Consider the following 72,089-nt stretch of genomic DNA (forward strand, 5'->3'; position numbering starts at 1 on the left):
CTCTTCAGACCTACAGATGACTACCCATTCCTGCTACTACATGTGGGGACAAATGACACCGCAAGAAACGACCTGGAAACCATCTGCAGAGACTTTGAAGACTTAGGCAAGAAAGTGAAAGAACTGGGAGCGCAGGTGGTCTTCTCTTCCATCCTCCCAGTGGATGGCCATAGAACAAGGAGGTGGAATAAGATTCTGCAGGTGAACAACTGGCTACGTCGATGGTGCCGTCAGCAACGATTTGGATTTCTGGATCACGGAGTGAACTACTTATACGATGGACTACTTGCTAGAGATGGGGTGCACCTTACGAAGACTGGAAAGCAGGTATTTGGAAGTCGCCTTGCTACACTTGTAAGGAGAGCTTTAAACTAGAACAACATGGGAAGGGAAGCAAAAGACCAGAAAAAGCCATACACCTGACAAATGCTACTGAGAACTCTGCTATTAGAAGTGGAAAGGAAGAACAAAGACGAAAGAATCTAATTAATAAAAATATTGGCGAAAGAGAAACCAATCACAAACTAAAATGTTTCTATACTAATGCACAAAGCATGGGCAACAAACAAGGAGAATTGGAACTACTAACACAGGAAAAGAAATATGATGTCATTGGAATCACTGAAACTTGGTGGGACAATACACATGATTGGAATACAAGACTAGAAGGATACAACTTATTTGCAAGAAACAGACTTGATAAACGAGGAGGGGGTGTCGCATTGTATGTTAGAAATGCGTATATCTGCACAGAGATTGAAGCTTCAGAGACTGGGAGTTCTGTGGAAACTGTTTGGGTAAGAATACAAGGACAGAACAATGGAAAGGACACCATTGTAGGCATTTACTACAGGCCGCCTGTGCAAGCTGAAGATATGGATGAACTCTTTATGCATCAAATGGCCAAGTTCTCCAAAAAATATGACATAGTTGTCATGGGAGATTTCAACTATCCAGACATTTGTTGGGAATCTCTCTCAGGCAAAACAGGTCAAGGAAATTCTTATCCTCTCTTGCTGACAACTTTATCTTCCAAAAGGTAAGGGAGAAAACAAGGGGAACTGCTACCTTGGATCTAATCCTTATAAACAGGGAGGAAATGGTTGAGGAGGTAAAAGTGGCTGGGACCCTAGGAGGTAGCGACCATGCTATTTTAGAATTTTGGATAACTAGAGGCGGAAGACCTGTGAAGACTCAGACGTCAAGGTTAGATTTCAGAAAGGCAGATTTTAAGGGATTCAGAAAGAGAATTGGAGGGATCCAATGGCTGGATATCCTTAAAGACAAAAATGTCCAGGAAGGATGGGAAATCTTGAAAAATGAAATTCTCAAAGCACAGTTGTTAACAATTCCGAAAAGAGGGAAGAATAGGAAGCATTTAAGGAAACCAGGATGGATGAACACAGAACTTAAGCACATGCTAAAAAGGAAGCAAAAAATGTTTATAAAATGGAAAGAAGGAGGCATATCTAAAGAAGAATATAATGCTGTCTGCAGAACCTGCAAGGCACAAATCAGATTATCTAAAGCTGAAAATGAATTGAGGCTTGCAAGAGATGTCAAAAGCAATAATAAAGGATTTTGGGGATATGTCAAAAGTAAAAGAAAAGTCAAAGATGCTATAGGATTTTTACAGGATGAAAATGATGAAATGGTAAGACAGGATGTTGAGAAGGCTGAACTTTTAAATTCCTATTTTGCATCTGTTTTCTCTCAGAAAGGAAATGTAACATCAACTGTTATTCACTGTCCTATTAAGGGAATAGAAGAATCCAAGATATCTATAAACAGAAAGATAGTGAGGAAACACTTAGCTAACCTAAATGTATTCAAGTCTCCAGGTCCAGATGAATTACACCCCAGAGTACTGAAGGAGATAGCAGAAGAAATTTTTGAACCCCTCTCCATAATCTTTGATAATTCTTGGAGAACAGGAGAAGTGCCAGAAGACTGGAGAAGAGCAAATGTTGTGCCTGTCTTCAAAAACGGGAAGAAGGTGGACCCAGGCAACTATAGGCCGGTGAGTCTGACTTCTATACTAGGAAAGATCTTTGAACAAATTATTAAACAACATGTATGTCAATACCTGGATAAGAATGAAGTGATTAAACAGAGTCAGCATGGGTTTGTAACTAATAAGTCATGTCAGACTAATTTAATTTCCTTCTATGATGGTATTACTGATTGGGTGGATCAAGGAAATGCTGTAGATATAGTATATTTTGACTTCAGCAAAGCATTTGACAAAGTCTCTCATACAATCCTTATTGAAAAAATGACTAAGTATGGAATGGACAAGGCAACTGTTAGGTGGATTCATAACTGGCTTAGTGATCGGACCCAAAGAGTGGTCGTAAATGGCTGCACATCCAGTTGGAAGAATGTCTCAAGTGGGGTACCACAGGGCTCTGTCCTGGGCCCTGTATTGTTCAACATCTTTATCAACGATTTAGATGAAGGAATTGAGGGTAAACTGATTAAATTTGCTGATGACACAAAGCTAGGAGGGATAGCTAATACTAGAGAAGAGAGAGAGAGGATTCAAAAAGATTTAAATAAACTGGAGAAGTGGGCAGCAACTAACAGAATGGTTTTTAACAGGGAGAAATGCAAAGTACTACATCTGGGCAATAAAAATGAAAAAAGCATATATAGAATGGGAGGAATAGGGCTAAGTGACAGCACATGTGAAAAAGACTTGGGTATACTAATAGATCACAGACTGAATATGAGTCAACAGTGTGATGCAGCAGCAAAAAAGGCAAATGCAATTCTAGGATGTATTAACAGAAGCATACAGTCTAGATCACGTGAAGTAATTATTTCCCTCTACTCCTCTTTGGTCAGACCTCATCTGGAATATTGTGTCCAATTTTGGGCACCTCATTTTAAAAAAGACATCAACAAACTGGAGCAAGTTCAGAAAAGAGCGACCAGAATGGTGACCGGTCTGCAAACCCTGTCTTATGAGGAAAGGTTGCAGGATTTGGGAATGTTTAGTTTGCAAAAGAGAAGACTGAGAGGAGACTTAATAGCTGTCTACAAATATCTAAAGGGCTGTCACATTGTAGAAGGATCATCTTTATTCTCATTTGCACAAGGAAAGACTAGAAGCAATGGGATGAAGCTGAATGGGAGGAGACACAGATTAGATATTAGAAAAAACTTTTTGACAGTTAGAGTGATCAATGAGTGGAACAGGCTGCCACGAGAAGTGGTGAGTTCTCCTTCAATGGAAGTCTTCAAACAGAGGCTGGACAGACATCTAACTGGGATGATTTAGCGAATCCTGCTTTGAGCAGGGGGTTGGACCAGATGGCCCAGGAGGTCCCTTCCAACTCTACGATTCTATGATTCTATGATTCTAATCACAGAAAGGTCAATACGTAGCCGGGGTCATACACAGGGCGGGCAGCACGGTACAGGAGGGATAATCACAGAAAGTTCAATACGTAGCCGGGGTCATACACAGAGCGGGCAGCGAGGTACAGGAGGGATAATCACAGAAAGGTCAATACGTAGCCCGGGTCATACACAGAGCGGGCAGCGAGGTACAGGAGGGATAATCACAGAAAGGTCAATGCGTAGCCGGGGTCATACACAGAGCGGGCAGCGAGGTACAGGAGGGATAATCACAGAAAGGTCAATACGTAGCCGGGGGTCATACACAGAGCGGGCAGCGAGGTACAGGAGGGATAATCACAGAAAGGTCAATGCGTAGCCAGGGGTCATACACAGAGCGGGCAGCGAGGTACAGGAGGGATAATCACAGAAAGGTCAATACGTAGCCAGGGGTCATACACAGAGCGGGCATAGAGGTACAGGAGGGATAATCACAGAAAGGTCAATGCGTAGCCGGGGTCATACACAGAGCGGGCAGCGAGGTACAGGAGGGATAATCACAGAAAGGTCAATACGTAGCCAGGGGTCATACACAGAGCGGGCAGCGAGGTACAGGAGGGATAATCACAGAAAGGTCAATACGTAGCCAGGGGTCATACACAGAGCGGGCAGCGAGGTACAGGAGGGATAATCACAGAAAGGTCAATACGTAGCCGGGGTCATACACAGAGCGGGCAGCGAGGTACAGGAGGGATAATCACAGAAAGGTCAATACGTAGCCGGGGTCATACACAGCGGGCAGCGAGGTACAGGAGGGATAATCACAGAAAGGTCAATACGTAGCCGGGATCATACACAGGGCGGGCAGCACGGTACAGGAGGGATAATCACAGAAAGTTCAATACGTAGCCGGGGTCATACACAGAGCGGGCAGCGAGGTACAGGAGGGATAATCACAGAAAGGTCAATACGTAGCCGGGGTCATACACAGAGCGGGCAGCGAGGTACAGGAGGGATAATCACAGAAAGGTCAATACGTAGCCAGGGGTCATACACAGAGCGGGCATAGAGGTACAGGAGGGATAATCACAGAAAGGTCAATGCGTAGCCGGGGTCATACACAGAGCGGGCAGCGAGGTACAGGAGGGATAATCACAGAAAGGTCAATACGTAGCCAGGGGTCATACACAGAGCGGGCAGCGAGGTACAGGAGGGATAATCACAGAAAGGTCAATATGTAGCCAGGGGTCATACACAGAGCGGGCAGCGAGGTACAGGAGGGATAATCACAGAAAGGTCAATACGTAGCCAGGGGTCATACACAGAGCGGGCATAGAGGTACAGGAGGGATAATCACAGAAAGGTCAATACGTAGCCGGGGTCATACACAGGGCGTGCAGCGAGGTACAGGAGGGATAATCACAGAAAGGTCAATACGTAGCCGGGGTCATACACAGAGCGGGCAGCGAGGTACAGGAGGGATAATCACAGAAAGGTCAATACGTAGCCAGGGGTCATACACAGAGCGGGCAGCGAGGTACAGAGTCAGAATACAAGAGACGTTAACCGTGACAGGACCAAGTCAAACACCAAGCAAGCATACGAAGACAGGCATGAAGCACAGACAGAACAGGGTCAGACACACTCAGCCAGGAGTATAAAGGACAGGGGACGGCTCCTCCATGAGGCTATAAGAACCCTCCCCAGATCCGCAGAGAGGCTTCCCAGATTAACCTCTGCACCGCTTAACCTGGAGCCTCAGTAAACCATGACAGTATGGGGGCGTTATAAGGTAACTTATTGGACGCTGCCTCTGGCCCGGCCTAATAGACCTTCACACATTGCAGCCCAGACCCCATTATTAGGCATGTAAGTATCGGAGTAACTAGGCCGCCCCATACTATCGAGTACTTGGAGGCGGGGGGCATTCAGCCAAACTCTGTCACACCTTCTTAGATGCCATGTTTGCTTCTCACAGCAGCAAGTGGTTAAACTGTCAGGGTTTTTGTTGCAGCCTCACCTGTGCCGTCCCTGCGGTGTACATCTATGTTCTGGGGACCAAAAAGATTCATTTCTTTTTAATAAATGTTTAACATGTGAAAAAGTATAAAATGTGTCTTCTGCTTTTTTCTTAATTTTTTCTTCTTACAAGAATTGTTGGAGCCAATTTTCTTTAGAAACATTTTAATATCGGCTTTTTCTGGTGTTTTTCTTGTAATATAGGAAAGCCTAAGGCCAGAAATAATCCCCATAAATCACTGTACATGGAGACTTTGGGATCAGATCATTTCTGTCCGTTGTGTTTATGGAAACAAAAAATCTTTTCTAAAAGCCTCAAACTTCTGTGTGTGACTCAGAGCTGAGATCTAACGTGAGAGAAGATTCCAGTGCGGGGAAGACGGGAAACCTTCATATAGACGGCCGGTGGGGATGGAGGCAGTGACCGACTCTGGCCACATCTGTCTCTAGAGCCGCAGTAGAAGATGAAGATGTCGTCCTCATCATGAAGGAGTTATTTCTCATGTCGCGTGTAATGAATCTCTCCTGCAGTATTGCTAATGCCGATTCCAGTGTCGGTAATGAGAGGAGAATTAGCGTTATGGAAGATGAGTCTATGAGGAACGTGTTCAGCTGCCGACTCCGAGGAGGAAACTGCTTGTTGTCTGTGGCCTAAATATATAGGTTTTATTAGTAGATGTCAGGGAAGAAAACTAAACCCTGTAAGATAATAAATCTCCTCATATGTTTCCCTTATTATCTCCAGTAATTGTATTATTACACAGGATTCTTATGATGTTACATCGGATCATCTTCTTCTCATTCAGGTCTCTACAATATCGGATCCTCTCAGTGAAGATCTTCTACAGAAGAGAATTTTCCTGATTTACCCATCAAAGATGGATATGGACAGAGACAAGATGGCGGAGAGGATGTTACACCTCACCCTAGAGATCCTCTTCCGTCTCACTGGAGAGGTGAGAGATTCTGATGACGTCACATTACATCATTCTTATCTATGGGAATAACAGATGGACAGAACTGGAGAGGTGAGGACTCTGGAAATGTCTGTAGTGAGATTTATTAATGTGTCTCTCCATAACCAGGATTACACAGTGGTGAAGAAGACCTCTAGTGATTGCTGTCAGGACCCTGTGTCTGAGGGATGGGGAAGACCCCTGAGCCCAATCACGGGGCCTCCACCTCACCCCCTGATCCATGAGGACATCAATGACCAGAAGATCCTAGAACTCACCTACAAGATGATTGAGCTGCTGACTGGAGAGGTGACACTGCTGGGAATGCTGGGACATTATACAGTAACACTATGAAGGGATCGGGGGGATGACGGTATCATTGTATGTGTCAGGTTCCTATAAGGTGTCAGGATGTCGCTGTCTATTTCTCCATGGAGGAGTGGGAGTATTTAGAAGGACACAAAGATCTGTACAAGAACGTCATAATGGAGGTTCCCCAGCCCCTCACATCACCAGGTAATAGACAGGACTAAATACACACGGCCTATAATTATCTGTATGTAGAGAATGAATTCAGTCCCTGTATGTGTTTCCTCCAGATCTATCCAGTAAGAGGACAACACCAGAGAGATGTCCCCGTCCTCTTCTTCCACAGGACTGTAACCAAGAAGATCCCAGTGCTCCTCAGGGTCATCAGGTAGATGGAGAGAAGGTGTCAGGAGATCTCCCCTATGATGTGTAGACGGCTGTGAAGGTCTTGTGCTCAGTCTTGCTTTATCCACCAGTATTATATGTTTTATACTTGTGTAATGAGAGCGGTGGAGATGGCAGAATTAGAGCTGACACCAGTTACCGGAGGTAAACTTTTTACCTCCGATCACAAGTGAGTGGTCACGCTATCTTCTGACAGCGCAGGAACCCCGACTCTGTGACCGGCGGGGATGATTTTACCGCCGATCAGAAGCGCTACGTCGGTGTTTACCACACTGTCACATAGCGTGGGAAACCCCAGCTTTTGTGCTGTGCATGGTTGGCTATGTTCTGCGATTAAATCTGTGAATATTGCAAATTCAGCAAACGTGAGCCAAACCCAACATTGAAATATTTGCTCATCTCTCGCCATAGTACTGTGAGGTGCTGTGGGGGCGTCATACTGTGTGGGAGACCTCATACTGAGCTACATGGCCACACAGGAGAACAATTTCCTTGTGATGAGTCAGATAGAAAGTGAGAAATCCAGGCCTTTGGTCAATCTGATTGCCGTCCTCCTGAATTGATATGGTGTTGTGTGCCAGGAGGGAGACATCGGATAGTACGTTCTGAGGGAAAGCAAAGATATAATGGCAGTAAAGGTACTGTCACACTTAGCGATGCACCAGCGATCCCAACCAGCGATATGACGCGGTCAGGATCGCTGGTGCATCGCTAAGTGGTCGCTAGTGAGCTGCCACACAGGCAGATCTCACCAGCGACATCGCAGGGGACGGGGGTCGCTACTTACCTGTCAGACGCGGTGGTCCTGCGTCCTCCCGCCCGGCTCCACGCTCGTCGCTCGTCTCTCCACAGGAAGCTGACGACGAGAAACAATCCAGGACGTTCTCGCGCGATCAGCGATAACCAGCGGGGGAGCGGTCGGAGGTAAGTATCAGACAGCGATATCGCTAGCAATATCGCTATAACGTCACAAGTTATAGCGATATTGCTAGCGATATCGCTTAGTGTGACAGTACCTTAAGAATTCGGATTCCAGGCAGGGAGCATAGCGGAGACACAGAGCAGGAAGAGGTCATTAGCTCAGGTTTGCTGCACTATTGTGGCTTATAACAAAAGTTATGTACTGCCGCATGTCACCGGAAAGTTCCTGACTGCATAATGCAGAAGAAGCATTCATAAAGTGTTGTGCCTGCCGTCTGATGTATATACTTCTCATCAAGGTCTTGTTAAGTGAAGGAAAGTCTAGTTTTGAACTTTGGTCTCCCTCATTCGTCTCCATACCATCTGGTCTGGGCCTGCAACGACAGCAGCAATCTGCGGAGTCGGGAGATTGGACTCTGCCAAATATATATATAAGTTGAAGAGCCTGGTGTTGCCCCGCCATAGTAACTAACTATGGTTAGTTATAGCAAATTATAATGATTATCCTCCATCCCATAGTCCAGTGCCCATATACCCATCACACATCCTCCATCCCATAGTCCAGTTCCCATATACCCATCACACATCCTCCATCCCATAGTCCAGTTCCCATATACCCATCATACATATCCTCCATCCCATAGTCCAGTGCCCATATACCCATCACACATCCTCCATCCCATAGTCCAGTTCCCATATACCCATCATACATATCCTCCATCCCATAGTCCAGTGCCCATATACCCATCACACATCCTCCATCCCATAGTCCAGTGCCCATATACCCGTCATACATATCCTCCATCCCATAGTCCAGTGCCCATATACCCGTCATACATATCCTCCATCCCATAGTCCAGTGCCCATATACCCATCACACATCCTCCATCCCATAGTCCAGTTCCCATATACCCATCATACATATCCTCCATCCCATAGTCCAGTTCCCATATACCCATCACACATCCTCCATCCCATAGTCCAGTGCCCATATACCCATCATACATATCCTCCATCCCATAGTCCAGTGCCCATATACCCATCACACATCCTCCATCCCATAGTCCAGTTCCCATATACCCATCATACATATCCTCCATCCCATAGTCCAGTGCCCATATACCCATCACACATCCTCCATCCCATAGTCCAGTGCCCATATACCCATCACACATCCTCCATCCCATAGTCCAGTGCCCATATACCCATCACACATCCTCCATCCCATAGTCCCGTGTCCATATACCCATTACACATAGACTCCATCTCATAGTCCAGTGCCCCTATACCCATCACACATGCTCCATCTTTTAGTCCTGTGCCCATACACCGATCACACATCCTCCATCCCAGAGTCCAATGTCCATATACCCATCATACATATCATCCATCCTATAGTCCAGTGCCCAAATACCCATCACACATCCTCCATCCCATAGTCCCGTGCCCATATACCCATCATACACATCCTCCATCCCATAGTCCAATGCCCATATACCCATCATACATTTCCTCCTGCCCATAGCCCCATGCCCATATACCCATCATACATAGTCCAGTGCCCATATGCCCATCATACATATCCTCCATCCAATAGTTCAGTGCCCATATACCCATCACACATCCTCCATCCCATAGGCCCGTGCCCATATACCCATCACACATCCTCCTTCCCATAGTCCCAAGCTGGGTGGCGCTGAGCAGGGAGTTCCTGGAGATGTGCTGTTGTGTAACCTGGCAGTGTTGCTCTGTGTGTGGCCGCTGATGAAACGATTTTCTACGCCGCTAACAATAGAGTGTGGCAGGAATAGAGGAGGTGTTGATTCATTTCTGTTATGTGCTCTCTGCTCCTTTCTGGGGCCAGACAATGGCTGGGAGCTCATGTTCCCGGGGATGCTAGATTTCTCCCACCCGGTCAGTGTCTGCTGAGGTGTTGTGGAGTGGGAAAATTGTTGCTCATAGCAACCAATCACAGCTCAGCTTCTTTTAAACAGCTCTGGTGAAATGAAAGATGCTTAGTGATTGGTTGCTATATGGAGTGGGCGTGGCTTGATACACACACATACATACATACATACATACATACACTCAGCTTTATATATAGATAAAGGTTTTTTTCTTTACGTTGGAGGACCCAATTCCAGCTATTGCTGTGTGATCTGTGATTTCTATCTACTCCACTGTGTACAGGATAATAGAGTATAATAAAGTAGTTATGGACGTGACGTAACTAACATTGTGCAGTGACTCTGCTTTCCATATAGTGACAGATATTTCTTGTTGCTGAAACTGTGATATTTTTTTCCACTTTAAACCTTTTTTAAACCCCTCTGATCAGTGCGATCACACAACATACAAGCCTCTGATGGCTCCGGTGATGCCCTGTACTACTGTAGTGCCGTGTATCATCACTGCCTGTCAGTGTAATACTAACGGCCCCATACACATGAGATCAGAGTTGGCTGAACGGTCATTTGGCAGACAGCGATCTCTCCCGACTCCCCCATACACACAAATATTCCAGCTTTCCTGTGGTCTGTATGAGAGAGTCGCCTCCAGACTCCTCTAGAGGAGGATTATCTACAGGAAGAACAAACGGATTATCCTCTGAAATTCAGGATGCCGGATCCTTCTCTGCCCTGACATCATCTGTCGGGAGGCCCCCAAATACATTATATGGTCGGCCAAACCCCCCGAAATCAGTGCTTTCATGGAACTTTATAAAGTCTAATGTGTATGGGGGCGTTATAAGGTAACTTATTGGACGCTGCCTCTGGCCCGGCCTAATAGACCTTCATACATTGCAGCCCAGACCCCATTATTAGGCATGTAAGTATCGGAGTAACTAGGCCGCCCCATACTATCGAGTACTTGGGGGCGGGGGGCATTCAGCCAAACTCTGTCACAGCAGCAAGTGGTTAAACTGCCAGGGTTTTTGTTGCAGCCTCATCTGTGCCGTCCCTGCGGTGTACATCTATGTTCTGGGTCCCAAAAAGATTCATTTCTTTTTAATAAATGTTCAGGGTTTTTGTTGAAGCCTCAGGCTATGTGCACACTCTGCGGTTTTTGCTGCGGTTTTTGCTGCGGTTTTGGCTGCGGATCTGCAGCAGTTCTGCAGACAGTGTACAGTAGCATGTTATCCTATGGGATTTACATTCTGCTGTGCAGATGCTACGGATTTTTAACTGCGGAAAAGCTGCGGTTTTGAATCCGCAGAAAGAATTGACATGTCAATGGTTTCTGCGGACTCTGCTGCGGTTTGCCACCTATTCCATTGTCCAGGTGGCAAAACCGCAGGTAAGAATCCGCAGACCAATCCGCAGTGTGTGCACATGTGTCTTCTGCTTTTTGCTTATTTTTTTCTTCTTACAAGAATTGTTGGAGCCAATTTTTCTTTAGAAACATTTTAACCCCTTTCCCCCAAGGGTGGTTTGCACGTTCATGACCGGGCCAATTTTTACAATTCTGACCACTGTCCCTTTATGAGGTAATAACTCTGGAACGCTTCCATGGATCCCGGTGATTCTGACATTTTCTCGTGACATATTGTACTTCATATTTGTGGTAAAATTTTATTCATATAATTTGTGTTTATTTGTGAAAAAAGCGGAAATTTGGCGAAAATTTTGAAAATTTCGCAATTTTCTAACTTTGAATTTGTATGCTCTTAAATCACAGAGATACGGCACACAAAAAACTTGATAAATAACATTTCCCACATGTTTACTTTACATCAGCACAATTTGGGAATCAAAATTTTTTTTAGTTAGGAAGTTATAAGGGTTAAATTTGACCAGCGATTTCTCATTTTCTACAACACCATTTTATTTTTACGGACCACATCACATCTGAAGCCACTTTGAGGGGTCTATATGATAGAAAATACCCAAAAGTGACACCATTCTAAAAACTGCACCCCTCAAGGTGCTCAAAACCACATTCAAGAAGTTTATTAACCCTTCAGGTGTTTCACAGGAATTTATTAAATATTTTTTAAAAAAAAAGAACATTTAACTTTTTTTCACAAAAAAATTACTTCAGGTCCATTTTTTTTTATTTTACCAAGGGTAACAGGAGAAATTAGACTGCAAAAGTTATTGTGCAATTTGTCCTGAGTACGCTGATACCTGATATGTGGGGGGTACCACTGTTTCGGCGCATGGCAGAACTCAGAAGGGAAGGAGCGCTGTTTGACTTTTTCAATGCAAAATTGGCTGGAATTCAGATCGGACGCAGTGTCACGTTTGGAGAGCCCCTGATGTACCTAAACAGTGGAAACCCCCCTATTCTAACTTCATCCCTAACCCCAACACACCCCTAACCATAACCCTAGCCCTAATGGGAAAATGGAAATATTTTTTTTTTATTTTATTATTTTTCCCTAAGGGGGTGATAACGGGGGGTTTGATTTACTATTTATGGCGGTTTTTATGTTTGGCGGCTGTCATACACTAAAAGACCCTTTTTATTGTAAAAATAGTTTTTGCATCACCACATATTGAGAGCTATAATTTTTCCATATTTTGACCCACCGAGTCATGTGAGGTCTTATGTTTTGCGGGACGAGTTGACGTTTTTATTGGTACCATTTTCGGGCATGTGACATTTTTTGATCGCTTTTTATTCCGATTTTTGGGACACAGAATGAACAAAAACCAGCGTTTCCTGAATTTCTTTTGGGGGGTGCGTTTGCACCGTTCCGCGTGCGGTAAAATTGATGAAGCAGTTTTATTCTTCGGGTCAGTACAGTTACAGCGATACCTCATTTATCTCTTTTTTTATGTTTTGGCGCTTTTATGCACTGAAAACAATTTTATATAAAAAATAATTATTCTGTGAGCTATAACTTTTATAACTTTTATATTTTTTTGCTGATGATGCTGTATGGCGGCTCGTTTTTTGCGGGACAAGATGATGTTTTCAGCGGTACCATGGTTATTTATATCCGTCTTTTTGATCGCGCGTTATTGCACTTCTTGTTCGGCGGTATGATGATAAAGCATTATTTTTTGCTTCGTTTTTTATTTTTATTTTTTAAGAGGTTCAACAAAGGGGTTAATTAGTGGGACAGTTTTATAGGGCGGGTAGTTACGGATGCAGAGCTACCAAATATGTGTACTTTATTTTTTTTTTAAAAAAATGAATTTATTAGGGAATATATATATATATTTTTTTTTTTAAATTTATTTAGTGATTTTTTTATAAATTATTTTTAAACTTTTTTTTTAACTTTATTACATTGTCCCAGGGGGGACATAAATGTCATGTGACAGATCGCTGATCTGTCACATCACAGATCGTTGTGAGAGATCAGCGATCTGTCACAGACAGTGCTGCAGTCTTCCTCATGCTGGCGCTTTGCAGGCATGAGGAAGCCGCCTCCCTGCAGGCCCCGAAGGTCCCCGCCGCCATTTTGGATTCGGGGACCTGCAGGGAAGGAGGCCCCCGCAGCAGTGATGCACATCGCGCTGCTGTGGGGGTCTCAGGGAAGCACGGAGGGAGCCTCCTTGCCGATGCATCCCTAAACCCCCGTTACACTGCGAACGTGTTTGATCGCAGTGTGCCAGGAGTTAACGTGTCGGGGCAGTTCGTGACCGCCCCTGATACATAGTGTCGGGTGTCAGCTGTGATAATCAGCTGACACCCGGCCGCGATCAGCTGCATTCCCCCCGTGAGTGCAGCTGATCGCGCTAGACGTACTATCCCGTCCTTGGGACTTAGGTCCCAGGTCACATGGACGGAATAGTACGTCTAATGTAGGAAAGGTGTTAATATCGGCTTTTTCTGGAGTTTTTCATGTAATATAGGAAAGACTAAGGCCAGAAATAAACCCCATAAATCACTGTACATGGAGACTTTGGGATCAGATCATTTCTGTCCGTTGTGTTTGTGGAAACTAAAAATCTTTTCTAAAAGCCTCAAACTTCTGTGTGTGACTCAGAGCTGAGATCTAACGGGATAGAAGATTCCAGTGCGGGGAAGACGGGAAACCTTCATATAGACGGCCGGTGGGGATGGAGGCAGTGACCGACTCTGGCCACATCTGTCTCTAGAGCCGCAGTAGAAGATGAAGATGTCGTCCTCATCATGAAGGAGTTATTTCTCATGTCGCGTGTAATGAATCTCTCCTGCAGTATTGCTAATGCCGATTCCAGTGTCGGTAATGAGACGAGAATTAGCGTTATGGAAGATGAGTCTATGAGGAACGTGTTCAGCTGCCGACTCCGAGGAGGAAACTGCTTGTTGTCTGTGGCCTAAATATATAGGTTTTATTAGTAGATGTCAGGGGAGAAAACTAAACCCTGTAAGATAATAAATCTCCTCATATGTTTCCCTTATTATCTCCAGTAATTGTATTATTACACAGGATTCTTATGATGTTACATCGGATCATCTTCTTCTCATTCAGGTCTCTACAATATCGGATCCTCTCAGTGAAGATCTTCTACAGAAGAGAATTTTCCTAATTTACCCATCAAGGATGGATATGGACAGAGACAAGATGGCGGAGAGGATATTACACCTCACCCTAGAGATCCTCTTCCGTCTCACTGGAGAGGTGAGAGATTCTGATGACGTCACATTACATCATTCTTATCTATGGGAATAACAGATGGACAGAACTGGAGAGGTGAGGACTCTGGGAATGTCTGTAGTGAGATTTATTAATGTGTCTCTCCATAACCAGGATTACACAGTGGTGAAGAAGACCTCTAGTGATCGCTGTCAGGACCCTGTGTCTGAGGAATGGGGAAGACTCCTGAGCCCAATCACGGGGCCTCCACCTCACCCCCTGATCCATGAGGACATCAATGACCAGAAGATCCTAGAACTCACCTACAAGATGATTGAGCTGCTGACTGGAGAGGTGACACTGCTGGGAATGCTGGGACATTATACAGTAACACTATGAAGGGATCGGGGGGATGACGGTATCATTGTGTGTGTCAGGTTCCTATAAGGTGTCAGGATGTTGCTGTCTATTTCTCCATGGAGGAGTGGGAGTATTTAGAAGGACACAGAGATCTCTACAAGGACGTCATAATGGAGGTTCCCCAGCCCCTCACATCTCCAGGTAATAGACAGGACTAAATACACACGGCCTATAATTATCTGTATGTAGAGAATGAATTCAGTCCCTGTATGTGTTTTCTCCAGATCTATCCAGTAAGAGGACAACACCAGAGAGATGTCCCCGTCCTCTTCTTCCACAGGACTGTAACCAAGAAGATCCCAGTGCTCCTCAGGATCATCAGGTAGATGGAGAGAAGGTGTCAGGAGATCTCCCCTATGATGTGTAGACGGCTGTGAAGGTCTTGTGCTCAGTCTTGTTTTATCCACCAGTATTATATGTTTTATACTTGTGTAATGAGAACGGTGGAGATGGCAGGATTAGAGCTGATCATAGATGGGACTTCTCCATCTGTCTGTGACTTTTACAATATTTGTTTCAGGGTGAAGATCTGACCCATATTAATACTACAGAGACAGATGTGAGAGATGATGAGTGGTGTAAAGAGGAGATTCCCACATATGACTACCCAGGTGAGTAGTAACCATTGAATGCAGAGAAGTCACAGATTCCTCTCAGTCACCGGCTGTGGCTGCTTTATCGGTGGTGTAGTCCGGCCGTATTACCATGATCACCATTTTGCCTCTAGACCACAACATTCTCCTCCACCCAAAACTGTTCAAATGACTTTGGGCATTGAAAGCCCTTTTCTATAGAACTTACAACCAATTACATTGTTTTTGGTCCTAAGGAATTCAGATTACTGCACAATCTCTCCTGAAATGGGGAGCAATATTATTTCCTCTAATCTTCTGCTCAGGATTCATAGTAGCTCCAATGGTCCACCATAAATGAGGGCAACTCTGGTTTACTGTTGTGTAATCTGTATTTGTAGTTTTCAGTTAATGAGATTCTCATTCTCTGGGGCGGGGCTGTGGGCGGGGCTGTGGGCGGGGCTTTATGTGGTGCTCTGATTACATACTCATCTGTATTGGCTTATGACAGGTCGCTGACCCCTCACTGACCTGCCCCCATTATTACATAATGCATATAATAGCATTGATATTATTGGTGATAATGCCTATAATATTGTGGCTATTGTGAGGCTTAGAAAAAAATTACATCCAGCAAAATGTCACCGGCGATGGCGGCACCTGCGCAGTAGCATCTATATCAACTATATCAATTTTTATTGTTAGGAAGTTATAAGGGTTAAAAGTTGACCAGCGATTTCTCATTTTTACAACAAAATTTACAAAACCATTTTTTAGGGACCACCTCACATTTGATGTGAGTTTGGGGGGTCAATATGACAGAAAATACCTAAAAGTGACACCATTCTAAAGAGTGCACCCCTCAAGGGGCTCAAAACCACATTCAAGAAGTTTATTAACCCTTCAGGTGCTTCACAGGAATGAATGGAATGTGGAAGGAAAAAATAAACATTTACTTTTCTTTCACACAAATTTTCCTTTACACCTAATTTTTTTTACTTTCACAAGGGTAACAGGAGAAAATGGACTATACATTTTGTTTTGCAATTTCTCCTGAGCATGCCGATACCCCATATGTGGGGGAAATCTACTGTTTGGGCGCACGGCAGGGCTCGGAAGGGAAGGCGCAGCATTTGACTTTTTGAATGTAAAATATGCTGTAATAATTAGCAGTTGCCATGTCGTGTTTGGAGAGCCCCTGATGTGCCTAAACAGTGGAAACTCCCAAAAAGGGACCCCATTTTTTAAACTAGACCCCTTAGGGAACTTATCCAGATGTGTATTGAGCACCTTGAACCCACAGGTGCTTCACAGACGTTTATAACATGGCGCCATGCAAATAAAAGAAAAAAAAAAAAAGATTTTTCACAAATCTTTTTGGCTCCATATTTTGCATTTTCATAAGGGTAACAGGAGAAATTGCTCCATACAGTTTGTTGTGCAATTTCTCCTGAGCACGCCGATACCCCATATGTGGGGGTAAACCACTGCTTGGGCGCATGGCAGAGCTTGGAAGGGAAGGAGCGCCATATTGGAGAGCAGATTTTGCTGGAATTGTTTGTGGGTGACATGTCACATTGTCAGAGCCCCTGAGGTGCCAGAACAGCATAAGCCCCCAAAAGTGACTGCATTTTACCAAATACTTCCCTGAATGAATTCTTCTAGTGGTGCAGTGAGCATACTGACACCACCGCTGTTCCATAGAAAATTATACCATTGGGCAGTGAAGAAGAAATAATTACATTTTTACCACTAAAATGTTGTTTTAACCCCAGATTTTACATTGGAAAATAGGTAGATAGGTAAAGGGTCACTCCACCCATAGATGAATTCCCCCCTGAAGTGACCCCATTTTGGAAATGACACCCCTCTGGGAATTCATCTATGGATATAGTGACCATTTTCACTACATGGATGATTTCCAGAAACTCGTAGAAGTTTCAGAGCAAAAATTGCCAAAATGTCATTGTAGTGCCCAATATATTGTGCCCAGCTTGTGTCTCTGGAGACCTCCCCCCACCCACCCCCGGAAATTGTTACGTCAGCTCTACTCAAATGTGTCTGTCACTAAATAAACCAAATGCTTGAATGTCAAAACAGTTCAAAAACGTGGTTCTGTGTGGAAGATTGTAAAGCCGTCATGGAGGCATAAGGCTGGCAGTGATGGGCATTGTGGGTAATAATAGCGGGGATCATGCCTCATTCCTCTCTAGGAACATACACGACATCTTCTCTGGGGGTTCTTTCTTGTTTCAGTTACTGGGATGAGTGCAATAAAATGTCGCTCAGTGAGTCTAATCACATCTTCACATTCTAAAGGATTGGCGGGGACAAAATTATCAAAAACAAGATTTTCAGTGACCTTTTCCTGATAATGAAGGAAAGTATCTGCATTTCCGGCTTTTTTGTATAACACAAAAGAATTATATGTGGCCACCTGAAACAAATACATGACTAACTTTTTATACCAGATATATGATTTTCTTGATACCTGGTATGGCTGTAGAACCTGATCTGCAAGGTCCACACCCCCATATATTTGTTGTAGTCAATGACAGACACAGGTTTTGGAGTAGTGGATCCCTTTTGGTCTGCAGTGGCCCTTGTGGCATCTGTGTGGATCGAGCTCAGGATAAAAATATCTTTATCCTTATACTTAAGGACAAGCAGCTCTCCATTGTGTAAAGCCCCTGACTGCCCCTTTCAGAACTTTTTGCTGACCAATGATTGTGGAAACCCCTGACGGTTTTTGTGAATGGTCCCACAAGCCCCTATGTTATGTTCAACCAGACTTTTAAATAGGGGTATGCTGGTGTAGTAGTTGTCAACATACAGATTGTAGCCTTTTTGTAAAAATGGAGTTATCAGCTCCCCAACCATTTTTCCAGATGTCCCCAGATAAGAGGGGCATCCTGGTGGGTTTACTTGGCTATCTTTCCCCTCATAAATGTGAAAAGCTGATGTGTATCCGGTTGAACTCTCGCACATTTTATAGAGCTTTATTCCGAACCTTGCCCTCTTAGAAGGAATAAATTGCTTGAGGTGCAGTCTTCCTTTCAATTTTACAAGGGACTCATCAATGGAAATGTTTTCTGTTGGGGTGTAGAGCTTTAAGAACTTTTCTGTCAAGTCTTTGATGATGGGTCTGATTTTGAATAGTCTGTCATGTTCTGGGGCATCTCTGGGCAGGCATTGACTATTGTCATTAAAATGCCAAAATCTCATGAGCATTTCATAATGGGTCCTAGGAGAACGGCAGGAAACATAGGGGTGGCTTGAACAGGGCAGTTGGACCAATAGGACCGAATGCTCGTTTTTTTAACAAGCCTCATAATGAATGTAAGTCCTAAAAATTTTTTCATTTCTAGGACATTAGTTGGTTCCATAAATTTGACCTAGCATAATCGGATCGTGGATTCTGGCTGATGAATTGGGACACATATAAATTTGTAGGACAATATGCTCTAGCAAGCTATCTGTCAGAAACAAATTTAAAAAAATAATTGGTCCAAAATTTTCCACCTCCACATTTATACCAAGAATGGCATTAAAATTAGGGATGAATGGAGTAGCCGAATCCGAAGCCTCCCATCTGGGAAATGCTACATCAAGAGGCAAAGCCCCTTGGACATTGGTGTGCGGCAATTCCCGAGCACTAGGGACAGCGCTAGTACTGGGCATTGTTCCCTGAGTTGGAGACATTTCTCCAGAAGCGCTATTTGTCCTTCTTGTTGTACTGGTCCTTGTGTGTGAGGATGGACCAGAATCACTGCTCATTTCTGAGCTATCACTGTCGCTGCTACTAAAGCCCTTGAAATCCACATCGCCATCTGACACTGCACTTTCTTCACTGTCAGAACATAAAAGTGCATAAGCCTCCTCTGTACTATAATACTGACGGACCATTTTATTCATTTTTATTTTTTTACCGAAAATTGAAAACTACGACGTGACCAAATAATTGGGGAAGCATTTGAGTAAAGCCTAATTCTTTAGCCTAACCCTAACTTTAGAAGAAACCCTAGCTTTACTCCCAACACTAACCCTAACTATAGCACTAACCCTAACCTGCCTTATCTGTATTGTTACTTTATAGCACAATCGCTGACTGACACAGCTGTTGGCAGCAGCACTTGTAACACTGCTTCTCCTCTAATCTCTCACTGACAGGAGATCTGAGGAGAAACAGCGTTTTTGTGGGGCAGATCGCTCGGGAAAGTTGATTGCTGCAACAAACTTTCCTAGTGATTTGACTCATTGGCTGGTGTGACGCTGACGTCATCAGGACCTGAACAAATCAGGTCTCGATGAGGTCATGGATCACAAGAAGCGTTGTGCGGTGAAATCCCCTAGTTATAAGGTACGTGGGGTCCCGATGAGCACAAAACTGCCGACCGTAGACAAACGTCCACACTGCACAAAGTCCTGCTAGCGCCGATGTTTATGTAACGTTGGTGGTCATGAAGCGGTTAAGTTAAGGGTACCATCATTTCTGTCCAGGCCTATTTCATGATTTTTATTTTTTTTTTAATTCTGTGGAAGCATGGTTGAAAAGCAATGTCTGACTTTCATTTGCTCATTTTCATTTTTATTTATTATTACTTTTGTCAGATTCAAGTTATTTCTGTGACCATTGTGGGTTTTTCTGTCATTAAACGAGGGGTACCAACAATTTTGACCACGTGTGTAGGAGGATTGAATATTTTGACTCCACAGCCACTTTCTGGAAATTAACACACAGTGGATGTTGGAGAGTGAAAATTACACATTTGCCATTTTATTACCCAGCACATAGTGCCCAGATTGTGTTCCAGGAGACACCGCAAATTAAGTGGGTTCCTCTCACTATAATATTGCTAAATACAGGGATCCTAAATGTTGTTTGCGCACACTGCAAGACTCCGAAGTGAGAGCGGATTTTGCCGGATTGGTTTATAGAAACCTTGCTGCTTTTCAACAGCCTTTGAGCCACTAATAGTGTGGGAACCTCTGTTTTTCCATTGACAGATGATGGACCTCAGTGGGGACTTGTTTTTTGTGAGATGAGAATTGGTATTATTTTCACCTACATAACATTGATTGGTTTCTTTATATTTGATATTTGGGAGGCAGAATGAACAAACAGTTGAACACCGCACACTACTGGTTCATCCAACAAGGTTTTCTATTAGACTGTGAACTGTCATTGTCTTGGTAAATAATTAAAGTTTTTACATAGCTTGCCATTTTTATGTACAGTTTAAGTAGAAATGTTCAAAAATATTAAACTCAAGGATATTTTATTAAAAATAATTGATTTTTTTATCTTAGCAGATGACTGTACCAGGAGATCAGAGGGACAGCTGACATCTTCAAGTTTTAAATCTGATGATCTTGAGATCCTACAAGATACAACTGAAGTGAATGCCATTACTCCAGATATACCATCATCCATTCACAGCAAAGATCTGTCATCTGATCCTATGAAACAGGTCCCATCTTCTGATTCATTACTGACTACTAAGGAGAATCAAAGTCACAAAAGAGGCAATGAAAAACAAACTGCTCCTAAGGCAAAGAAGCTTTTTTCCTGTTCAGAATGTGGGAAATGTTTTGCACGTAAATCACTGCTTGTTGCTCACCATAGAACTCACACAGGGGAGAAGCCTTTTTCCTGTTCAGAATGTGGGAAATGTTTTAATCAGAAATCGGTTCTTGATAGACACCGGAGAGCTCACACAGGAAAGAAGCCTTTTTCCTGTTCAGAATGTGGGAAATGTTTTACACATAAATCAGATTTTGTTACACACCATAGAACTCACACAGGAGAGAAGCCTTTTTCATGTTCAGAATGTGGGAAATGTTTTCACAAAAAATCACTTTTTCTTATTCACCATAGAACTCACACAGGAGAGAAGCCTTTTTCCTGTTCAGAATGTGGGAAATGTTTTAACAAGAAATGGCATCTTGTTAGTCACCAGAGAACTCACACGGGGGAGAAGCCATTTTCCTGTTCAGAATGTGGGAAATGTTTTAACCAGAAAAGGAATCTTAATGAACACCAAAGAACTCACACAGGAGAGAAGCCTTTTTCCTGTTCAGAATGTGGGAAATGTTTTAACCAGAAATGGCATCTTGTTAGTCACCAGAGAACTCACACGGGGGAGAAGCCATTTTCCTGTTCAGAATGTGGGAAATGTTTTAACCAGAAATGGCATCTTGATCGCCATCAGAGCAGTCACACAGGGGAGAAACCTTTTTCCTGTTCAAAATGTGGGAAATGTTTTAACCAGAAAGGGAATCTTAATGAACACCAAAGAACTCACACAGGAGAGAAGACTTTTTCATGTTCAGAATGTGGGAAATGTTTTAACCAGAAAGGGAATCTTGATATACACCAAAGAACTCACACAGGGGAGAAGCCTTTTTCCTGTTCAAAATGTGGGAAATGTTTTAACCAGAAAGGGAATCTTAATGAACACCAAAGAACTCACACAGGAGAGAAACCTTTTTCCTGTTCAGAATGTGGGAAATGTTTTAACAAGAAATGGCATCTTGTTAGTCACCAGAGAACTCACACGGGGGAGAAGCCATTTTCCTGTTCAGAATGTGGGAAATGTTTTAACCAGAAAAGGAATCTTAATGAACACCAAAGAACTCACACAGGAGAGAAGCCTTTTTCCTGTTCAGAATGTGGGAAATGTTTTAACCAGAAATGGCATCTTGTTAGTCACCAAAGAACTCACACGGGGGAGAAGCCATTTTCCTGTTCAGAATGTGGGAAATGTTTTAACCAGAAATGGCATCTTGATCGCCATCAGAGCAGTCACACAGGGGAGAAACCTTTTTCCTGTTCATAATGTGGGAAATGTTTTAACCAGAAAGGGAACCTTAATGAACACCAAAGAAGTCACACAGGAGAGAAGACTTTTTCATGTTCAGAATGTGGGAAATGTTTTGCACATAAATCACTGCTTGTTACTCACCATAGAACTCACACAGGAGAGTAGCCTTTTTCCTGTTCAGATTGAGGGAAATATTTTATCCGGAAAGAGAATCTTGTTAGACATCAGAGCAGTCACACAGGGGAGAAGCCTTTTTCCTGTTCAGAATGTGGGAAATGTTTTGCACGTAAATCACTGCTTGTTACTCACCATAGAACTCACACAGGGGAGAAGCCTTTTTCCTGTTCAGATTGTGGGAAATATTTTAACCGGAAAGGGAATCTTGTTAGACATCAGAGCAGTCACACAGAGAAGCCTTTTTCATTTTCTTATTGTGGGAAATATTTTACTTGGAAATCAACTGTTAATAAACATCAGAGATGTCACATAAGGGAGAAGCCTTTTTTATGTTCATAATGGTGAAATAGTTTTAACGGCGAGTACTCCAGCAGCTGTGCTCTGCTTGTGAGCAACGCATTATGTCCCTGCCATGTGCTGCTTCCAAGCATAAAGCAGTTGCTGGTATCAGAGCAGGATTCAGCAAGGGAGCGCCGGGTAGGTAAGTGTAATGCTTTTTTCTTAATGTTTTGTGATGGGGCCATGGATACCAGGATGGGGGCCAATTATAAGGATTGGGCTATGCATAGCAGGACTGGAATGGGGTGCCAGTCATACCCCAAATAGTGATGGTGCCCTGCATACTAGGAAGAGATGGGGGCCCTGCATACCAGGATAAGGATGGGGGCCATGCATACTACGATGAGATGGGGCACTGCATACCAGGAGCGGGATGGGGCCAATCATGCCACAATAGGATGGGACCCTGCATACTAGGATAAGGATGGGCCCATGCATACTAGGATAGGGATGAGGGATCTATGTATACCAGGGTAGGGATGAGGGGGCCATGTGTATCAGAATAGGGATGAGGGGACCATATATACCAGGATAAGGGATATTAAGTACAGAATTAATCACATTTTTTGCTTCAATTTTTTTTTTCCTAATTTCCTCAAAACCTAGGTGTGTCTTATAGTCCAAAAAACACGGTATATATATATTTTTTTCTCAGTGAACTCATTCCTTATGTTTGGCCTCATTAAAATAAAAACACTCATACTCCGCTGGCGTGCCGGCTCCACTTCAGTGGTGTTGAGACTCACTGTCCCGGGGCTTATGTGAGGTTCTCACATCACACGAGCCCTGCACCCAATCAGCGGCAGCTTCACTGCTCCTTCCTTCGGACATATTGAACATCAACATGAAGCCAGGGCTGCGGCTGCTCTCTGACGGCTTCATGATGCTTGATTTGTCCGAAAGTGGGGACAGTGACATCAGCGCTGATTGGGCACAGGGCTCACATGATGTAAAAATCTCAAAAGAGACCCAAGAAAGCAGGTACCGACAACCTTTTTAAACATCAAAAATCCCACACAGGGAAAAGTCATTATTATACCTAGAGTGTGAGAAATGAATTACAGGAAAATCGTATTTTGTTGACCTTCAAAAATAACTCAGACGAGGAGAACCTATATATATTATTCACAAATTGTACAAAAACATGATACACGCGGCGTGCGTTCAAGATGGAATATTATATGGGAGTTTTATAGAATAAATTCAAGGTGAGATCATTATATGGGAGTTTTATAGGATAAATTCAAGGTGAGAATATTATATGGGAGTTTTATAGGATAAATTCAAGGTGAGAATATTATATGGGAGTTTTATAGAATAAATTCAAGGTGAGAATATTATATGGGAGTTTTATAGAATAAATTCTAGGTGAGAATATTATATGGGAGTTTTATAGGATAAATTCAAGGTGAGAATATTATATGGGAGTTTTATAGGATAAATTCAAGGTGAGAATATTATATCGGAGTTTTATAGGATAAATTCAAGGTGAGAATATTATATGGGAGTTTTATAGGATAAATTCTAGGTGAGAATATTATATGGGAGTTTTATAGAATAAATTCAAGGTGAGAATATTATATGGGAGTTTTATAGGATAAATTCAAGGTGAGAATATTATATGGGAGTTTTATAGGATAAATTCAAGGTGAGAATATTATATCGGAGTTTTATAGGATAAATTCAAGGTGAGAATATTATATGGGAGTTTTATAGGATAAATTCTAGGTGAGAATATTATATGGGAGTTTTATAGAATAAATTCAAGGTGAGAATATTATATGGGAGTTTTATAGGATAAATTCAAGGTGAGAATATTATGTGGGAGTTTTATAGGATAAATTCAAGGTGAGAATATTATATGGGAGTTTTATAGGATAAATTCAAGGTGAGAATATTATATGGGAGTTTTATAGAATAAATTCAAGGTGAGAATATTATATGGGAGTTTTATAGAATAAATTCAAGGTGAGAATATATGGGAGTTTTATAGGATAAATTCAAGGTGAGAATATTATGTGGGAGTTTTATAGGATAAATTCAAGGTGAGAATATTATATGGGAGTTTTATAGGATAAATTCAAGGTGAGAATATTATATGGGAGTTTTATAGAATAAATTCAAGGTGAGAATATTATATGGGAGTTTTATAGGATAAATTCAAGGTGAGAATATTATATGGGAGTTTTATAGAATAAATTCAAGGTGAGAATATTATGTGGGAGTTTTATAGGATAAATTCAAGGTGAGAATATTATATGGGAGTTTTATAGGATAAATTCAAGGTGAGAATATTATATGGGAGTTTTATAGGATAAACCAAATACCAACAGAAAATAAACGACCCAAAACAAATATCAGTAAAAATAACTCCTCTTCATTAGGTAAAGTATGAAAGAATTGCTCCATATTCCGATACCCGTCGCATCTTCATTTTTCATGATCTTGGGTTGGGTGAAGGCTTATTTTTTTGTGGGCCGAGCTGACGTTTTTAATGATACCATTTTGGTGCAGATACAATCTTCTGATCGCCTGTTATTGTATTTTAATGCAATAGTGTGGCAACCAAAAAAACTTAATTCTGGCATTTTTTTACTTTTTTTCTCATTACGTCGTTTAGTGATCGGGTTAATTCATTTTTTATGTTGATAGATCGGGTGATTCTGAATGCAGCAATACCAAATATGTATATTTTTTTATTGTTTTATTTTAAATGGGGCAAAAGGGTGAATTTGAACTTTTATATTTTTTTTACATTTTTTAATATTTTTAAAAACATTTTTTTTTTACTTTTGGCATGCAGCATTGTTCCTTAATTAACCAGACAACTATTTTTTAGCAAACGAAGAATAATAGAATGTTATCTGTATATTGGCTTTAAATTTAAGTGTTGATTTCTGGTTGGTCAAGAAAACAGACTTTTGTTTGTGTAAGCCGGTGATATTGACTTTTATTGTGCGCTTATCCTTGATCACTAGTGATGTTTGCTGATATGCTAATTATGCCTTGTGTTATGGAGCCAGTTTGTTGACTTCTGTAGCAGAGAGGGAAAAACTATGCAAATAGTTTAAGTAATTAAGTAATCCTACTTGTTCTCATCTCCATTCTTACCCTTTATGTAAATACTGAATGAGGGACACTTGTTAAGTGTGCAAATAGGTTACAGGCCTCTGTATAAAGAGACAAAGAGAGATAGAAACAGCCAGAGAGATTCTGCCAAGACATCTATACATCCCAAAAGGACCAGAGACAGGACAGCAGCCATTTACATCATGGCTCCATCACGAAGGTCACGGATCTATCATTCCATAGGAAACAACCTAGGGGTTTTCAGCCTTGGTTGGAAGAATACAGATCTGCTCCATTGACCATCGCTGAACCATGGATATGTTTGGAGAAGCCAGGTTGTGTTCCTCAGATCAACTGGCCTTGCACCTTGTATGGACTCAATGGACTGTCATCTTCCTACACTTGTTGTTACCCCGTCTCTGTGTTCGTGCCACAGGTGGAGTAGTTGACAGCTGACATGTGCCGAAAAAGATGTGGGCTCAGCGACGGAGCCCACATCAATGGAAGGGAGTCCGACATTGGCGTACATTTATGCCCAATGTCGGAAAGGGATTAAAGGGGATTGTTTTTACAGAGACAGAAGTGGTAATCAATCATGTATACATACAGATAATTACAAAACTACACAGCTTCTAATGGTAAATAGTATAGAGTTAAGACAAGAAAATATCATTTGTGTAAACCATGTGTAGATATAAAAATTCAGGCAAATGTCAAATGTTGTAGCTCCACAAATAATTAAGAGTGGTGTAAGGTATGAAAGTGTGGTGCACTTAATTATTTGTACCAACTGGGGGTCTGTATGTGGGAGAGACAGGGCAAAAACTTAGAACAAGGATGAATTCTCACAACTACACAATAAGAGAAAAAAGAATAGATCTACCTGTGGCAAAATATTTTTGTAGCCCTGATCACAGCACCATGGACATGAAATTACTTGTATTAAAAAGGTAACTTCAATTCTCAGAGAAACAGAAGGATCTGGGAGTATAAACTCATGACAGCCTTTGACACTCTCAATGCAGGAATGAATGTGTCGCATGGATTCATGTCTTTTTATATCATTAAGGAATTTTCTCCTCAGACCTTGTTGGGTATCACAACACAGAACCAGACCCCTATCAGGGGACAATAAAACTTTCACACTCCTAATATATGAACTGTTCAAATATTTATGGCCACCACTGTTTATCCCTCTCCCATAATGATAGTTCTACTTCACGTCATTTGTCTTACCTATTGCATTATGTCTGTGCTATGTGATTCTTCAGATTTTGTATTATTCTATGCCTGAAGAGACCTGAGTAGTCTGGAAAGCTTGCAATGTGTTACCATCTTTTCAGTTAGCCATTAACCCCTTTACCCCCAAGGGTGGTTTGCACGTTAATGCCCGGGCCAATTTTTACAATTCTGACCACTGTCCCTTTATGGGGTAATAACTCTGGAACGTTTCCATGGATCCCGGTGATTCTGACATTGTTTTCTCATTATATATTTTACTTCATGTTAGTGGTAAAATTTCTTTGACATGACTTGCATTTATTTGTGAAAAAAATGGAAATTTGGTGGAAAATTTTAGCGTTTTCCAATTTTGAATTTTCATGCCCATTAACCCCTTCACGACCAATGATGCCACATAGGCGTCATGAAACCTGGTTCAAATCTGACCAGTGATGCCTATGTGGCGTCATGACTTCAAAGCCCCCCTGCGGGTCGGGTGACCGGGGTCACTGAAAGGTCACCCGACCCGCAGATACAGGGGGCTTTGTAATTCACCACAGGGGGCGTGGCTTCGCCCCCACGTGGCTACGATCGCTCTGATTGGCTGTTAAAAGTGAAACAGCCAATCAGAGCGATAGTAATATTTCATCAATGAAAATTGATGAAATATTACAATCCAGCCATGTCCGACGCTGCTGTAGCATCGGACATGGCTGGAGACACCGATTCCACCCCCCCACTGGCGATCGCCCCCCCGCAACTGAATGACAGCGGCGATCTGCCGCCGCTGTCATCATCTGCCCCCCTCCCATTCCCTCTGCTCCCCGCCAGCCTCTGATCCCTCCTCACCCCCCCGGTACCTCTTGAGTCCCCCGTCCCTCCCGGTGTCCCTCGGGTCCGGATGATGGGCGCCGCCATCTTTGAAAATGGCGGGCGCATGCGCAGTGCGCCCGCCCGAATCTGCCGGCTGCAGATTCCATTCTTTCATTTTGATCACTCTCACAGTGATCAAAATGAAAGAAAAAGTAAATAAACCCCCTGATTATCACCCCCATAGGTAGGCAGAACTAATAAAATAAAGAAAATATTTTTATTTTTATTTTTCCATTAGGGTTAGGGTTGAAAAGAGGGTTAGGGTTAGGGTTGAAAAGATGGTTAGGGTTAGGGTTAAAAAGAGGGTTAGGGTTAAAAAGAGGGTTAGGGTTAGGGTTGGAAAGAGGGTTAGGGTTGGAAAGAGGGTTAGGGTTAGGATTGGAAAGAGGGTTAGGGTTGGAAAGAGGGTTAGGGTTGGAAAGAGGGTTAGGGTTGGAAAGGGTTAGGGTTGGAATTAGGGTTAGGGTTGTGGTTAGGGTTATGGTTAGGGTTGGGATTAGGGTTCGGGGTCTGTTGGGGTTAGGGTTATGGTTAGGGTTGGAATTAGGGTTAGGGATGTGTTGGGGTTAGGGCTGTGTTTAGGGGTGTGTTGGGGTTAGGGCTGGAGGTAGAATTGAGGGGTTTCCACTGTTTAGGCACATCAGGGGGTCACCAAACGCGACATGGTGCAACCATTGATTCCAGCCAATTTTGCGTTCAAAAAGTTAAACGGTGCTTCCTCCCTTCCAAGCCCCGACGTGTACCCAAACAGTGGTTTACCCCAACATATGGGGTATCAGCGTACTCAGGAAAAATTGCACAACAACTTTGGGGTCTAATTTCTCCTGGTACCCTTGGGAAAATAAAAAATTGGGGGCTAAAAAAATATTTTTGTGGAAAAAAATTTTTTTTTAATTTTCACGTATCTGCGTTATAAACTTCTGTGAAGCACTTGGGGGTCCAAAGTTCTCACCAGGCATCTAGATAAGTTACTTGGGAGGTCTAGTTTCCAAAATGGGGTCACTTGTGGGGGGTTTCTATTGTTTAGGCACATCAGGGGCTCTGCAAACGTAATGACGACCGCAGACCATTCCATCAAAGTCTGCATTTCAAAACACCACTACTTCCATTCCGAGCCCTTACGTGTGCCCAAACAATAGTTCCCCCCCATATATGGGGCACCAGCGTACTCAGGACAAACTGTACAACAACTTTTGGGGTCCAATTTATCCTGCTACCCTTGTGGAAAAAAAAATTGCTGGCTAAAAATCATTTTTTTTGAGGAAAAAAAAATATTTTTTATTTTCACGGCTCTGCGTTATAAACTTCTGTGAAGCGCTTGGGGGTTCAAGGTGCTCACCACACATCTAGATAAGTTCCTTGGGGGGTCTAGTCTCCAAAATGGGGTCACTTGTGGGGGGGGTTCCACAGTTTAGGTACATCAGGGGCTCTGCAAATGTAACATGACACCCGCAGACCATTCCATCAAAGTCAGCATTTCAAAATGTCACTACTTCCCTTCCGAGCCCCGACGTGTGCCCAAACAGTGGTTCCCCCCACATGTGGGGTACCAGCGTACTCAGGACAAACTGGACAACAAATTTTGGGGTCTAATTTATCCTGGTACCCTTGTGAAAATAAAAAATTGCGCACTAAAAAATAATTTTTTGAGGGAAAAAATTTTTTTTTTATTTTCACGGCTCTGCGTCATAAACTTTTGTGAAGCACTTGAGGGTTCCAGGTGCTCACTACACATCTAGATAAGTTCCTTAGGGGGTCTAGTTTCCAAAATGGGGTCATTTGTGGGGGAGCTCCAATGTTTAGGCACACAGGGGCTCTCCAAACACAACATGGTGTCCGCTAACGATTGGAAGTAATTTGCATTTCAAAAAGTCAAATGGCGCTCCTTCCCTTCTGAGCCCTGCCGTGTGCCCAAACAGTGGTTTCCCCCCACATATGGGGTACCAGCGTACTCAGGACAAACTGGACAACAAGATTTGTGGTCCAATTTCTCCTGTTAGCCTTGTGAAAATTAAAAATAGTGTGCTAAAAATCATTTTTGAGGAAAAAAAAATATTTTTTTATTTTCACTGCTCTGTGTTATAAACTTTTGTGAAGCACTTGGGGGTTCAAAGTGCTCCCTACATGTCTAGATAAGTTCCTTAGGGGGTCTAGTTTCCAAAATGGGGTCACTTGTGGGGGAGCTCCAATGTTTAGGTGCACAGGGGCTCTCCAAATGCGACATGGTGTCCGATAACGATTGGAGCTAATTTTCCATTCAAAAAGTCAAATGGTGCTCCTTGCCTTCCTGGCCATGCCGTGCACCCAAACAGTGGTTTATGACCACATATGAGGTATCGGTGTACTCAGGAGAAATTGCTCAACAAATTTTAGGATCCATTTTATCCTGTTGCCCATGCGAAAATGAAAAAACTGAGGCTAAAAGAAAATTTTTGTGAAAAAAAAGTATTTTTTTTTTTTTACAGATCAATTTGTGAAGTACCTGGGTGTTCAAAGTGATCAGTATGCATCTAGATAAGTTCCTTGGGGGGTCTAGTTTCCAAAATGGGGTCACTTGTGGAGGAGCTCCAATGTTTATGCACACAGGGGCTCTCCAAACACGACATGGCAACCGCTAAATATTCCAGCATATTTTCCATTCAAAAAGTCAAATGGCGCTCCTTCCCTTCTGAGCCGTGCCGTGCGCCCAAACAGTGGTTTATGACCACATATGAGGTATCGTTGTACTCAGGAGAAATTGCCCAACAAATTTTAGGATCCATTTTATCCTGTTTCCCATGTGAAAATGAAAAAATTGATGCTAAAAGAAAATTTTTGTTGGAAAAATTAAAATGTTCATTTTTTCTTTCCACATTGCTTTAGTTCCTGTGAAACACCTGAAGGGTTAATAATCTTCTTGAATGTAGTTTTGAGTAGCTTGAGGGGTGCAGTTTTTAGAATGGTGTAACTTTTGGGTATTTTCTGCCATATAGACCCCTCAAAGTGACTTCAAATGTGAGGTGGTCCCTAAAAAAAATGGTTTTGTAAATTTTATTGTAAAAATGAGAAATCGCTGGTCAACTTTTAACCCTTATAACTTCCTAACAAAAAAATATTTTGTTTCCAAAATTGTGCTGATGTAAAGTAGACATATGGAAATGTTTTTTAATAACTATTTTGTGTCACATAACTCTCTGGTTTAACAGAATAAAAATTCAAAATTTGAAAATTGCAAAATTTTCTAAATTTTCACCAAATTTCTGATTTTTTGACAAATAAACGCAAAAATTATCAACCTAAATTTACCACTAACATAAAGCCCAATATGTCACGAAAAAACAATCTCAGAATCGCTAGGATCCGTTGAAGCGTTCCTGAGTTATTACCTCATAAAGGGACACTGGTCAGAATTGCAAAAAATGGCCTGGTCATTAAGGTCAAAATAGGCTTGGTCATGAAGGGGTTAATCACACAGATATGTCACACAAAAGACTTAATAACATTTCCCACATATCTACTTTACATCAACACAAATTTGGAACCAAATTTTTTTTGTTAGGAAGTTATAAGGGTTAGAAGTTGACCAGCGATTTCTCATTTCTACAACACCATTTTTTTTAAGGGACCACATCACATTTGAAGTCACTTTGAGGGGTCTATATGATAGAAAATACCCAAAATTGGTACCATTTTGAAAACTGCACCCCTCAAGGTGCTCAAAACCACATGTCAGAAGTTTATTAACCCTTCTGGTGCTTCACAGGAATTTTTGGAATGTTTTAAAAAAAATTAACATTTAACTTTTTTTCATAAAAACATTACTTCAGATCCAATTATGTTTTTTCCCCAAGGGTAACAGGAAAATTTGGACTGCAAAAGTTATTGTGCAATTTATTCTGAGTACGCTGATACCTGATATGTGGGCGTAAACCACTGTTTGGGCGCATGGTTGAGCTTGGAAGGGAAGGAGCGCCATTTGACTTTTTCAACACAAAATTGGCTGGAATTGAGATTGGACGCCATGTTGCGTTTGGATAGCCCCTGATGTGCCTAAACAGTGGAAACCCCCACAAGTGACCCCTTTTTGGAAAATACACCCCCCAAGGAACTTATCTAGATGTGTGATATGAACTTAGAACCCCCATGTGTTTCACTAAAGTTTATAGCGTGTGGGCGTGAAAATATGAAAATCATTTTTTCCACAAACATGATTTTTAGTCCCCAATATTTTATTTTCCCAAGGGTAACAGTAGAAATTGGACCCCAAAAGTTGTCCAATTTGTCCTGAGTACATTGATGCACCATATGTGGCAGAAAATTACTGTATGGGTGCACAGTGGGGCTCAGAAGGGAAGTAGTGACGTTTTAGAATGCTGACTTTGATGGAATGGTCTGCCGGTGTCATGTCGCGTTTGGAGAGCCCCTGATGTGCCTAAACAGTGGAAACCCCCCACAAGTGACCCCATTTTGGAAACTAGACCCCCCCCAGGAAACTTATCTAGATGTGTGGTGAGCACTTTGAACCTCAAGTGCTTCACAGAAGTTTATAATGTAGAGCCATAAAAGTAAAAAAATATTTTTTTCCACAAAAATGATCTTTTCTAAGCCATTTTTTTATTTTCTCAAGGGTAACAGAAGACATTAGACCCCAAGAGTTATTGTGCAAATTGTCCTGAGAATGCTGATACCCCATATGTGGGGGTAAACTACTGTTTAGGTGCATGGCAGAGCTCAGAAGGGAAGGAGCGCTAGATTTTACTGTTATGGTTTGCAGGTGCCATGACACACTGGGAGAGCCCATGAAGTGCCAGAACAGCAGAACCCCCTATAAGTGACCCCATCTTATTAATTACACCTCTCAATGAATTCATCTAGGGTTTGCAGTGATCATATAGACATCATAGGTGTGTCACAGAATTTTATACCATTGGGCAGCCATGCGGAGAGACTCGGGAGAAACGGAGCGCTATTTGCCTATTCAAGTGAATGGGTCTGTGCACATGTCAGTGTGTTTCCACGGACCGTGTGTCCATGAGCAAAACACGCTGACGTCGATTTTTAATGTCAGCGTGGGCCACAAAACAGCCAGCATACGTGCACACATAAAACACATGGATGTCATCCATGTGACATGCATTGGCATCGGGGAAGAAGCGTTACAGTAAGCACTGTTCCCCAGCGCCAGGTGCTGAACACAACTCATCATTCTCCCCTGCTTGTGCCGATCGCCAGCACAGTACCAGTACCAGAAATATCAGGACATGTGAATGAGGTGTTATAGCGGGTTTTTACGTTTGGCAGCTGTCACACACTAAAAGATGCTTTTCATTGTAAAAATAGTTTTTGCATCACCACATTTTGAGAGCTATAATTTTTTGACATTTTTTTATCGCTTTTTATTCTGATTTTTGGACGCAGAATGAACAAAAACCATCAATTCATGAATTTCTTTTGGGGGGGGGCGTTTATACCGTTCCAGGTGTGGTAAAATTGATAAAGCAGTTTTATTCTTCGGGTCAGTACGATTACAGCAATACCTCATTTATATCATTTTTCATGTTTATACAATAAAAACTATTTTATATAAAAAAAATAATTATTTTTTCATCGCTTTTTTCTGAGAGCTATAACTTTTTTATTTTTCCGCTGATGACACTGTATGGGGGCTTTTTTTTGCGGGACAAGATGACGTTTTCAGCGGTACCATGTTTATTTATTGATCACGTGTTTTTCCACTTTTCGTTTGGTGGTATGATGACAAAGCGTTGTTTCTTGTCTTTGCTTTTATGGTGTTCACTAAAGGGGTTACCTAGTGGAACAGTTTTATAGGTTGGGTCGTTATGGACGTGGCAATACCAAATATGTGTACTTTTACTGTTTAGAGTTTTTTTTAATTCAAATATTTATTTAATGTTAGAATAAATATTGACATTTTTATTATTATTTTTTATTTATTTTTTTATATTTTTACAATTAGTTACATGTTTTTTTATTTCATTCTATCTTTTACACTTTGTCCCACTATGGGACAGTCATTTTTTGCAGGCTGATCGCTTCTATGGCAGGCAGATGAAGCAGCATCCCCATGCTATAGAACAGGGGTGGGGAATCTTTTTTCTTCCAAGGGCCATTTGGATATTTATACCATCCTTCGGGGGCCGTACAAGCTCCGCCCACAAAGTACATCCTGACTCTGGCACTGGTTTCATGACTTAATCTTTCATTGTATGCCCTTCAATGTTCAGTAGTGAACACTGCGTGTGTGTGCTAACAGAGCAAGAAGAAATTAATGAGCTTCTAGCAATCAAAATACAGCTCCCTGCCCAAGAATGCGGTCCCTGAGAATCTGCTCGGGGGCCTGAAAAAAGGTCATCGAGGGCCGTAAATGGCCCTGGGGCCTGAGGTTCCCCACCCCTGCTATAGAAGCTGTCAGCGCTGCACTCAGTGCCCAGACACTGAGAGACTGCCTGACTTGCACTGCGCATGACCAAGAAGTTTCTTAGCTCTGGTCGTGACAACATCGGGTTACCATGGCAGTGATCGCGACCTTGCGTCACGTTGTAGGGTCTCCGATCCAAAGGCAGAGGGACTGTCAGCCCTCTGCCTGCTCCTGGAATGCTGTGATCATGTTCAATTGCAGTATTTCGGGGGTTAAAATGGCAGGAGTGGTCTGTGACTGCTCCTGGCACTTAGTGCTGGGTGTCAGCTGTGAGAATCAGCTGACACCTGGCCGCGATCGGCCGCACACCACCTGTGTGTGCGGCCGATCCCCGAGACATTCTATTCCGTCAATGGTCAAATTGGCCCAGGGCACATGGACGGAATAGTACGTCTGATGTCAGAAAGGGGTTAAACACAATACCACCCCTCTTATTTATTGTATTATGCTGCATTAGAAACTAAATAATTACCACATGATGAAAATCAGCTTAAAGTTTCATGGAGCAATGTCTACCTTTCCCTCTTACCCCCCTTAGGTCGTATGATCCCTATTTTTGTGCTTCAGTTTTCCTTGGTTTTTCCTTTTCTCTAGGAGCCAAGTCATATGTGATGCCCCTATCACCGACTCTATGGTCTCTGCGCTGACTGTAGGACTTGTAGCTGTTTCACATTTAATAATTCATTGGTTATAAAGAAGCTGTCCGGTTGAGTTATGAAACGAGCCATGTCCTCATGATTCTCCCCTTCTGAATTCAGAGCTGACAATGACAATTTTACTTGTCCCTTGTTTCTACGATATCTACAAGTTTTCCTTTTACCGCTACATGTTATTGATACATAAAAGTTTCAGGACTCGGAAACATTATTTCTGCAAATATAAAGATGCGTGATATTTTGTTAGGCCAATTGTCTGATACTTAGAGGAAGCTTAGCAGCAATTCCAATATCTAAGACATATCTAAACACTATTACGGATTACACACAGTCACAGAAATTGCATTATAAGCTGTGGCCCTCATTCAGTGACGGCTCTTTTTCTTGTCTCTTGTACTCCTGCACCGGGTCATCTCTTACAATGGTCCAACGTTATCTACAAGCATTGATGGATTCCATTGTCCTTGATCTCTTTTTTCCATAGGTGCAATATCTTGGTGGAATCTCTCACCATGCTCATCGCTCACGACTTCACAGTTTGGTTGAAAAATGTCTTGATGCGAATGTAAGAAATGAATCTTTAAGGACATGTACAGCCAAGATCCTGACACAGTGCGGAAAATAAGTATTTGATACGCTGCCGATTTTGCAAGTTTTCCGTCCTACAAAGAATGGAGAAGTTTGTAATATTTATCACAGGTACAATTCAACGGTGACAGAAAATCTAAAAATAAAAAAAACAGAAAATCACATTGTATGATTTTAAAATAATGAAATTGCATTTTATTGCATGAAATAAGTGTATGATCACCGACCAACCACCAAGAATTCAGATTCTCACAGACCTGTTAGTTTTTCTTTAAAAAGCCCTTCTACTCTGCTCTCACCTGTATTAATTGCAACCAGTTTGAACTTGTTATCTGTATAAAAGACACCTTTCCAGATAATCAGTCACAAGCCAATCTCTCCACCATGGCCAAGACCAAAGAGCTGTCTAAGGACACCAGGGACAATATTGTAGATCTGCACAAGGCTGGGGTGGGCTGCAGCACAATAGGCAAGCAGATTGGTGAGAAGGTAACAATTGTTGACAAAATTATTAGAAAATGGAAGAAACACAAGTTGACTGTCAGTCTTCTTCGGTCTGGGGCTACATGCAAGATCTCATCTCGTGGGGTAAGGAAGATTCTGAGAAAGGTCAGAAAGCCCAGAACTACATGGTAAGACTTGGTCAATGACCTGAAGAGAGCTGGGATCACAGGACCGGGCCTGTGCATAGCTAATCAGCTACCTAGTGTTCACTGGTGGATACAGACTGACCTGCAGGTAGCCGCCAGGTACCACTCCTGGGCAGAACCCGATATTGCAGCTGCAGACCCCAGGGGTCAGGTTCGCTGACATTGAATAGGGATATGTCTCTGTTCAGACTAGTAAGTTCTGGTACCTCTACAGAACGGTTACTGACACTGATTAGGGCAAGGTTAAGACACTCTGGTCTATGATACTGGAACAGGGTTTGGCCGAACACAGACCAGATGACAATGTTCAGGCACTGGCCACTCATGGACAAGCTTCAAGCACTGGTCGCTCCGGGAATGAGATTCAGGCCCTGGCCTTTCTGGATCCAGGGGACTACGGATACAGGACGTGCTACACCAGAATGAGTTTCAGACACTGGCTGCTCTGGGACCAGGGGATGACGGATTCAGGACTGGCCACACTGAGGCAAGGAATACAGGTTTAGGACACTGGCCAAACCAGGACCAGGGAACCTCATAACTCACTAGTAGTACACCTTACTGACTAATGATTGTACACGTTGCATGGCGAATCCCTAAGGGAGAGGGAGTCTTTTATATAGGATGACTCCCAGCAATTAGCTGGAAGCCATCTTCCAGGTGTAGTAATTATACTAAACATCTCTGAGCAACAAGCTAAGAGTATTTAGTATATACTTGCCATGCCCCTTTAAGAATGGGGGAGTGCGCGCATGGGTGTACTAGGTGCACTGCTGGGAGCTGCGGCGCTCACACAACCAGGAAGCAGGAGAACGCTGAGGATTGTGCCGAGGGTCTGAGGCAGTGAGTAAGCTGGCATCCCACCATGCAGGGGTGCCAGTAATAGAGCTACAGGCACACTATGCCATCATGGATTAAAATCTTTCCGGGCACGCAAGGTCCTGCTACTCACACCAGCATATGTCAAGGCCCATTAGAAGTTTGCCAATGGCCATCTGGATGATCCAGAGGAGGCAAGGGAGAATGTCACTTGGTCAGATAAGACCAAAATAGAAATTTTTGCTATCATCACCACCCGCCATGTTTGGAGGAAGAAGAAGGATGAGTGCAAATCCAAGAACACCGTTCCAACCATGAAGCACGGTGGGGGGGAAACATCATACTTTAGGGGTGTCTTTCTGCAAAACAGACAAGATGACTTCACCGTATTTAAGGGAGCATGGATGGGTCAAGGATCGAGAGATTTTAGCCAAACACCTCCTTCCCTCAGTTGGAACATTGAAAATGGGTCGTGGCTGGGTCTTCCAGCATGGCAATCACCCAAAACACACAAGAGGAACTAAGAAGCATTTCAAGGTCCTGGCGTGGCCTAGCCAGTCTCAAATCCTGAATCCAACAGAAAATCTTTGGAGGGAGCTTAAAATCAATGTTGCCCAGCGACAGCCCTGAAACCTGAAGGATTAGGAGAAGATCTGTATGGAAGTATGGGCCAAAATCCCTGCTGCAGTGTGTGCAAACTTGGTCAAGAATTACAGGAAACGTCTGACCTCTGTAATTACAAACAAAGGTTTCTGTACCAAATATTAAAACAGTTATTCACTACCCTAATTCGTTTAATTTTGTATTCATTAATCTTACTATTATGTGCCAGTAATGGATCCATACTCTTATTATAGTAATATATACCTTTATAAGGCAGATAGCATCACTTGGTGTCTGCTCGATGTAACTCTGATGTTTATCAATCACTTCTTGTCCCCCGGCGTACTGCACTCTAATACTACAAGCTCCGTTATGCGTTGCAGTGGCCTGTGAGCCAGCACTTAGCACGCCTTCTCCATTTTCCACACAAACTCCTCCCTGCCTCCTCACCATCACCATATGTATATACACACATACTGTATATATGTATACATAGACATATGCATACACATTTCCTATTCTTTGTCATGTTTGTCACACTTACATGTATCAGATCACCAAACAAATGTAAATATTAGCCAAAGTTAACACAAAATGCAGTTTTTTAATGAAGATCTTTATTATATAGGGAAAAAGAAATCCAAACCTCCAGGGCCCTGTGTGAAAAAGTGATTGCCCCTAAATCTCATAACTGGTTGGGCCACTCTTAGCAGCAACAACTGCTTGCAATAACTGGCAGTGAGTTTCTGGAGGAATTTTGACTACTCATCTTAGTAGAATTTCCGAGCATGGACCGCCTTTTTAAGGTAATGACACAACAGCATCTCAATTGCATAGCTCCCAACCATCCCAGATTCAGCTGGACTGTCATGTCCCATCTCAGCTGTTCTCCCAACCTCTATATTCCTCTCTTTGACATTTTCATTGCTCCTGTAGCTCCTCCTGCTCAGAGGGATTGGCTGCTTCTCTGCTAAGTGCATAAATTAGATTATATGTATTCACTTCCTCTCCCTTCAGTGATTGGTCTCCCCAGGAGTATCAGCTTCCATCTCAGTCTCCACAGGCTGCTGCTTTACCAGTGAGCCACAGCTCACAACGCTGGAGATGGGAGAATTTGGTCATATTGACCGCTATATTGCCGGCAATGAACTCAGAAGCAGAGTATACATATCCATAGCAATACATTGTGTATAAGAATGCTTTTTTTATGGTGCCTGTATACTGAGGTGAAGAAAAAAATATATTTTTGTTCCTATAAAAGTATTTAAAATAATAAGCAATTTACAAAAATGTATTTTTTAATGTTAGCCTCCCAGATCCTGAACCCACAGCCTCAACATTACTGACAGGCACTGTAAGCTGCTGAGCCACAAGCTCCGGTGAAGTGACTGCAGGATTGTGTGCACTTGATCCATATTCCAGGCTCTGACTACAGGCAGATTATTCCGATAGAAATACACTGCTGTGTACAATGGATATTTCTGTATTCTAGAGGAGAATAAGAGATTTTTTTCATCCTATAAAATTACTAATAATAATGAAAAACACTTGATAATGAAAAAAATGTCATTTTTAATGCGTTTTTTTAAAAATAAGAAGCATCACAAATCAGTGAATAACCCGGACATAGTTGTGCCAATATAACTGTAATGACCCGCAGAACACAGCGATCAGATTATTTACAGGAATCGGTAAATTACGGGAGAAACAAAATGGCGTAATTGATATTTTTCTCTATAAAACCCATAAAATAATGTAATAAAGTTGTAATGCGGAGGACGTGTTCACACGTAGCGTAAATGCTGCGTTCTTTCTTCTGTAAATGTCTGACCCAGATGACGTAGTGACAATCTTCTCTGATTATTGCGCGTTTGCTGCGCTTCTTCTTTTTTGCATTTTCCCCCATATTTGATGTTATTTGGCAGATATGAAGCCGCATTTAACACTTGTTTATTAGTACAGAAAAGCTTTGATTCTGCGCTTATAAATGTGACGGCGGTTTTCTCTTCATACATTTTTTTTCTTAATACGTTTTTTTCAGAAGAAGCCTATAAAGGGAAAACGCATCAAAGCCCCGGAGGTCGGCAGGGTCTTCAGACCACAGAGAGCGCAGATTTCATGAGAACTGTGGCGCTATCAGACTCCAACAGTCAGTATCCTCCATGGTGTAACAGTCAGGATTCCTCTAGATTCTCGTCTCTCCGCCTGGTTACAGCTGTTCTTCCTTTCTCCCCTTTTCTATCCTCGCCTTTCCCATTCCTTCTCTTCCCCTCCCGCCTCTTAAATGTTTTATATATAAGGTATTACATGTGTCCCGTAACCCCTATCCCGGCCTATCCGGTGCAGACCAATCTTTTTCATTTTCTTTCTATCCCTTTAATTTTTCCCTTTTCCCCATTTTCCTTAACCCCTTCACGACTAGTACGGTGCAGGTAGCTTCTCTCCCTTTGATGTTGGCTCAAGTGGTGAGCCGGCATCTTTCCCAGGTTTTGACTTTCTGACTATTAATTAACATCTGTGTATACCAGTGTCTGTTCACATTGGACCAAAGTACCGATGAAACAGGGACTAAAGGCTCTAATCTTTTGACTATATATAAAATCTATGTATACTAGTGCTTGCTCATATTGGTATAATAGGGTCTATAGGTTTTGACCTTTCAACTATATACAAAACCTGTGCATATTAGTGCCTGTTCACATTGGTCCATAATACCGATATAATAGGGTCCATAGGTTTTGACCGTTGATTAGATATAAAACCTGTGTATACCAGTGCCAGTTCACATTGGACCAAAATATCGGTATAATTTGAAATCTTGTGGATTAGATATATAAAATCTGGGTTCATGAGTGCCTGTTCACATTGGACCAAAACATCGGTACAATTTTATTGACATTGGCTATGCAATGTTTAACCTTTTTATGACATCTGGGTTTTGTGTGTTAGGCCGGGGTCACACTAACCGACGCAAAATACGGTCAGTATTTTACATGCGTAATACGGATGAATGGCCCCTAAACAGTGCTCCGTATGTCATCCGTAAGCAAGGTGTGGTCGCGTATTTTGCGCATGTAAGCATCCGTATGTAATCCGTATGGCGAGATTTTCTCGCAGGCTTGCAAAATGGACATGTAATGGAGCCCTATGACAGGGTTTATAACATAAACCAAAGAATAGATATAGACACACAGAGTGCATATACATGTATATATATGTATTCTATGTGTATATATCTATTCTTTCGTTTCTTTATTAAACCTGTCAGTGTGAGTTTACTGTATCGCGCACTGAATTGCCGGCTTTTCTAAAAGACACTGGGTGCGTATTTCTCGCAGGTCACATGTGTGGTCCGTGTGTAATCCGTATTTTTTGCGCACCCATAGACTTGCATTGGTGTACTACGGCCGTAGTACGCTGACAGTCCCAGCATGCTGCAAGTGGCACGGAGCGTAGAATATGGATGAGAAATATACGGCTGGTGCGAGGGACCCCATAGAGAATTATTGGTCCGTGTCTAATGCGTGCTTTTAGCGCCTCTCACTCGCCCGTATTCCTCGCCAGTGTGACCCCGGCCTTATCGTTCCACTATTTCAACACCGGTATATTGACACCTTTTTTTTTTTCTTTGTGGTCATTAGATGTGTAGCTGTGTTGTAAATGCAGACGCAGCAGAGAGATCTCTAAGTCTCTGGAATGAGCTGTGAATAGCGGTTATCCTGCGCAAGCGCAATCAGTCAGACAGTCTTAGATCTTATACCGTGCCAGTCACTTTCGGGGTACGTACGCTGGCACCTGCGCTCTGGATGGAATTCAGCCCTGACAGGGGTTATACAATGCAATCATTGGCCGCCTATGTGTCCTACAGCCTCTTTGGTAGGTGTTAGCGCAGCTGCGCTCGATTACTAATCTAATTGATGTGTAAAAGACACAACTAACAGTCAGTACCCCTGATGAAGCCACAACTGGTGGCGGCACGCGGCGGGGCTCTGGACGCTCAGGCTCCACGCCACCTCTGACTCGTAATTTTTATATGATTAATTTAAAGCTGAGCTCAGTATTGTTTGCAGGCGGCTATTGTTAGCCTGTGCTATCTAATTTCAGCATGCCTGATGAATCGTGACAATTTGAGTTATCTTAGGGAAGTATGCATACCTCTTAGGATGTTGCTAATATCATTGTATTAGGGGGCTACTCAAGCCGGATAGTGTTTTTGGGCTTGTTAGCACGTTTTTTACAGGCGTATTATATTCTCTGCTACCTGGTTCAAATCAATTATTTGTATGCACAATACATGCTGTCTTAGTGCTGTTTAACTCCTTTGTGACCATTTGTATTTATGGTATGTGCTTCATTCATTCTTATGAACTAGTCTTTGTACATAGCCTTTATATTGTGGTCTGCTGTCTATATACACACTTGGTTCTCTATTGAGTTACTGAATGTGGAGCCATGAGGGTCTGGCTCTATTTTGAGCCTAGATTTTCATGTCACATGTGTGACCAATTTTAATGTTTTTAATGATTGGGTGTTTTGGTTTGTGTGTCTAAATAAAGATTGTTACAATTTTTGCTAAATCCTATGTTGGGTGATCCCCAGTGTGTGGCCTATATCTTCTCTCTTCTTTGTACATTGGCATCAATCTTGTATAGGTCTGGTTGGATCCCCTTTTATATGTCAGTGGTGCCCCCTTGTGTGTAATTTTAATTTGCATCTTTCGCAGCACACGTCAGCTCAAGTGAGGTATTCTGCTACATACAGGAGATCTGATCATCACCTGTATGTAGCAGAGCCGACCGAGTTATGGCCGCTTCTAGTCTCCCATGGAAACTAATGAAGCAGGCCAAAAGTTACAAAAAAAGTTTTTAAAAATATTAAAAAAATATAAAAGTTCAAATTCCCCCCCCCCCCTTTCGCCCTATTCAAAATAGAACAATAGAAAAATCAAACATACTTAAATTTGGTATTGCCGAGTTCAGAATCGCCCGATCTATCAATAAAAAAAGGAATAACCCGATCAGTTGACGGCGTAGTGAGAAAAAGAGTCAAAATGCCAGAATTAAGGTTTTTTGGTCACCACGACATTGAATTAAAATGCAATAACGGATGATCAAAAGATCGTATCTGCACCAACATGGGATCAATAAAAACATCAGCTGGGCGCACAAACAATAAGCCCTCACCCAACCCAAGATCATGAAAATGGCGCAATGTTTTTTCCCAAAAAATTTTGGATTTTTTTTCACCACTTAAATACAAAAGAACTGAGACCTGTTTGGTGTCTATGAACCTGTAATGACCTGGAGAATCATAATGGCAGGGCAGTCTTAGCATTTGGGGAATATGGTAGAAAGTAAATCCAAAAAAAGTTGTGGAGTTGCACTTTTTTTTGCAATGTCACCGCACTTGGAATTTTTTCCCCATTTTTGAGTACACGATATGGTGAAACCAATGATGTCGTTCCAAAGCACAACTTGTTCCGCAAAAAACAAGCCCTAACATGGCCATACTGACGGAAACATAAAAAAGTTATGGCTGTGGGAAGAAGGGGGGCGAAAAACAGAAACGCAAAAATGAAAAAGGGCAAGGTCTGTAAGGGGTTAAAAAAAAACCCTATTTTTCCTTCCCCATTCTCCCCTTTATTCTGCCTCTCTCTTTCATGACTTTACATTTCTCTTTTTTGCTGTTGTTTGGTTCTTGTCTGTATTACTGGGTATTTATAATCGGTCTCTCCCCTTTTTCTTTACCCCATTTATGTAAATAAATCCTTAATAAAAACTACTTTACCATAAAAGGCGCCCGCTGTGCACCCAAGGCACGCGGCTGATCTGTGCTGATTTGGGGCTTTTCTCTCTCTAATAAAATCGCAGGTAAAAAACTGCAGAAACTTTATTAAGTGCAGAATCAAAGCTTTTCTGTCCTCTAAAAAGCGCAATAAAACCGCGGCTTCACATCTGCACCAAGAACGCATCAAATAAGGGGGAGAAGATCGTTATTGTAGATGGTGCGGATCCTGCAGAAAACAAAAAACACCGTATTTCTGCAATGTGTGAACACGGCCTTACAGACACAAATAAGCCGGGTGTCGTATAGTGACGCTACATAATGAGGAGAACGTTCTGGAGGCTCCGACTGTGAATGACGGCACAAAAAATAATCCCCAGGTCCCACGCACGCAGGACCAGAGACCCAGGAATCCACCTGCTCATCTCTAGTCCCAACTGTCCCGGATACAGCAGACAGTCCCGGATTTGGGTCTACGCCCTGCAGTCTCAGGCGTCTGCTGAATTTCCCTCACTACCAGTGTCCCTCTGACAACTCCTCCTGCCGGGGGAGAAAGCAGTGGTAAATGGCCGTGGATTAGGGTGAGGCCAAAATTTGCAGCAATGCGCGCTGCATGCTCTGTGCCTCTTTTTGTGTTTCAAAAGTTGTGAGGTGTGCACAGTTACTTGGTGTAACACTGGTGGATGTGGACCCACTGCACCATCAACCAGGCTCCGTACACCTCGTACACACCTGGCTCTGCTCCGTACACCTCGTACACACCCGGATCTGCTCCGTACACCTCGTACACACTCGGCTCTGCTCCGTACACCTCGTACTCAAAAGACTCCGCTCCGTACACCTCGTACTCAAAAGACTCCGCTCCGTACACCTCGTACACACCCGGCTCCGCTCCGTACACCTCGTACACACGCGGCTCCGCTCCGTACACACGCGGCTCCGCTCCGTACACCTCATACACACGCGGCTCCGCTCCGTACACCTCGTACACACACGGCTCTGCTCCGTACACCTCGTACTCAAAAGACTCCGCTCCGTACACCTCGAACACACACGGCTCCGCTCCGTACACCTTGTACACACACGGCTCTGCTCCGTACACCTCGTACACACACGGCTCCGCTCCGTACACCTTGTACACACACGGCTCCGCTCCGTACACCTTGTACACACACGGCTCCGCTCCGTACACCTCGTACACACACGGCTCCGCTCCGTACACCTTGTACACACACGGCTCCGCTCCGCACACCTTGTACACACACTGCTCTGCTCCGTACACCTCGTACTCAAAAGACTCCGCTCCGTACACCTCGTACACACACGGCTCCGTACACCTCGTACACACACGGCTCCGCTCCGTACACCTTGTTCACACGGCTCCGCTCTGTACACCTCGTACATACACGGCTCCGCTCCGCACACCTTGTACACACACGGCTCTGCTCCGTACACCTCGTACTCAAAAGACTCCGCTCCGTACACCTCGTACACACACGGCTCCGCTCCGTACACCTCGTACACACGCGGCTCCGCTCCGTACACCTTGTATACACACAGCTCCGCTCCGTACACCTTGTACACACACAGCTCCGCTCCGTACACCTCGTACACACACGGCTCCGCTCCGTATACCTCATATACACACGGCTCCGCTCCGTACACCTCGTACACACACGGCTCCGCTCCGTACACCTTGTACACACACGGCTCCGCTCCGTACACCTCGTACACACACGGCACCGCTCCGTACACTTCGTACACACACGGCTCCGCTCCGTACACCTCGTACACACACGGCTCCGCTCCGTACACCTTGTACACACACGGCTCTGCTACATCCACCCTGTAAACCCCTCCTGACCCCACACAGAAACTTCCCCTCATCCAGCACCATGACAACCAGCACAGCAGAGTCCTGCACACTGAGGCCCCTGATCATGTGACTCCTCCCCTCCTGTGACCTCATCACAGGTCCTGTGTGCACAGAGTGGTCATATATGTGGCAGATGCTCCTGGACCTTCCACTTTCTGGGCTGGTTCCTCCTGTGAGTCCTATTAACCCTTTTGCCCCCTGTCTTCTCCTTTCTGACAGGACAATCTCTGAATTCGGACAGTGTGACAGGAATTTCAACAATGTGGAAGGAAGAAATGACAATTTTAGTGTTTCCCTCACAGAAATGTGACTTTTCCCCCCAATGTATCATTGTCCTAAAGGTGACAGGAGCGCTGAGGCCGCACAGTGCGCCGTGTCTCCTGAGTGCCGATACCCCACAGGCTCGGGAGGGAAGGGACGCCATTGTGGCTGGGATAGACGGCGGACGCCGTGTGACGTGTGAAGAACTCTGACACCAGAACAGCAGAGACCCCACAAGTGGCCCCATGTTACCCCCTCCACCTCTGGGGGGCTCCTCTAGGGGGCAGGGAGGATTATTAACCCTCAGGGGGTCACAGAATTGTGTAACATTGAGCGGAGGAATGAAATGTTCCCACTAAAATGTCGCTCCGTCCCCAAGTCTGTAATTATCAAACGGGAGAAGAGGAGAAAACAGAAACCACTTGTTCCACAATTTCCCCTGAGCGCCGATACCCCATAAGGGGCCGGACACTCCTCAGGAGGGAAGGAGCGCCGTCTGACAGGGCCGAGTCTGCTCTTATGGTGTTAGGGGGTCACATTATCAGAGCCCCCAATAAGAGGCGCCATGTTACACCCGCCACCTCTCAATTACTCATCTTTCTCTCAGAATTTTGCACCATTGGGCGATGAGGAAAAAATAATTACATTTTACCACAAAAATAGTTTTCTCCCCAGAGCAGCCATAGAAGCTGTCAGTGCTGAGAGAGAGACTGGATTGTTACAGCTGCCTGAAGAAGGAGCCGCTGTGCTCTACAAGCTGCAAACATACTATTATCTGGTTATAAAGGCGTCACTCCGAGAATAGTTATATCATCATTGGGCAGAAAAGTCTTCACATCCATCTTGTAATATAGGAAAGTCTAAGGCCAGAAATAATCCCCATAAATCACTGTACATGGAGACTTTGGGATCAGATCATTTCTGTCCGTTGTGTTTGTGGAAACTAAAAATCTTTTCTAAAAGCCTCAAACTTCTGTGTGTGACTCAGAGCTGAGATCTAACGGGAGAGAAGATTCCAGTGCGGGAAGATGGGAAACCTTCATATAGACGGCCGGTGGGGATGGAGGCAGTGACCGACTCTGGCCACATCTGTCTCTAGAGCCGCAGTAGAAGATGAAGATGTCGCCTCATCATGAAGGAGTTATTTCTCATGTCGCGTGTAATGAATCTCTCCTGCAGTATTGCTAATGCCGATTCCAGTGTCGGTAATGAGACGAGAATTAGCGTTATGGAAGATGAGTCTATGAGGAACGTGTTCAGCTGCCGACTCCGAGGAGGAAACTGCTTGTTGTCTGTGGCCTAAATATATAGGTCTTACATAAGTTCCCTTCATCCAGCAGGATAACAACCAGCACAGCAGTCCTGCACACAGTGAGGCCCCTGATCATGTGACCCCTGACTCCTCCCCTCCTGTCACCTCATCACATGTCCTGTGCACATAGCAGCCATATATGTGGAGTGCGGCTCTGCAGGTTAGTGATGGGCAGTCCGGCTCTTCTGGCTCCTTTCCCCATTTTTCTCACTCCTGTCCCTTCACTATAAAGCCTGGGCCTCATTATACAGCTGTACGGGGGTCTAGTGAAGGCTTTTTAGCCCTTTCCTCAGTCTAGCTCCTGGGAACAGGCCCTCACTCCTGTCCCCTCACTATAAAGCCTGGACCTCATTATACAGCTGTACAGGGGTCTAGTGAAGGCTTTTTAGCCCTTTCCTCAGTCTGTAGCTCCTGGGCACAGGCCCTCACTCCAGTCCCTTCACTATAAAGCCTGGGCCTCATTATACAGCTGTACAGGGGTCTAGTGAAGGCTTTTTAGCCCTTTCCTCAGACTGTAGCTCCTGGGAACAGGCCCTCACTCCTGTCCCTTCACTATAAAGCCTGGACCTCATTATACAGCTGTACAGGGGTCTAGTGAAGGCTTTTTAGCCCTTTCCTCAGTCTGTAGCTCCTGGGCACAGGCCCTCACTCCAGTCCCTTCACTATAAAGCCTGGGCCTCATTATACAGCTGTACAGGGGTCTAGTGAAGGCTTTTTAGCCCTTTCCTCAGACTGTAGCTCCTGGGAACAGGCCCTCACTCCTGTCCCTTCACTATAAAGCCTGACCTCATTATACAGCTGTACAGGGGTCTAGTGAAGGCTTTTTAGCCCTTTCCTCAGTCTGTAGCTCCTGGGCACAGGCCCTCACTCCTGTCCCTTCACTATAAAGCCTGGGCCTCATTATACAGCTGTACAGGGGTCTAGTGAAGGCTTTTTAGCCCTTTCCTCAGTCTGTAGCTCCTGGGCACAGGCCCTCACTCCTGTCCCTTCACTATAAAGCCTGGGCCTCATTATACAGCTGTACGGGGGTCTAGTGAAGGCTTTTTAGCCCTTTCCTCAGTCTGTAGCTCCTGGGAACAGGCCCTCACTCCTGTCCCTTCACTATAAAGCCTGGGCCTCATTATACAGCTGTACAGGGGTCTAGTGAAGGCTTTTTAGCCCTTTCCTCAGTCTGTAGCTCCTGGGAACAGGCCCTCACTCCTGTCCCTTCACTATAAAGCCTGGGCCTCATTATACAGCTGTACAGGGGTCTAGTGAAGGCTTTTTAGCCCTTTCCTCAGTCTGTAGCTCCTGGGCACAGGCCCTCACTCCTGTCCCTTCACTATAAAGCCTGGGCCTCATTATACAGCTGTACGGGGGTCTAGTGAAGGCTTTTTAGCCCTTTCCTCAGACTGTAGCTCCTGGGAACAGGCCCTCACTCCTGTCCCTTCACTATAAAGCCTGGGCCTCATTATACAGCTGTACGGGGGTCTAGTGAAGGCTTTTTAGCCCTTTCCTCAGTCTGTAGCTCCTGGGCACAGGCCCTCACTCCTGTCCCTTCACTATAAAGCCTGGGCCTCATTATACAGCTGTACAGGGGTCTAGTGAAGGCTTTTTAGCCCTTTCCTCAGTCTGTAGCTCCTGGGCACAGGCCCTCACTCCTGTCCCTTCACTATAAAGCCTGGGCCTCATTATACAGCTGTACGGGGGTCTAGTGAAGGCTTTTTAGCCCTTTCCTCAGTCTGTAGCTCCTGGGCACAGGCCCTCACTCCTGTCCCTTCACTATAAAGCCTGGGCCTCATTATACAGCTGTACGGGGGTCTAGTGAAGGCTTTTTAGCCCTTTCCTCAGTCTGTAGCTGCTGGGCACAGGCCCTCACTCCTGTCCCTTCACTATAAAGCCTGGGCCTCATTATACAGCTGTACAGGGGTCTAGTGAAGGCTTTTTAGCCCTTTCCTCAGTCTGTAGCTCCTGGGCACAGGCCCTCACTCCTGTCCCTTCACTATAAAGCCTGGGCCTCATTATACAGCTGTACGGGGGTCTAGTGAAGGCTTTTTATCCCTTTCCTCAGACTGTAGCTCCTGGGATCAGGCCCTCACTCCTGTCCCTTCACTATAAAGCCTGGGCCTCATTATACAGCTGCACAGGGGTCTAGTGAAGGCTTTTTAGCCCTTTCCTCAGACTGTAGCTCCTGGTAACAGACCCTCACTCCTGTCACTTCACTATAAAGCCTGGGCCTCATTATACAGCTGTACAGGGGTCTAGTGAAGGCTTTTTAGCCCTTTCCTCAGTCTCTAGCTCCTGGGCACAGGCCCTCACTCCTGTCCCTCCACTATAAAGCCTGGGCCTCATTATACAGCTTACAGGGTTCTAGTGAAGGCTTTTTAGCCCTTTCCTCAGTCTCTAGCTCCTGGGATCAGGCCCTCACTCCTGTCCCTTCACTATAAAGCCTGGGCCTCATTATACAGCCGTACAGGGGTCTAGTGAAGGCTTTTTAGCCCTTTCCTCAGACTAGCTCCTGGGCACAGGCCCTCACTCCTGTCCCTTCACTATAAAGCCTGGGCCTCATTATACGGCTGTACAGGGGTCTAGTGAAGGCTTTTTAGCCCTTTCCTCAGACTGTAGCTCCTGGAAACAGGCCCTCACTCCTGTCCCTTCACTATAAAGCCTGGGCCTCATTATACAGCTGTACAGGGGTCTAGTGAAGGCTTTTTAGCCCTTTCCTCAGACTGTAGCTCCTGGGAACAGGCCCTCACTCCTGTCCCTTCACTATAAAGCCTGGGCCTCATTATACGGCTGTACAGGGGTCTAGTGAAGGCTTTTTAGCCCTTTCCTCAGTCTCTAGCTCCTGGGCACAGGCCCTCACTCCTGTCCCTTCACTATAAAGCCTGGGTCTCATTATACAGCTGTACAGGGGTCTAGTGAAGGCTTTTTAGCCCTTTCCTCAGACTGTAGCTCCTGGGATCAGGCCTTCACTCCTGTCCCTTCACTATAAAGCCTTGGTCTCATTATACAGCTGTACAGGGGTCTAGTGAAGGCTTCATAGCCCTTTCCTCAGACTGTAGCTCCTGGGATCAGGCCTTCACTCCTGTCCCTTCACTATAAAGCCTTGGCCTCATTATACAGCTTCTACAGGGGTCTAGTGAAGGCTTTTTAGCCCTTTCCTCAGACTGTAGCTCCTGGGATCAGGCCTTCACTCCTGTCCCTTCACTATAAAGCCTTGGCCTCATTATACAGCTGTACAGGGGTCTAGTGAAGGCTTTTTAGCCCTTTCCTCAGACTGTAACTCCTGGGAACAGGCCCTCTCTCCCGTACCTTCACTATAAAGTGTGGGGTGCAGCACGCAAGCATCCCATAAGCAAAGCATCACAGAAGCTAAGCATCCAGCAAAACGGCAGTTATACATGGCAGTTAGTCAGGGCAGGAGTCAGGTAACCCACACTTTGCTCTCCCCTTTAACCATGTGCTTTATTTTTATCTTCCTGTGTTCCCTTGCCATCCACATTCACCACCCTATCCCCCCTCCATCATGACTCGTACACATCAGCCCCTCTATACTTCCCTTTCCCATGTACAGCTCACATGTGCTCCTCACCTTCCTGAGAAACCTCAGCCCATCTTGCCCAAACACATCGCAGAAAAAAACTACTTACAATTCCAACAACTATTTGCTCTTTATCTTCCTACTCCTACTGATTTCAGGGGACATCTCCCCCAACCCTGGTCCACCATCCCCCAACCTCAACCCCTACCACATATCGAAACCATAATAATCTTATTAACATTACTTGCACTCCCTCATCTCCATCTTTTAATTGTGCCCTCTGGAATCCACGGTCTGCTTGTAACAAGCTTCCTTTCCTACACAACTACTTTTTGAACAACTCTCTTAATCTGTTGGCCCTCACTGAAACCTGGATTCAGGATTCTGACACTGTCTCTCCTGCTGCCATTTCCTACGGTGGCTTACAATTCTCTCACTCCCCGAGACCCACAAACAGACATGGTGGTGGAGTCAGCATACTCCTGTCCCCACAATGCACTTTCCAGGTCATCCCCCCCGTTCCATCACTCATTCCCTTTTGAGGTCCACACCATCAGGCTCTTCCGTCCCCTCTCCCTCCGGGTAGCGGTCATATACCGGCCCCCAGGCTCACCCACCCACTTCCTTGACCACTTTTCAGCCGGGCTGCCGCACTTCATGTCCTCAGAACTTCCAACCCTCATCCTAGGAGACTTCAACATCCCCATTAACAGCCCTACTTCCACATCTGCATCCCAGCTTCTATCACTAACCACCTCTCTAGGCCTCTCGCAGCTTTCAACCTCTGAGACACACAAGGACAGTAACACCCTTGATCTGGTCTTTGTCCGGCTCTGCTCAATCTCCCACCTAAATAACTCACCGCTTCCACTCTCTGACCACAACATTCTCTCCTTCACACTCACAAATCCTCGCCCACCCCAGCTCACTCCTACCTCCCACACAGTCAGAAATCTACAAGCCATTAACCCTCAGACACTTTCAGATTCCCTACACTCATCACTGTCCCCTATCTCCTCTTTTTCCTGTCCTAATCTGGCTGTTCATCACTACAATGACACGCTTAGAAGCACCCTTGACCAAGTAGCTCCCCTCACCCTCAGAACCTCCAAACACTGAGTAAAACAGCCCTGGCTCACATCACAAACTCATCTTCTCCAGCGATGCTCTAGGAGTGCTGAACGCCTATGGAGAAAAACCCTCACACCAGAAGACTTCATCCACTTCAAATTTATGTTAAGAACCTATAACGCTGCCCTTCACCTCGCCAAACAGACCTACTTCACCACCCTGATCTCCTCACTAGTCAACAACCCCAAGAAACTTTTTGACACTTTTCACTCCCTCCTCAGGCCAAAAGCACAAGCCCCTATCACAGACATTTGTGCTGATGACCTGGCCTCCCACTTTACAGAAAAAATAGATAATATCCGTCAGGAAATCTGCTCCCAACCACCAAGTCCTGTGACTCCCATCCCTTCCTGCATCTTCCCTGGCTCACTTTCCACATTTGATCCCATCACAGAAGAAGAAGTCTCCAGACTCCTCTCTTCTTCTCGTCCGACTACATGCACTACCGACCCCATGCCCTCACATCTCCTCCAGTCTCTCTCTCCAGTCGTCACAACCCACCTAACTACAATCTTTAATCTCTCCCTCTCCTCGGGCATTTTCCCATCCTCCTTCAAACACGCCATTGTTACTCCATTACTAAAGAAACCTGCTCTTGACCCATCCTGCACAAACAACTACAGACCAGTCTCCAATCTCCCCTTCATCTCTAAACTTTTGGAGCGCCTAGTTTACTCTCGCCTTACCCGTTACCTCTCCACTCACTCCCTTCTAGACCCTTCACAGTCCGGCTTCCGCCCCCTACATTCGACTGAAACTGCACTTATCAAAGTGACCAATGACCTTCTGACAGAAAAACGTAACGGTGACCACTCTCTGCTCATTCTTCTCGATCTATCTGCAGCTTTCGACACTGTTGACCACCATCTCCTACTCTCTAGGCTCCAGTCACTAGGCATTAAGGACACTGCACTCTCCTGGTTTTCTTCTTATCTCTCTGACCACTCCTTCAGTGTTTTGTTCTCTGGCTCCACGTCATCTCCTCTTCCTCTTGCTGTCGGGGTACCTCAGGGCTCAGTCCTTGGCCCCCTTCTTTTCTCTCTCTACACGGCCCCAATTGGACAGACCATCAGCAGATTTGGCTTTCAGTACCATCTTTATGCTGATGACACACAACTATGTACGTATTCCCCCGACCTTACCCCCTCTGTACTACAGAACGCCAGTGACTGTCTGTCCGCAGTCTCCAACGTCATGTCCACTCTCTATCTGAAACTCAACCTCTCTAAAACTGAACTTCTTCTGCTCCCGCCGTCTACTAACCTCCCTTAAATCTGACATTTCCCTCTCCTTGGGTAGAACCACAATAACAACCCTGCAGAAGGCGCGCTGTCTGGGTGTTATGTTTGACACCAATCTCTACTTCACATCCCATGTACAATCTCTTGGCCGCTCTTGCCGCTTACACCTAAAGAACATCTCTAGAATTCGCCCTTTTCTCACCATGGAAACAACAAAAACCCTCACTGTAGCATTGATCCACTCCCGCCTGGATTACTGCAATGCTCTATTAATTGTCCTCCCCGTCACTCGACTATCCCCTCTCCAGTCCATAATGCAGCAGCCAGTGTCATCCATCTGGCTAAGCGGTACTCGGACGTGTCCGCTCTTCGTCAGTCATTACACTGGCTGCCCATTCATTATAGGATCCGATTCAAAGTACTTGTTCTCACCCACAAAGCTCTCCATGGTGCGGCACCCCCCTACATCTCCTCCCTCATTTCTTTCTATCGGCCTAGCCAATCGCTGCGCTCTGCAAACGACTTTCGACTAACCTCTGCACTAATCCGTACCTCCCACTCCCGACTCCAAGACTTCTCCCGTGCTGCTCCTATACTCTGGAATGCTCTACCCCAAGAAATTAGGACTAACCACAGTTTTAGGCGCTCCTTCAAAACACATTTGTTCAGAGTGGCTTATCACGTTCGCTAATCAAAGTCATTCTATGTGTAAGTGTGTGTGTGTAGCCCATTCACTATCTTCATCCATCCTTCACTCCGTCAAGATGGCTGGACCATCATTGTAAATATACAATTGTAAATTCACACCTGTACTTTGTATCTCCCCCACCTCATTGTAGATTGTAAGCTCTCACGAGCAGGGTCATCTTATTTCGTCCTATTTTGCTTTAATTATTGTATTGTTGTTGTTACTTATGACTTGTGTTTTGAAACTGTTAAACTGTAAAGCGCTGCAGAATATGTTGGCGCTATATAAATAAAGATTATTATTATTATTGAAGATTACAGTGCGGGGAAGCCGGGAAACCTTCATATAGACGGCCGGTGGGGATGGAGGCAGTGACCGACTCTGGCCAAATCTGTTTCTAGAGCCGTAGTAGAAGATGAAGATGTCGTCCTCATCATGAAGGAGTTATTTCTCATGTCGCGTGTAATGAATATCTCCTGCAGTATTGCTGATGCCGATTCCAGTGTCGGTAATGAGACGAGAATTAGCGTTATGGAAGATGAGTCTATGAGGAACGTGTTCAGCTGCCGACTCCGAGGAGGAAACTGCTTGTTGTCTGGGGCCTAAATATATAGGTTTTATTAGTAGATGTCAGGGAAGAAAACTAAACCCTGTAAGATAATAAATCTCCTCATATGTTTCCCTTATTATCTCCAGTAATTGTATTATTACACAGGATTCTTATGATGTTACATCGGATCATCTTCTTCTCATTCAGGTCTCTACAATATCGGATCCTCTCAGTGAAGATCTTCTACAAAAGAGAATTTTCCTGATTTACCCATCAAGGATGGATATGGACAGAGACAAGATGGCCGAGAGGATGTTACACCTCACCCTAGAGATTCTCTTCCGTCTCACTGGAGAGGTGAGAGATTCTGATGACGTCACATTACATCATTCTTATCTATGGGAATAACAGAAGGACAGAACTGGAGAGGTGAGGACTCTGGAAATGTCTGTAGTGAGATTTATTAATGTGTCTCTCCATAACCAGGATTACACAGTGGTGAAGAAGACCTCTAGTGATTGCTGTCAGGACCCTGTGTCTGAGGGATGGTGAAAACCCCTGAGCCCAATCACGGGGCCTCCACCTCACCCCCTGATCCATGAGGACATCAATGACCAGAAGATCCTAGAACTCATCTACAAGATGATTGAGCTGCTGACTGGAGAGGTGACACTGCTGGGAATGCTGGGACATTATACAGTAACACTATGAAGGGATCGGGGGGATGACGGTATCATTGTATGTGTCAGGTTCCTATAAGGTGTCAGGATGTCGCTGTCTATTTCTCCATGGAGGAGTGGGAGTATTTAGAAGGACACAGAGATCTGTACAAGGACATCATAATGGAGGTTCCCCAGCCCCTCACATCACCAGGTAATAGACAGGACTAATTACACACGGCCTATAATTATCTGTATGTAGAGAATGAATTCAGTCCCTGTATGTGTTTCCTCCAGATCTGTCCAGTGAGAGGACAACACCAGAGAGATGTCCCCGTCCTCTTCTTCCACAGGACTGTAACCAAGAAGATCCCAGTGCTCCTCAGGATCATCAGGTAGATGGAGAGAAGGTGTCAGGAGATCTCCCCTATGATGTGTAGACGGCTGTGAAGGTCTTGTGCTCAGTCTTGTTTTATCCCCCAGTATTATATGTTTTATACTTGTGTAATGAGAACGGTGGAGATGGCAGGATTAGAGCTGATCATAGATGGGACTTCTCCATCTGTCTGTGACTTTTACAATATTTGTTTCAGGGTGAAGATCTGACCCATATTAATACTACAGAGACATATGTGAGGGGTGATGAGCGGTGTAATGAGGAGATTCCCACATATGACTACCCAGGTGAGTAGTAACCACTGAATGCAGAGAAGTCACAGATTCCTCTCAGTCACCGGCTGTGGCTGCTTTATCGGTGGTGTAGTCCGGCCGTATTACCATGATCACCATTTTGCCTCTAGACCACAACATTCTCCTCCACCCTAATCTGTTCAAATGACTTTGGGCAGTGAAAGCCCTTTTCTATAGAACTTACAACCTATTACATTGTTTTTGATCCTAAGGAATTTAGATTACTGCACAATCTCTCCTGAAATGGGGAGCAATATTATTTTCTTTGTGCAGTGGATGATTTTGCAAACTCCCCTCTCCCGCTCTCTGACCACAATCTTCTTTCATTCTCTATCAAGAACTGCCAGGCCGCTCAGGTCACCCCCACTGTCCATACTTATAGAGACATACAGGCCATTAACACCCAGAAACTTATGAAGAACTTGCAGTCATCATTGGCCCCTATCTCCTCCCTCTCATGTCCTGATTCTGCATTGAAGCATTACAATGAAACACTTCAAAGTGCCCTGAATGAATTTGCACCTCCTATAAATAGAACACCACAACACAGATGGCGACAACCCTGGCACACGGTGCAAACACGTTTCCTGCAGCGGCTCCAGGTGCGCCGAACGTCTGTGGAGAAAATCCAATCTACACGAAGATTTCATCCATTATAAGTTTATGCTTAGAACATACAACACTGCCCTTCACCTCTCCAAACAAACCTATTTCAACACCCTCATCACCTCACTGTCCAATAACCCGAAACGTCTCTTTGACACTTATCATTCTATACTCAACCCAAGAGTACAGGCCCCAACCACGGAGCTCTGAGCTGACGATCTGGCCAATTACTTCAAAGAAAAAATTGACCAGATTCGACAGGAAATTATCTCCCAATCACCTCATACCATGCACTGTCCTCCCTCCCCCACTGCATCTAGCTCACTCTCTGATTTTGAACCAGTAACAGAAGAAGAAGTAAGCAGGCTCCTTGAATCTTCTCGCCCAACCTTTTGCATCAGTGACCCATTTCCGTCACATCTCCTCCAGTCCCTTTCCCCTGCTTTCACCCCTCACCTAACTAAAATATTTAACCTCTCTCTCTCTTCTGGTATCTTTCCCTCCTCATTTAAGCATGCCATCATACATCCACTACTTAAAAAACCATCTCTCGACCAAAACTGTGCCGCTAACTATAGCCCTGTCTCTAATCTTCCCTTCATCTCTAAACTCCTGGAACGCCTGGTCCACTCCTGTCTTATCCGCTATCTCTCTGATAACTCTCTTCTCGACCCTCTCCAATCCGGTTTCCGCTCTTTACACTTTACTGAAACTGCCCTCACTAAAGTCTCTAATGATCTACTAACAGCTAAACCAAATGGTCATTACTCCATGCTAATTCTCTTGGATCTCTCTGCAGCATTCGACACTGTGGATCATCAGCTACTCCTCCTCACTATGCTCCGTTCCATTGGCCTCAAGGAAACTGTTCTTTCCTGGTTCTCCTCCTATCTCTCTGACCGCTCCTTTACTGTATCTTTTGCCAGTTCCTCCTCCTCTCATCTTCCCCTTGCAGTTGGGGTTCCTCAAGGATCGGTTCTAGGCCCCCTCCTCTTCTCCTTGTACACTGCCCCTATTGGTCAAACAATCAGTAGATTTGGGTTCCAGTACCATCTCTATGCTGATGACACCCAATTATACGCTTCTTCTCCTGACATCACGCCAGCCTTTCTAGAAAACACCGGCGATTGTCTAAACGCTGTGTCTAATATCATGTCCTCACTATATCTGAAACTGAACCTGTCAAAAACTGAACTCCTGGTGTTTCCTCCCTCTACTAATGTACCTATACCCGACATTGCTATTTCTGTGGGTGGCTCCACTATTACTCCCCAGCAACAGGCCCGCTGTCTTGGGGTCATACTTGATTCTGAGCTTTCCTATGCCCCCCACATTCAATCACTGGCTCGCTCTTGTCATCTGCACCTCAAAAACATTTCTAGAATTCGACCTTTTCTTACTTTTGACTCTGCAAAAACTCTTACTGTTTCTCTTATTCATTCTCGTCTCGACTATTGTAACTCTCTTCTAATCGGTCTCCCTCTTACCAAACTCTCCCCTCTCCAATCTGTCTTGAATGCTGCAGCCAGGATCATATTCCTCCCCAATCATTACACCGATGCCTCTACCTTGTGCCAGTCATTACATTGGCTACCCATCCACTCCAGAATCCAGTACAAACTTATTACCCTCACCCACAAAGCTCTCCATGGCTCAGCACCACCCTACATCTCCTCCCTTGTTTCAGTTTACCACCCTACCCGCGTCCTCCGTTCTGCTGATGACCTGAGGTTAGCATCCTCAATAGTCAGAACCTCCCACTCCCGTCTCCAAGACTTTACACGTGCTGCGCCAGTTCTTTAGAATGCACTTCCCAGGTCAATACGATTAGTCCCCAATCCTCACAATTTTAAGCGTGCCCTGAAAACGCATTTATTCAGACTGGCCTATCGCCTCAACACATTAACCTAATCTATCCCTGGGTGGCACAGCCAAAAGTTTTACCATAACCAGGTTCCCGGCATCATGTTCCCACATGCTTTATGCATCCATTAGCCCTCTGTGTCTGTACTGTTACACACTTAACATTATGGCTGGTCCATACAATCAGGGCAACTGTTACCACCCACCTCTCGTGTCTCCCTCTTTCCTCATAGACTGTAAGCTTGCGAGCAGGGCCCTCATTCCTCTTGGTATCTGTTATAATCTATGTGATTATTGTTATGCTGTAATGTCTATTGTCTGTACAAATCCCCTCTGAAATGTAAAGTGCTGCGGAATATGTCGGCGCTATAGAAATAAAATTTATTATTATTATTTTCTCTGATCTTCTGGTCAGGATTCATAATAGCTCCAATGGTCCACCATAAATGAGGGCAACTCTGGTTTACTGTTGTTTAATCTGTATTTGTAGTTTTCCTTAATGAGATTCTCGTGCTCTGGGGCGGGACTGTGGGCGGGGCTTTATGTGGTGCTCTGATTACATATTCATCTGTATTGGCTTATGACAGGTCGCTGATCCCTCACTGACCTGCCCCCCATTATTACATAATGCATATAATAGCATTGATGTTATTGTTGATAATGCCTATAATATTGTGGATATTGTGAGACTTAGAAAAAAATTACATCCAGCAAAATGTCACCGGTGATGGCGGCGCCATTTGACTTTTTGAATGTAAAATATGCTGGAATAATTAGCGGTTGCCATGTCGCGTTTGGAGAGCCCCTGATCTGCCTAAACAGTGGAAACCACCAACAAGTGACTCCAGTTGGAAACTAGACCCCTTAGGGAACTTATCCAGATGTGTATTGAGCACCTTGAATCTACAGGCGCTTTATAGAAGTTTATAGCGTAGAGCCATGGAAATAAAAAAAAAATAAAATTTTTCCTAAATCTTTTTAGCTCGATATGTATTTTAGTTTGTCCTGAGTACGCTGATACCCCCATATGTGGGGGTAATCCACTGTTTGGGCGCATGGCAGAGCTTGGAAGGGAAGGAGCGCTATATTGGAGAGCAGATTTTGCTGGAATTGTTTGTGGGTGACATGTCACATTGTCAGAGCCCCTGAGGTGCCAGAACAGCATAAGCCCCAAAAGTGACTGCATTTTACCCAATACTTCCCTGAATGAATTCTTCTAGTGTCGCAGTGAGCATACTGACACCACAGCTGTTCCACAGAAAATTATACCATTGGCCAGTGAAGAAAAAATAATTACATTTTTACCACTAAAATGTTGTTTTAACTCCAGATTTTACATTGGAAAATAGGTAGATAGGTAAATGGTCATCATAGGTAAATCTATGGGTGTACATAGATGAATTCCCAGAGGGGTGTCATTTCCAAAATGGGGTCACAGGAGGGCACATTGGTGTACTTGTGATCATGGGTAAGTGACAATATTTAGATGTGGATGGGCAAACTGATCTGTTTAATGCTTCAGACAATATTTATTATATTTTGTATGGGTATTTTGCCTGGGATTTATCATGTTGTACTATATTGTTGCTTTGTATATTTTATAACCCTTAGTCGCAAGATCTCCATGCGTACTTCTGTTTTGGCCTTAGTATTCCTCCTTTTCCTTTTTACTGTATAAGCCTTAATATTGGTATGTATATTTCCTTGTATTTTCAAAACTGTTTGAATTTATAAATCAATGTTTTTTTTATTGGATGGTGTTCTCTGCGCCGTTCTTCCTGTGTATATTATTCTAATGGGAGCATTTCCATTTTCTAATTGTTGTTAGGCTTTATGCCCTATTTTTTGGACTGAAGTTATTTCTTCAGTGTTTATCATAGTTAATTTATGCTTATTTTGACTATTTTTTGTTTTCACGAACTCATCTATGAATATAGTGACCATTTTCACTACATGGATGATTTCCAGAAACACGTAGTGGAAGTTTTAGAGCAGAAATTGCAAAAATGTCATTGTAGTGCCCAATATATTGTGCCCAGCTTGTGTCTCTGGAGACCTCCCCCACCTACCCCCGGAAATTGTTAAGTCAGCTCTACTCAGATGTGTCTGTCACTAAATAAACCAAATGCTTGAATGTCAAAACAGTTCAAAAACGTGGTTCTGTGTGGAAGATTGTAAAGCCGTCATGGAGGCATAAGGCTGGTAATGATGGGCATTGTGGGTAATAATAGCGGGGATCATGCCTCATTCCTCTCTAGGAACATACACGACATCTTCTCTGGGGCTTCTTTCTTGTTCAGTTACTGGGATGAGGGCAATAAAATGTCGCTCAGTGAGTCTTCTCACATCTTCACATTCTAAAGGATTGGTGGGGGCAACATTTTCAAAAACAAGATTTTCAGTGACCTTTTCCTGATAATCAAGGAAAGTATCTGCATTTCCGGCTTTTTTGTATAACACAAAAGAATTCTATGTGGCCACCTGAAACAAATACATGACTAACTTTTTATACCAGATATATGATTTTCTTGATACCTGGTATGGCTGTAGAACCTGATCTGCAAGGTCCACACCCCCATATATTTGTTGTAGTCAATGACAGACACAGGTTTTGGAGTAGTGGATCCCTGTTGGTCTGCAGTGGCCCTTGTGGCATCTGTGTGGATCGAGCTCAGGATAAAAATATTTTATTTATCCTTAATATTAAGGGCAAGCAGCTCTCCATTGGATAAAGCCCCTGACTGCCCCTTTCGGAAATTTTCTTTGACCAATGATTGTGGAAACCCCTGATGGTTTTTGTGAATGGTCCCACAAGCCCCTATGTTATGTTCAACCAGAGTTTTAAATAGAGGTATGCTGGTGTAGTAGTTGTCAACATACAGATTGTAGCCTTTTTGTTAAAAAAAGGCTCAAAACCATTTTGCAGATGTCCCCAGATAAGTAGGGCCTCCTGGTGGGTTTAGTTTGCGGTCTTTCCCCTCATAAATGTGAAAAGCTGATGTGTATCTGGTTGAACTCTCGCACATTTTGTAGAGCTTTATTCCGAACCTTGCCCTCGTAGAAGGAATAAATTGCTTGAGGTGCATTCTTCCTTTGAATTTTACAAGGGGCTCATCAATGGAAATGTTTTCTGTTGGGGTGTAGAGCTTTAAGAACTTTTCTGTCAAGTCTTTGATGATGGGTCTGATTTTGAATAGTCTGTCATGTTCTGGGACATTTCTGGGCAGGCATTGACTATTGCCGTTAAAATGCCAAAATCTCATGAGCATTTCATAACGGTTCCTAGGAAGAACGGCAGAAAACATAGGGGTTGCTTGAACAGGGCTTTTTTAACAAGACCCATAGCGAATGTAAGTCCTAAAAAAAATTTCATTTCTAGTTGGTGTCCATAAATTTGACGAAGGAATTGGGACGCATATAAATTTGTAGGACAATATGCTCTAGCAAGCTATCTGTCATTAACAAATTAAAAAAATATTTGGTCCAAAATTTTCTCCTCCACATTTATACCAGGAAAGGCATTAAAATTAGGGATGAATGGAGTAGCCGAATCCGAAGCCTCCCATCTGGGAAATGCTACATCAAGAGGCAAAGCCCCTTGGACTTTGGTGTGTGCCAATTCACGAGCACTAGGGACAGAGCTAGTACTGGGCATTGTTCCCTGAGGTGGAGACATTTCTCCAGAAGCGCTATTTGTCCTTCTTGTTGTACTGGTCCTTGTGTGTGAGGATGGACCAGAATCACTGCTCATTTCTGAGCTATCACTGTCGCTGCTACTAAAGCCCTCGAAATCCACATCGCCATCTGACACTGCACTTTCTTCACTGTCAGAACATAAAAGTGCATAAGCCTCCTCTGCACTATAAGACTGACGGGCCATTTTATTCGTTTTTATTTTTTTTTTCGTAAATAGAAAACTACGACATGACGTGACCAAATTATTGGGGAGACAATTGAGAAAAGCCTAATTCTTTACCCTATCCCTAACTTTAGAATAAACCCTAACAGTAACCTTAACAGTAACTATAACCCTAACAGTAACCCTAACTTTAGTCCCAACACTAACCCTAACTATAGCACTAACCCTAACCTGCCTTATCTGTTTTTTACTTTATAGCACAATCGCTGACTGACACAGCTGGCAGCAGCACTTGTAAGGCTACTTTCACACTAGCGTTTCCTGGAGCTGTGGAGTGATGCACACGGCCGCCCCTCCTCCGGTCAGCTCCGCCTATGGACGCATGACGCTGCATGCGACCTGCGTATCCTGTCTTTAGCATTGGGTACGCAAGCCGTGCGCAGGTATTTGCCGGCGCAGGCGTCCTTTTGACAGTGCGCCGAGCGCACCAAAATGCGACACGGTTAAAGTTTTTTGCATAGCTTGCCGTTTTTATGGACAATTTACAGATGTTTACAGATGTTGTCCACTACTTTTTAGTAACCCCCCCATTGTATCCCCCCGGGGCCCATAATGATTTTTGTAATTACCTTGCATTGCCAATTCTGCCTGTGAGCGGCGCCATGTGACCGCCAGGCTACAGCCGCTGCTAACATGGACTATGGAAATTGATGTGACATCATCAGCAGGCGTGACCCAGTATCAACACACTGCTGTCACTCATCAAGAGTCACAGCAGTGTGTGGGCGGTGCTGCACCACACATCACAGCCCCGTCACTCTGCAGCGTCTGTCTCCTCACCCATCAAGAGTGACGGGACTGTGCGGGGGGGGGTGGACGGGGCTGTGTAGGGGTTGGAAAGGCAGTCTGCCAGCTGTGCGAGGGATGGACAGGCCATGCAGGGGTCTGCGGGCTGCTGCGCGGGGGGGCCGTGCAGGGGTCTGCAGCCTGTCTGCCGGCTGAGCGGGGGGTGGGCGGGCTGTGCGGGGGTATGCAGGCTGTCTGCTCGGCTTTACGGGGGGTGGAAGGGTCGTGCGGGGGTCTGTGGGCTGCTGTGCGGGGGGTGGTGGGCGGGCTGTGCTGGGGTCTGCAGACTGTCTGCTGGCTGTACGGGAGGTGGAGGGGCCGTGCGGGGTCTGCGGCCTGTCTGCCGACTGAGCGGGGGGTGGGCGGGCTGTGCGGGGGTATGCAGGCTGTCTGCTCGGCTTTGCGGGGGGTGGAAGGGTCGTGCGGGGCTCTGTGGGCTGCTGTGCGGGGGGTGGTGGGCGGGCTGTGCCAGGGTCTGCAGGCTGTGCAGGGGGTGGACGGGCTGTGTGGGTGTTGCCAGGGCTGTGCGGGGGAGTCTGCGTGCTGTGCTGGCGGTGCCGAGGCTGTGCGGGGGAGTCTGACCACCATGGAGGAGTTCACCATGGAGGAGTTCACCGACCTCACACAGAGACATGCAAAACAGAGGCATCCAGAGCAGAGACATACAGGGCAGAGATATGGAGGAGATAAAGACTCTACTCAACACAGTGTGCAGGAAACTAATGTGTCCACGGAAACAACATAATTAATAAATCAGTCAGAGATCCGGTGTGTCCTACACAGCCATACTCATTACAAGGTATATACACCCAAGATATATAGAAAAATGACTTCACTTACAATCAGCAGCTGGATTATTCAGGGTCTCAACACCTCGGCCTTTGGATGTAAAACAAATGATCCTGACTTTATACAAAGACTGAGAAATATAGACATTCAGATCCTCCTGGAAACATGGACAAGGGCTGAAAACGAATCTCTGGTGCCCATCGGATACAAGGAAATCTCTGCCCCTGCCCTGAAAAATAAAAACACCAAACAGGGCCGGAGCTCAGGAGGAATACTGATCTGGTACAAAGAGGAGTTCCACCAGTACATCAAACCAGTGAAGAGAGGAGGCAGCCACATATGGATCAGGATCAGCAGCTCCATCCTCACCTCTCAGTCTGATGTCCACCTCTGCGCCACCTATATACCACCACCAGAGTCACCCTGCTTCAATCCAGACTGGTTCGAGATCTTACAAACAGAAGCCGCCCACTATCAAGCCCTGGGCAAAGTTCTCATCTTTGGAGACCTCAATGCAAGAACAGGGAGAGAAAACGACTTCCTGACCACGGATGGGAACATCTACTTATTTGGAGCAGAGAATGACGGCCAAGACTCAGTACTCACAGAGAGAAACAGCTATGACAGTACAGTCAACAAAAGTGGTAAAAAGCTCCTGCACATATGCAGAAGTTTAGGACTTCATATTCTTAACGGATGAACCAAAGGAGACTCCGTAGGGAGGTGTACACTAAACTCCCATGTAGGGAGAAGTGTAGTAGATTATGCCATTACAGATATGAACCTGGCAAATATCAGCGCCTTCATAGTCTCCCCACAAACGCACCTGTCAGACCACAGCCAACTTCTTCTGTACTTGAAATCTACAGAGAAACCATCCACTCAAAAGCCACAGCAGAGCGGCCTCTTCACCCGCTCTCCATCCTATAAATGGCACAAAATGTCGGCATTAAAGTATAAAGAGGCTCCCAGCAGACCTGAAATACAGCGGATGCTCCACAACTTCTACAACTATGAATATCAGCCTAACCCAAAGGGAGTGAGTCAAGCTGCAAAAGACCTCAACAATATATTCTATGCAATGGCCAGACTGTCCGACCTTAAAAAAGTCAACTACAAGAGACCAAAAGAAAAACAGATCAATGGATGGTTTGACAGAGAATGTAAAGCCGTACGGAAGACCCTGAGAACAGCCTCAAACAAGAAACTCAGAGACCCCAACCACCCGGGTCTGAGGGAAGCCTATGAAACCATACAAAGGCAGTACAAAACCATCCTCAGGAGGAAGGAGCAAAGTTACATCTCTACCAAGCTTAACCAACTCCAAGATGCCCTCCAAGACAACTCCTTCTGGGAACTATGGAACCACATGGGCACAAAAGACAAGAAAAACAACATCCATATCCAAAATGGCAACATTTGGCTCCAGAACTTCAGAGACCTCTATAAAGACATTCCAAAGGAAGAACTAAGCCAAGAACAGGAAAGCATAATAGCAAAACTAAAAGCAATGGAGGAAAAAGTAAAAAATTTCCAAAACCCCGTGGATGCACCTATTACATTACAGGAAGTAGCAGAGAGAATTTCTTCCATAAGATGTAGAAAAGCCGGTGGCCTGGATGGAATCCCACCAGAAATGCTGAAGTACAGCCCACCAGAAATACAGGCTGCAATGGTTAAACTCTTCAATATTGTGCTAAGTGTTGGCTACTTCCCTCGTACCTGGAATCAAGGCCTCATCACACCCATCCACAAGAATGGGCACAGGTATGACCCAGCCAACTACAGAGGCATATGTGTTAACAGCAACCTGGGAAAACTATTCAACAGCATCCTGAACAAGAGGATCCTCAGTTTCCTCACCGAGCACAACGTCCTCAGCAAGAGCCAAGCAGGGTTCATGCCAAACCACCGCACTACCGACCACATCTACACCCTGCACAGCCTCATTCAGAGCCACGTGCACAATACAAAGAATGGGAAGATATACGCCTGTTTCGTGGACTTTAAAAAGGCCTTTGATTCGGTGTGGCACTCAGGCTCATTCCTGAAACTGCTGGAGAGCGGAATAGGAGGAAAGACCTATGATGTTATCAAAAACTCCTACACCGAGAACCTCTGCAGTGTGAGTGTGAACGGTATAAGATCGGCCTATTTCCAGCAGAGCCGGGGAGTCAGACAAGGCTGCAGCATAAGCCCAATGCTCTTCAACATTTACATCAACGAGCTGGCCACCGCTCTGGAATCTTCCACATCACCAGGTCTCACCCTCCACGATGCGCAGGTGAAATTCCTGCTGTACGCAGATGACCTGCTGCTTCTGTCACCAACCGAGAAAGGCCTCCAAGACAACCTGAAAATCTTAGAGAAATTCAGCTCCACCTGGGCTTTACCGGTCAACCTAAAGAAAACCAACATCATGGTGTTCCAGAAGAGAAAGAGAAAATCAGACTAGCACCCTTCATTTGTCCTCAACAACTGCGCCCTTACAGGAACGGACAAATATACCTACCTGGGCCAAGAGATTCACCGGTCAGGGAGCTTCAAACAAGCCATACAGACCCTGAAAGACAAGGCCAGCAAAACCTTCTATGCCATCCGAAGGAAACTCTACCATCTGAAGCCACCAGTGAGGGTCTGGTTAAAAAATCTTCGACTCTATCATCGCCCCAATCCTCCTGTATGGCAGCGAAGTCTGGGGCCCTCACACCTACCCAGACTGGTCAAGGTGGGATTCCAGCCCAACAGAAATATTCCACCTGGAATTCTGCAAGCACCTTCTCCAAGTCCATCGGAGCACCTCCAACAGTGCTTGCCGGGCCGAGCTGGGCAGATTCCCTCTACACCTAACGGTTCTAAAGAGGACATTCTCATTCCGGGCTCACCTACAAAGGAGCAATCCAAGCTCCCATCACCATAAAGCCCTGACACATGTAGGTGAAACAGAAAAACCAGGACCCTCGGAACAGCCCACCCAAACCCAACCTGACAAAAGCCAGAATCAGGAAGATAGTAGAAGAAGGCCAGGAGAGGTACATAAGTGACTGGAAGAACGACATCATCAGCTCACAGAAACTGACCATGTACCTTAGTCTACAGAGAGACTACACACTGGCCCCATACCTGGAGAAACTCCCGGACCTCAGAGACCGCAAGATCCTGAGCCGGTATAGACTCAGTGCCCACAGTCTGGCCATCGAGGTCGGCCGACACAGGCAGAGCTACAAGCCCAGGGAGGAAAGACTGTGCCAACACTGTGACCAGGAGGCCCTGGAGGATGAGACCCACTTCCTGCTACACTGCTCCAAATACTCAGCAGTGAGGGACACTCACTTCAGGAGACTCTCACATCTCTTCCCGGATTTCATCACCATGAAGGAGGAAGAGAAAACATATATCCTGCTGGGGGAAGAAGAGAGAACAGTGGAGATAGCAGCGCAATATGTGAGCGCATGCCATAGGCTGCGAGAAAGAGAACTATGATATGCCATGGACTTCTATAGCCCCCATCCTGGATCTGCCCCATGCCCCCCATTCACCTTCCCTATGCCATGGACTTCTATAGCCCCACTTTGGATCTGCCCCCATCCATCTTCCCTATGCCATGGACTTCTATAGCCCCACCCTGGATCTGCCCCCATCCACCTTCCCTATGCCATGGACTTCTATAGCCCCATCCTGGATCTGCCCCCACCCACCTTTCCTACAACCCCTACCCAACATCCCTACAGTCCCTATCCCTATTCCCTTTTGTACACTTGCTTTGGCAAAACTAATGTGTATTTAGTCCTGCCAATAAATCTTCTTTGAATCTTGAAAAAAGTCTGCATGCTGTGCTGTGCTGGCGGTGCCGGGGCTGTGCGGGGGTGTGTGTGTGTGTGTGTGTGTATGCAGGCATGCATCATCCAATGGGACTACAAGTCCCATCAGGTGATGCTTGCTACACTGTCAGTGAGTGACACATTAGCCAATGATGGGACAGAAGTAGTCCCATCATCTAGGCTAATGTGTTGAATGTAAAAAAAAAACAACACATACTGAACATACAACATATAGAATATATATATAACATACAACACATAACACAGAGTATATACTTACCAATCACCTAATTCCCCGAAGCCATCGATCTCCTGTAATAAAAATAAAATAATAAAGCAACCTCTACTCACCTTTCCGCTGTAGTCCAGATAATAATGAGGGTCCCATGACGATCTCCCGTGTAGAGCAGCCGCATCAGCTGATGCGACCGCTCTCCAGGGTCCCCAGGAATGAAATGATAGGCGGAGGTAATCCTCCGCTGTGTATCCCTCCGCCGCCGGGAAAGTGGTCCCGTAACCCGAACCCTAATTCTCTCGCAGCATTGGTGGAAAGTGAGAGCCTGAAATCAGGTAACCTCAGTGATGCACTGCAGGAGCCATTGTCTCCTGTCAGTTCATCACTGGGAGGCCCTATAGAGCAGTCACATCACCTGATGTCACTGTTCTATAGGGGAGATCGTCGTGGGACACTCATTATTAATTGGACTGTGTCAGACAGGGAATATACGGTTTATTTTTTTACTTTTTATTAGAGGAGACCGAGGGTGTCGCTTGGATCTGGGCGTGCAATAAAAATATGATATCCGTGTTGTGTTTTATTTCATTAAAATACTTTATTCTTATGTGTGTGTTTTTTTAACCCTTTATTACTATAAGATTAATAATGGATAGGCTGACGTCACTCCATTGTTAACCGGGCTTAATGTCATTTTCCAACAGCAAGGTGACATTAACCCCTTATTACCACATATCCCACTGCAACACGGGAGTGGGAAGAGGGGCTAAGTGCCAGAATTGGCGCATCTTATATATGCGCCATTTCTGGGGCGGCTGCGGGCTGGTAATTGTAGCTGGGGGGTCCAATATCCATGGCCCCTTCCTAGGCTATGAATATCAGCCTGCAGCATAAAATATAGGGGGACCCCCACGTCATTTTTTTGGAGGTCCCCTATTTTAATAGCCAGTAAAGGCTATGAAGACAGCTGCTGGCTTATATTCATAGCCTGGGAAAGGGCCATGGGTATTGTCCCATTCCCAGGCAAAAAATATTGGCCCCCGGAAGTCGGCTTTCCTACTCTTGTGCAGAAAATTACGCGGGAGCCCACGCCATTTTTTTTTTACTTTTTAAAATGAAACATTGTTCATTAATAAACATGGATATGGAAATATCTATAGATATCTATGGAAAAATCTATGGAAAGATCTATGGAAATATATATGGAAATAAAATATCTATGGAAAAATCTATATATAGATCCATATATCTATCCCATATCTATCTATCTATCTATCTTTCTATCTTTCTATCTATCCCATATCTATCTATCTATCAATCTATTATCTATCTATCTATCCCATATCTATCTATCTATGTTTGTAATGTAGTGTGGGTTGGACAAGTGTAAATGAGGAGGTTGGACAGAAATGGCAACACAAATCTTTTTTTTTGTTAAATAACATCTTTATTTAGGTTACAAAAACGCAGACAAATCCGCATGTAAAAACCGCATGACAAACGCATCAATAACGCACCTGCATTTTCTGCCAACAGCTGCGGATTCTGTGTGGAATAATCCGCCCTGGAATCCGCCCGGTGTGCACACAGCCTTATAGCTCTCAGCACTATAACGGTGTGTACATGGGGACTTATTATTAAGAACGTCTGTGTCTGTGCGCGCTCCTGTGTGTGTGCGCTCATGATGCTTGCAATGTGTTTTATGTGAACACGTGGCGGATTGTGCTGAGGATTTTTCTGTGTGGATTTTGCTATATCCGCAGAAACAATGACCGGCGTTTTACCTGCGGATTTATAGCGGATTTTATGCGGCTTTCACCTGCGGATTCTTATAATGGAGCAGGTGTAAGACGCTGCGGAATCCGCACAAAGAATTGACATGCTGCAGAAATGAACCCTCAGCGTTTATGCTGCGGATTTTTCTGCACCATGTGCACAGCGGTTTTTGTTTTACATTGACTATAATGGTACTGTACAATGCAGGAGAATCTGCTGCGGATCCACAGTAGAATCCGCAACGTGTTCACAGACCCTTACAATAAGATGCTTCAGATTGAAGAGAGGGGAGGGAGGGGTTTGGGTGTGTTTTGGAGTGGGTGTGCAAGGTGCTGGCTTACAGGCCAGTGCAATGCATCATGGAACTTGTAGTATTAGAGCACAGTAAATCGGGAGAAAGGAAGTTGTCGATTAACCCGATGAGAGCTGGAGCCAGCACTGAAATTGTGCTGCTAGAGCATGATAAAAGGTAATATTGCTAAAATAAACACAGTGGATCTTTTTAGTGGCACATAATAGCAAGATTTATGAAAAAAAAAAGTTTTAGTAGTGGACAACTTCTTTAAGTAGAAATGTTCAAAAATATAAAACTCAATGATATTTTATGAAAGAAAATTGTTTTTTGTCTTGGTAGATGACTGTACCAGGATATCAGAGGGACAGCTGACATCTTCAATTTTTAAATCTGATGATCTTGAGATCCTACAAGATACAACTGAAGTGATTGCTATTACTCCAGATATATCATCATCCATTCACAGCAAAGATCTGTCATCTGATCCTATGAAACAGGTCCCATCTTCTGATTCATTACTGACTACTAGGGAAAATCAAAGTCACAAAAGAGGCATTAAAAAACAAACTGCTCCTAAAGCAAAGAAGCCATTTTCCTGTTCAGAATGTGGGAAATGTTTTAACCAGAAATCAACTTTTGTTAAACACCAGAGAACTCACACAGGGGAAAATACTTTTTCCTGTTCAGAATGTGGGAAATGTTTTGCAGATAAATCAAATTGTGTTATTCACCATAGAACTCACACAGGGGAGAAGCCTTTTTCCTGTTCAGAATGTGGGAAATGTTTTGCACGTAAATCAATTCTTGTTACTCACCAGAGAACTCACACAGGGGAGAAGCCTTTTTCCTGTTCAGAATGTGGGAAATGTTTTAACCAGAAATCACTTTTTGTTAACCACCATAGAACTCACACAGGGGAGAAGCCTTTTTCCTGTTCAGAATGTGGGAAATGTTTTGCACGTAAATCAATGCTTGTTACTCACCAGAGAACTCACACAGGGGAGAAGCCTTTTTCCTGTTCAGAATGTGGGAAATGTTTTAACAAGAAATCACTTTTTGTTAACCACCATAGAACTCACACAGGGGAGAAGCCTTTTTCCTGTTCAGAATGTGGGAAATGTTTTAACCATAAATCAATTTTGGTTAATCACCAGAGAACTCACACAGGGGAAAAGCATTTTTCATGTTCAGAATGTGGGCAATGTTTTGCACGTAAATCAATGCTTGTTATTCACCAGAGAACTCACACAGGGGAGAAGCCTTTTTCCTGTTCAGAATGTGGGAAATGTTTTAACCAGAAATCACTTTTTGTTAACCACCATAGAACACACACAGGGGAGAAGCCTTTTTCATGTTCAGAATGTGGGAAATGTTTTGCACATAAATCATTGCTTGTTACTCACCATAGAACTCACACAGGGGAGAAGCCTTTTTCCTGTTCAGAATGTGGGAAATGTTTTAACCAGAAATCAAGTTTTGTAAAACACCAGAGAACTCACACAGGGGAGAAGACTTTTTCCTGTTCAGAATGTGGGAAATGTTTTGCACGTAAATCAGTGCTTGTTACTCACCATAGAACACACACAGGGGAGAAGCCTTTTTCCTGTTCAGAATGTGGGAAATGTTTTAACCAGAAATCACATTTGGTTAATCACCAGAGAACTCACACAGGGGAGAAGCCTTTTTCATGTTCAGATTGTGGGAAATGTTTTAACCAGGAAGGAAATCTTGTTAAGCACCAAATAACTCGCACGGGGAGAAGACTTTTTGATGTTCAGAATGTGGGAAATATTTTATCCAGAAAGGGGATCTTGTTAAGCACCAAAGAACTCACACAGGAGAGAAGCCTTTTTGATGCTTAGAATGTCGAAATGTTCTACTCAGAATTCAAGTCTTGTTACACATGAGAGAATTCACACAGCAGAGAAGCCATATTCATGTTCAGCATGTGGAAATTGTTTTAAATGGAAAATAGATCTTGATCGCCATCAATGAGTGCACATGGGGAGTAGCCTTTTCTCCTGTTTAGAATGTGGGAAATGTTTTAACCGGAAAGCGATTTTTGTTAGACATCAGAGACCTCACACAGACGAGAAGCCTTTCTCATTTTCTTAATGTGGGAAATATTTTACTTGGAAATCAACTGTTAATAAACATCAGAGACGTCACATAGGGGAGAAGCCTTTTTTATGTTCATAATGTTTGAATATTTTTAACCAAAATAGAATCTTCTTAAATGGGTTGTCTCTTGTGATTCCTCATTTTTGCTGAAAAAAGGATAAAAGTAAACTTTATTAATTCCAAATGTAAAACTGTACCCATAATTCACCCTCTGAAGGTTAGTCAGTAGGTGACTAATAGAAAAAACATGTACTCAAAGTTCAGTGGGTGAGATGACGTATACACACTCACTGTCCAAGCCTCTCATTTCTACAGGTTTCATCGTCCTCACCAAAGGCGACTCATCAGGAGAGTATTTAATGTTGACCTATATTCAAATGAGACTAGACAAAAAAAGCTAAAATCATGTAATCCGAAACAGTCAGAAAACTAGCCACATTTTGGCAGATCCCAGACCTCAAACTATAT

At 44.2% G+C, this 72,089-nt stretch overlaps 2 protein-coding genes across 2 annotated transcripts; both read left to right on the forward strand.

Moving 5' to 3' along the window:
- Positions 1-6,404: 6,404 nt before the first annotated feature.
- On the forward strand, positions 6,405-40,255 carry LOC141073961 (uncharacterized). Its single transcript, XM_073561491.1, has 10 exons — positions 6,405-6,626; positions 6,710-6,833; positions 6,917-7,014; positions 14,362-14,511; positions 14,641-14,820; positions 14,904-15,027; positions 15,111-15,208; positions 15,407-15,497; positions 39,737-39,844; positions 40,224-40,255. The coding sequence occupies exons 1-10, from the start codon at positions 6,405-6,407 to the stop codon at positions 40,253-40,255; spliced, it is 1,227 nt and encodes a 408-aa protein (XP_073417592.1).
- A 29,600-nt stretch (positions 40,256-69,855) lies between these two features.
- Positions 69,856-71,731, forward strand: LOC141073991 (uncharacterized). Its single transcript, XM_073561515.1, has one exon. The coding sequence runs from the start codon at positions 69,989-69,991 to the stop codon at positions 71,360-71,362; it is 1,374 nt and encodes a 457-aa protein (XP_073417616.1). The 5' UTR covers positions 69,856-69,988; the 3' UTR covers positions 71,363-71,731.
- Positions 71,732-72,089: the final 358 nt, after the last annotated feature.

This window comes from Dendrobates tinctorius, unplaced genomic scaffold, assembly GCF_039654945.1.
Source record: "Dendrobates tinctorius isolate UK_male_01 unplaced genomic scaffold, ASM3965494v1 ptg000321l, whole genome shotgun sequence".
Taxonomy (NCBI): Eukaryota; Metazoa; Chordata; class Amphibia; order Anura; family Dendrobatidae; genus Dendrobates; species Dendrobates tinctorius.

Coding starts and splice junctions, on each gene's coding strand:
- LOC141073991 (XM_073561515.1), top strand. CDS start 69,989: ATGAAACAGGTCCCATCTTCTGATTCATTACTGACTACTAGGGAAAAT.
- LOC141073961 (XM_073561491.1), top strand. CDS start 6,405: ATGTCTGTAGTGAGATTTATTAATGTGTCTCTCCATAACCAGGATTAC. Junction 15,028..15,110: donor CCAGCCCCTCACATCTCCAG/GTAATAGACAGG, acceptor TGTTTTCTCCAG/ATCTATCCAGTAAGAGGACA. Junction 39,845..40,223: donor GGCGCTATCAGACTCCAACA/GTCAGTATCCTC, acceptor TGTGTATACCAG/TGTCTGTTCACATTGGACCA.